Genomic DNA, 72,089 nt, shown 5'->3' with positions numbered 1-72,089 from the left:
ATAACTGCGGTCCGCGGACTAAATTATGTTGTGTTGAATAGTTAGCTACAAAATACTACTTTGTTGATTTCGCTTTGAGCTTCAGCCAGCTGAATAATAATATGTTACGAAATTATGTTTGTGTTGAATAGTTAGTTAGTTACAAAATACTATGTTGTTGATTTCGCTTTTTTGCTTCTGCCAGCTGAATGGTATATTGGTTTGTGTGTGTGTCATGTGAGTGGTATGGGGTTTGGGGCGGCAAAACTTGTTGGGAGTGCAAGAGAATAATTAATTAGAGTTATGGAATGGCAATTCAACAAAGGTTTGACATTTGAACTAATTTATAAAACTGCATTTCACATAGAGAATCACCAATGTATAGTTCAACTCAGAGAGTGCAAGGCCTGTTTTATTTACTTATTCCTACATTTTCTAAAAGAGTAATGTATAGTTCTGCTAAAACCACTTAAATGTTTTCATATAATTGGTCACACGAGATAGGAGAGGTGGGTTCACACACCCACATATTTGTCTCATATGGTTATGTGAAAGCAAATTAGAGTGAATTATATTTTTACCCTTTAAAATATGATCTATTTCACACTTTGGCTCTTAAAGGAAAGATCTATTATTTGAGTCTCTACATTTCCCATTCTAGTCCAAATTTCAATTGTCTTAACATTTAAAGGGTGATTTTGATTTTTAAAATATACCCAATTAAAATTTGAAGCCAACACCTAAACCCAATTCCTATTACCCAACTTGATTGTCCATTCCCTATCAATCTCTTTATTTTAATTTTTCTCCTTAATTTTTGACCCTTTTTTTTTTTTCCCTCTACAATTGATCCCCTTCTTCCCCCAACACCTTCCCTTCAGCTTATTGCTACACTGCACATTCTCAACCATAACTCAAACCCCACCATCAACATTTATTACACCTCAATACCACTACCAAAACTCTCCACATGCTCCCACACCACTGTCTACCATTTGTCTGCTATTGTTTGTGAACGATAAAATTTAAAATTTCCCTCTATCTCTAACCTTCTTCGTACCATGTCTTCCCTCTTTCATGTCATGAACAATGTTGTTTGCGCTAAGAAAATGATAAGATGACGGTGATGGCAAAATGAAACCCTAGAAATTGGACGGGAAAAACAATGGTTGGGGTGGAGGTGACAAGGGCGCATAAGGCAATAAAGGTGACGAAGTGGGAGAAATGGGTAACATTGGGGAGAAATGAGAGAAGGGCACATTGATTTGGGGAGAAGATGTCACATGGAATTTTCAATCACATAATGATAACGTAGTTGATATTTGGATCAAAATGGGAGGTGTGTGATTTAATTTAAAGACTAAAGGGAAAGAATTTTTTTTTTAAAAGACCAAAAAAAAAAATAATGTCATACTTTAGGGAGTGAGAGTGTAATTTATCAAAACATTATGTAGACTTAGGTCTCGTTTGATAACATTACTTTTTAGTTATAACTAAAGAAGACGATAGAATAACTCCATACTTTATAAGTTATAACTAAAATAAATAAATAAAAAGTTATAACCAAATACTACATAATCAAAGATTTCATGAGCCATAATTAAAATATTGTCATAACTAAAAAAAAAAAATTGAAAATAACTAAAAAACAAAATCGCTTAATTAGGGGTGCATATAATACACTTTTTTCAAGGGGTGTGTATAGCAGAATTTCACATCTTTTAATATGTTTAGAAAGATTGAAACTAATACAAATGGTGTAAATAAATAAATGTAAAATATATATTTTAGTGTAAAATAGATGACAATATTATTTTTTCATCTATGACTTGAATTTTTGATGAAAATGGGACTAAAAGTAATGTGAATTAAACATCAAGGGGATGCCCCGGCGTGCAACCACAAAATTATACAAGTTTTTACATAAGTGATCTTGTAAAAATGTGTAAGTTAAATACAAATTCGTATAAGTTTATGAAACTTAAGATTTATGCGAATTTGTGTTCAAAGAACTTATACGAATTTGTATTCAACTTACGTAATTTTTTGATAAGGACCCCAGAGAATTTTTCTAACGTAATTTAGAAAAATTTTATTATACACATCTCTTGAAAGGAATGTACTATATGTACTCTTAATTATATCATTTTATTATTTAGGCTACGTTTGACATAAATAGTTTGGGCTAAAATAACTATAAAAAGACAAAATAGACCAAAAAGCTAATAAGATAAAATATCACATTCAAATTATAATGATTTCATTTTTTCTCTCACAAAAGTCAAAAAAGTCAAAAAACTCATTTCAAACATGGCTTTTTAATTCCAGGCTAAAATAGTTAAAAGCCAAAAAGTCAACCCACATTCCAAACGAAGGTTTATTTATAATCAATTTTCTTATTTAGTTATGATAATATTTTAGTTATGACTCATGAGATTTTTAGTTATATACCTCATGTGTGTTTGGGTATAATTTTTTTTTTCTTTTTAATTATGATTCAGAAAGTATGAAATTATATTATTTTTTATTTATTTATAAAATATATATAATATACATTTTTAAAAGGGGGTGTATCATAACCTTCCCCAATAAATTCTAAAATTTTAAGGCTTTTATTTTTATATAATACAATAATTTCACATCACTAAGGCCTTGTTTGGCATGTAACGGTTTTAGCTTAACAGTTAAAAAATTATTAAAAAAATTAAAAAGTCTATAACCTATATCAAAAAATCAAATATTTCATTTTCTCTCTACTTTTTGCACATTTTTTCATAAAAAATTAAAAAATCATTCCAAACAAACTAATTTTTTTATCTTATATTTTAACTAAAAAATTAAAAAATGATTAAAATAACCCATTCCCAAATGAGACATAACTGAAAATTACTAATTTCTTGCGCTTGTATGAGCCGTCATCTGGGTGCATCTTGTTTAGGAGTGTAAAAATGGTCGGCGGCCTGTGGACGGCTAGAACCCCTTGAGGTTTGGGGTGAGCCCGGGCTGTTTAGGCTCATTTGGGCCTGGGCCTGCCCTCCTGGGCTTGGGCCTAGGCCTGGGCCAACCCATCGGCCTGCTTAAGGTCCAGCCCGCCTGAGGTCTAATGTTTTTTTTAGTGAAAAATAATAAAATTTTGGTAGAAAAAATTTTAAACAGAAAAAAAAAGGGTCGCACCAAGCCCAAATACCCATGGGCTTGGGCCTTTTTTTTGGGGGGGGTCATGACCTGACTCGAACAGACCCGAATTTTGGTAAAAACCATTGAGGCTGTCATGACCGGGCCGGACCCAAGCCAAATTTACATCCCTAATCTTGCTGTGCTTGTATGAGACGTCATCTTTTTGCTGACATATTGGGGAGAGATGTCAAATTATTACAACTATTAAGGTGTGTTTGATTGGGGGGATTTGGAGGAGATTATTCACTATTCGGATTATTTATCTGAAGGAGTGAGATGTCCATTGTTTTTTTTTTTTTTTCATCCGCCGGACATAGAATTCGGCCGAACTCCTTATCCCCCATATGGGCGATTATATTGTCACGCCTCGTATTTTATTACTCAGATAACCTTACTAATATTCATTAATTAAGTCTATTTAGAAATAACATTTCATCATTGGATGAAATGATGAATAATTAAATATATGTGGGGATGTATTTTCTGAATACCAACACGTGGCATGGTGACGCCGACGTGTCAGCCGAGGTGCCACGTGTCTTGGTAGTTATGCCGAGGTTATCTTTGGCGAGGCTGAGGTGATCTCCGAAGATATCGGAATCCGAGATAGGCGGATAAATGGATAAGGGGCAAGAGTCCTAGATAAAAGAGAAGACTTTACTAAGATAAGGATAAAGCTCTTAGGGAGTTTATCTTTATCTCTTGAAGAATTCAAAGTTGACATTGAATTGGAGTCCATAGAAGTCAGACTTCTAGTGGGACTTGGATTGAGTAAACTATAAAAGAGAGGCACCCCCGTGGGTCTAAGGTACGCAGTTTTATACTCAAGCTTGTGAGTTTAGCACTTGATTATCTTTGAGAGATATACTGACTTGATCGTCGGAGTGCCCCCGGGTGGAAGAGCCACCGTCGGAGCCTTTTCTTTCTGTTACAGGTTTGCTGAAGCCATCTATTCTGCCGGTGCTCTCCAGCTGATTACTAGGCGGGCAGTGTGGTCAGAAAATTACCCACACAATTTGGCGCCGTCTGTCAGAACTTAGAAGAATAGATGGCCAGTGACGGACAGAGGGAAAACATTGGGGGCGACACTCCTGCTGGGAGTGGCAGACCAATTGATCTTGACTTTGAAGGAGACAACCATAACACAAAAACTCATGGCCAGGGCCACGGAGAGAAAGACGTCGGCCAGGAGGGCAACACTTCAAAGAAGACAGACCAAGGCAAGTACTATAACGAAGATAACCTTCAGGTATGAAGGGATAGGTGCCTACGGAGGGATGAGGAAGTAAAAGACTTGGCAAATAAGTTGGCGGACCTACAGTCGGTCGTCAACTTCATGATGCAAAATAATGTCATGCAGCCACCATACCCGCTGCAAGATACACCGATGCCAGCAACCAATGCCCAGAAGGGAGGAAGAGGAATAATCTCCGAAGTCACTCAGCACACCAGGAGCGGAAGGCACTCACACCGACCTTCTAGGGAAGTCGGACGAGAGGAGCCGAGGCAAGAAGAGTCCCGAAGGACACATCGAATGAAGGATCCAGGGCCCAAAGAACATCGACATGTTCAAGGGCAGGCACTCTGCTTTGACACAACCCATGGAGAAAAATCGAAACGGGCCCACCACGAGGCCGAAAGTAGTGTGCCAAAAAAATTAAAGTCCAGAGATAGCCGAGCTCCAGGTAGGAGTAAGGAAGACTTGAGGGATTACCTCAAAAGGAGGCAGCAGAATGTTGAAGCCGAGGTAACATCCCCAGTTAAGCCGAGAACACCGTTCTCGGTGGAATTGGACAAATTCGAAGCACCAAAGAGATTTAGTATGCCGAGATTCTAAATTTATGATGGTAAGTCAGATCCCAACTTTCATGTTGGACTATACCTAAATTCCATGGCGTTATATAGTGGGAACGAGCCATTGCTCTGCAAAGTATTCCCCTCATCCTTTGGGGAAATTACATCCGATTGGTTCCATAAACTACCGAAGGGAAGCGTAAAGACGTGGGAAGGCCTAGCCGAGATGTTTGTGGCCAGGTTTGTGACGAACAAACTATAGCCCTTGAGGGTCGACGCCCTGATGGCTTTAAGAATCACCAAGGAAGAAGGCCTTAGGGCCTACGCGAAGAGGTACTACGAGGTATTCAATCGAATACCCGAATGCAACCAAGAAGTGGTGGTCGTGTCTTTCAAGAATGGCCTGAAAGATGACTGCCCACTACGGAAGTCTTTGGCAAAAACATTGCCAAAAAGCATGGAAGAACTCATGGCGAGAATCGAAAAGTACGCCAGAGCCGAGGAAGATACGTTGGGAAACAAAGAGATAAAGCAGGAGAAGGGAAACGGCTCGCCAAAGCGAGGCCGAGGTAGCAACAGGCCGACCAAACAAGAAACAGAATTGAAAGGTAAACAGGCAGCGATGACGGTGTTCCGAATCCCTATCCATAAAGTCCTGGATCAAATACGAAACCAGTCCTATTTCAGGATACCAGCAAGAGCACTAGGGGAATTTATGGGAAGAAACGTTGGTAGGCGCTGTGCTTACCACAATGAAGGACACCCAACTCAGGGCTGCAGAGCCTTAAAAGCACACTTAGAAGATCTGGTAAGGCAAGGCCATCTGAGGGACCTTGTTGATGAGGCCAGAACAAGAGAAGAACAGGCAAGATTGCCTCAAGCACCTGCAGCTCCGCCTCCCCCAGCACAACAACCACAGGCAGGGGGACCACGGGTGGTTAATGTCATCCACTCAAGAGTGAGCGAAAACGACATTCGGGGAGAAACCCAAAGAGTAAAACACCTGCAGCACGTAAACCAGGTCGGACACAAAAGACCTCGGCCTGAAGAAAGCGAAGGACCGATGATAACCTTCACTGAAGCCGACCTAGAGATGGTCCAGCATCCGCATAATGATGCCTTGGTAGTATCCCTCCAGGTTGGGGAATACCAAGTAAAACGCATCCTAATAGATCAAGGCAGCTCTTGTGACATCATGTACGTCAGATGTTACAAGGAGCTGAGCCTTCATCCTGACGACCTGGAACAATCCAGCAACCCTATGGTCGGCTTCAATAGAACGCCGACATGGCCACTGGGCGCAGCAAGCGTGGAAGTACAAGCTGGAATTAAGAAGATCAAGACAGAATTTATGGTGATTGACACACCCTCACCATATAACATCATCTTGGGAAGACCATGGTTGCATGCAATGGGGGCAGTTCCCTCAACATTGCATCAACTACTACGGTTACCCACAGAGCATGGAATTGAGGAAGTTAGAGGAGATCAACTACAGGCAAAAAGTTGCTCCATGGCAGCAACGAAGTCTACTTGCAGCATTCAAGAGCCAAAAGAGGCGGAGATTGAAGACGAGGACATGGAGGTCCTAGATGATGTCGGCAAGGAGCCAACCGAAAAGAGTGAAGAGACACTAAAGAAAATCCTTGTCCAGGAGGGCGACGAAGAACGCTTCTTTCTTCTCGGTTCAGGCTTAGCCGAAGAAGAGGAAAGAGAACTGTAAGATTTTTTGAGAGCCAACATTGAGGTGTTCGCCTGGACACCTTATGAAATGCCTGGCATTGACCCCGAGGTCACTTGCCACAGACTGAATGTCGACAGGTCGGCAAAACCTATGATTCAACGAGCCAGAAGACCGACGTTGATGCACGTCGAAGCAGTAGAAGAAGAAGTAGACAAACTTCTGGAGGCCAGGGCCATCTGAGAAGTTCACTACCCGACATGGCTGTCCAACACAGTAGTAGTGAAAAAAAGAACGGCAAATGGAGGGTCTAGGTAGACTTTACCAGCCTCAACAAAGCCTGCCCCAAAGACAGCTTTCCTCTGCCCAAGATTGACCAGCTAGTAGATGCAACTTCAGGGCACGAAAGGATGAGTTTTTTGGATGCATACAGAGGGTACCACCAGATTGCCATGTACCCTCCAGATGAGGAGAAAACCGCGTTCATCACCCCTAAAGGCCTGTACTGTTACAAGGTAATGCCTTTTGGGTTGAAAAACGCAGGAGCAACTTACCAAAGCTTAGTAACAAAAATGTTCAGGCACTTGATTGGCAAAACGGTAGAAGTCTACATCGATGACATGGTCGTGAAGACCAAGGAATCTAAGGGTCATCTTGCCGACCTAAAAGAGGTCTTTGATATACTCAAAACATACCGACTCTGACTCAATGCATCAAAGTGCGCGTTTGGAGTTGGATTAGGTAAGTTTTTAGGGTATCTGGTAACGAGAAAGGGCATTGAGGCCAGCCCAGACCAAATCAAGGCCATCCTAGAGCTGCAGAGCTTGACGTCGGCAAAACAGGTTCAGATGCTTACTGGAAGGGCCGCAGCCCTAAACAGATTCATCAGCAGAAGCTCAGATAAATGTAGACCCTTCTTCAACTTGGTGAAAAAAGCCACAGACTTTCTGTGGACAGAAGAATGAGAAGCCGCTTTAACCGACCTAAAGAGGTACTTGACCACAACTCCGGTTCTTTCCAATCCAGAACCAGGGGAAGAACTGTTTTTGCACTTGGCAGTTTCAGAACACGTAGTCAGTGCAGTACTAATCCGAGAAGAAAAAATGGAGCAAAAGGCTGTTTATTATGTAAGTAAAACCTTGGCCGATGCAGAAACAAGGTATCTACCACTGGAGAAATTAATGCTAGCCTTAGTAATGGCTTCAAAAAAATTGAACCATTACTTTCAGGCGCACAAGATTGTGGTCTTAACAGAGCATCCACTGAAGTTCTTGTTGCAGCAAGGAGACTTAATAGGAAGGATAGCAAGATGGGCCGTAGCCCTAGGTCAGTATGACCTGGAGTTCATGCCAAGAACAGCAGTTAAGGGCCAAGTTTTGGCCGACTTCGTGGCAGAATTCACCCCCAAAACCATCGAACATCGGGCTCCGTTGAGCCAGGATGAGCATTGTCCCAGCAAGCAAGGAGAATCCCAGCCAAAAGCAAAAGAACAAAGGAAGGAAAAACTCAGACCCTGCAGCATCTACATCGGCGATTCATTCAGATTGTTCGTCGATGAAAGTTCGAACCGACAAGGAGCGGGGGCAGGAGTACTGCTGATATCTCCAGATGGAGAAATAATAGAACAGTCCATCCGTTTGGGGTTCAAGGCCTCAAACAATGAAGCGGAATACGAAGCATTAATTGCAGGACTAAAACTGGCAGCAGCAGCAGAAGCAGATGAGGTAATAGTTTTTTGTGATTCACAACTTATTGTTAACCAATCAACAGGAGAATTTGCAGCCAGAGACGAAAGGATGTCGGCATATGCAAAAGAGGTCATCAGATTAGCAGCCCTATTTCAGAACTACAGATTACTCCAAGTTAGCCGAGATGACAACACCCACGCCGACGCATTGGCTAACCTGGCAAGTTCAATGCAAACTGGAAAAACAAGGACAATTATGATCGACTATATGTCGGGCCCGAGCATAGAACCACGGAGCACAGGACAGGAAGCAATGTGTGTGGACATGGGGCCAAGCTGGATGGATGCAATTATTGCATTCCTGAAAGAAGGAAAGCTACCAGAAGATCGAAAGGAGGCACACAAAGTCAAACTGAAATCGGTAAGATTCTGTCTGACAGAAGATAGACACCTCTACAGAAGGTCCTTCACTGGACAACTTTTAAGGTGCGTACACCCTTTGTAGGTTGAAGATTTCCTGTATGAGATTCATGAAGGAATTTGTGGAAGCCATGCTGGGGGCAGATCATTAGCCCACGGGGCCATTACCCAGGGGTATTGGTGGCCCTACATGCAGAAGGATGCTGAAGCCTACGTAAAGAAGTGTGAACAATGCCAAAAGTTTGCACCTTTGATACATCAGCAAGCTGCTGACCTAAACCCAGTGTCCAGCTCTTGGCCGTTTGCCCAATGGGGCATGGATCTGGTTGGGAAACTTTCCCAGGCAACTGGGCAGAGAAAATACTTGCTTGTGGCAACAGATTACTTTACAAAATGGATAGAGGCAGAACCTCTTGCCAAAATCCGAGATGTGGACGTCAAGAACTTTATATGGAGAAACATCATCACCAGATTGAGGATTCCAAGAGCAATAGTTGCCGACAACGGAACACAGTTTGACAGCAAACTCATCAAGAACTTTTGTGCGAAATTCAAGATCAAAAATTACTTCTCAACACCAAGTTTTCCCCAAAGTAATGGGCAAGCAGAAGCATCCAACAAAGTAATTTTGGATGGAATAAAGAAGAGGCTGCAGGCAGCAAAAGGAAAGTGGGTAGACGAATTGCCCAACGTACTTTGGGCATATCGGACTACGCCGAGAAGGTCAACAGGTGAATCCCCCTTTGCCATGGCTTATGGCACAGAAGCTGTCATCCCATTGGAGATCGGCATCCCAGGGATCAGGACCCAGGGAGTAGAGAATGGCACCAACGACATACTCTTAGCCCGAGATCTGGATCTTTTGGAAGAACGAAGAGAGAAAGCTGCAATTCAGCTCGTAGTATACCAGCAACAACTTGCCAGAGCTTACAATAAGAAGGTCAATCCAAGAGATTTTCAAGTCGGCGACCTAGTCCTAAGAAAAGTCGTCGGCAACAAGAAGGATCCCAGAGAAGGCAAGCTTGGCCCAAACTGGGAAGGACCCTACAGAATTACTTCGGTATTAGGCAATTACTTCGGTATTAGGCAATGGAGCATATCGGCTAGAAGATAACGAGGGCAAAGCACTGCCAAGACCTTGGAACACTTATAATTTGAAATTCTTCTATCATTAGATGTGCAGTATTTTTGGCCGATGTCATCAATAAAATCTTTTCCCTTTTCTTAAAGCACATATATTTAAAGTTACATATTGGTGTTTTTGAGACCTGAATAATGAGAACCCAAGTAGAACTCAGGTTCACATTGGGGGCACAGAGAAGACAGATTATTCCTTAATTCACTTGTTGAAATTTGTAGCAATTTACAAGTTGGAATTAAGCTGATTCCTTATCTTCACTTGTTGAAATTTGTAGCAATTTACAAGTCGAAGTTAAGCTGAGATTATTCCTTAATTCACTTGTTGAAATTTGTAGCAATTTACAAGTTGGAATTAAGCTGATTCCCTATCTTCACTTGTTGAAATTTGTAGCAATTTACAAGTTGGAATTAAGCTGATTCCTTATCTTCACTTGTTGAAATTTGTAGCAATTTACAAGTCGAAGTTAAGCCGAGATTATTCCTTAATTCACTTGTTGAAATTTGTAGCAATTTACAAGTTGGAATTAAGCTGATTCCTTATCTTCACTTGTTGAAATTTGTAGCAATTTACAAGTCGAAGTTAAGCCGAGATTATTCCTTAATTCACTTGTTGAAATTTGTAGCAATTTACAAGTTGAAGTTAAGCCGAGATTACTGTTTCTCTTCACTTGTTGAAATTTGTAGCAATTTACAAGTCGAAGTGAAACCGAGGTTATAGTTTGCACAGTTATAGCAATTTACAGGTTGGTCCAACCAAAGAAGATACTTAACACTTGTTGAAATTTGTAGTAATTTACAAGATAATGTTAAGCCAATATATGATCATCTGTTAAAATTTGCAGCAATTTACAGGTTGAGGTAAAAGCTACGTATATTGTTTAAACACTTGTTGAAATTTTGTCACGACCCAAACCCGGCCCTATGGGTCTAGCACCGTAACCGGCCAGTAATCCGAGATTACCGAAGGCCTGCAGAACAGTAATACAGTAAAACAGAGTACAGGGCCTGGCGGAAGCCAATACAGTAAATAAATAGTGTCCATTGAGCTGTGACAGTCTGTATACAAAAAGGCTTTTCATATATTCACACATAAACAGTACAGAACAGTATGTACAATATTCACATCCCTTCAAACTAGGGACTCAACCCTATAGAACAGTACAGAAAACATTCCGTCTGTACAAAACAGTACGGTCTATACAAAATTTACAGTCACACAGTACAGGGACCTACTCCCTGTATAACAGTACAGTAAACAGTCAGTCTATACAGAACAGTTAGACAGTACAGAAGACAGGCGGGGGAAACAACCAAAACACCCCCAAGCCATAGCATGGCAACTCGGAACCTCGCAGTGAGGCACAAAGGCTGGCTTGACAAAACTGGAGTAACCCTGACGCCTCTAGCTGCGGTCTGGTGCCTGTACACCTACATATATATATGAGCAGTGAGCTAAAGCCCAGTGAATAACACAATATGTAAAGAGGTTAAGAATGAATGTCCTTACAGTATGAAAACAGTTCATTTCAATCAGTCATTCAGTTGTTCAGTACAGTAAACAGTCATATGTGGTACATCCATTAGCATAACAGTAATAGTAGGTCTTAAAAGACCGAACAGTAATAATGGCCATCAGTCAGTAAACAGTAGTGGTTCCACGAGGGAACCGACAGAGATCTCTGTAATAGTAACAGTAACAGTAAACCGTAGATACTAAGGATGCCACAGTACAGTTCAGAAATAAAGGACATACATTCATTCAGTAAATAATACCAGTTCAGTAAACAGTTCAGTTCAGTATTCAAAGATAATCAGTTGAACATATCTTTACACAATTGTTACTCACAGAGTTCTGGGCTACAGTATGCTAGAGCGTGCCTCCCCAGTTGCCAACCCTACACAGTTCACAGGTTGAACACACTAAGCTACACAGTTGGGAAATCTTATAACTTAATCCCTAATTTGCCTTGGTGTGTTCTACAATGATATCCTCATTAAGATGCCTTAAACTAGGCCTAAGAATGCCTAGGATGGGATGAGGATGCAAAGATACACTTAGAAAACATTTTGCAAACTTTGCTGAAAATAAGAGCCTCGCTCGAGCGAGACTTTCTACGCTCGAGCGTAAGTCCAAAATCAAAGGATTCGCTCGAGCGAGGAATCCTTCGTTCGAGCGGTCTGCAAAACAGTAAAAGTACTGGATGCTGAAATTTTACGCGCGATGGTCGCTCGATGGTCGCTCGAGCGGAGCCCTGGACAAAGGTGCTCACTCGAGCGGGGAATCCTTAGCTCGAGCGAGGAAGCCAAATCTGGAATTTCCAGATCTGCCTCCCAAGCTCAAACCAAGCATTCAACCACTCCAAACTCGACCTCTTGGGCCCAAATTCTGGAAAACATCATTAAATTCAATGTATAACAAGTTTCAAAGCTCAATTTATGAATTCAAGCCCCAAAGGTGAGTCAAATAAAACCACATTCAAACCCATTTTCAAGAACAACATTCAAACATGCATGAATGAGTTTTAAACCAAATTGAAGCTCCAAGGCTTGCTCAAATGAGCTCATTTCTTTCCAAAACCAGATGAAAACATGGTCTATAACAACAATATGAGCATGCATGTACCAATGTCCATGTAATCAACCTCAAAATGCAACAATACCAACATGCATGCAAGAAATGATCTTCAATCCATCATTTATGGACCAAATCATGACTTAGCTCTACAAATTAACATGAATCATGCAAGAATGAACTCAAGGACAGCAACAAGAAGATGGATGTCCTACCTTAATCTTGTAGAATTAGGAGTGAGGGAGCTCAAATATGCAAATACACTTCAATTACCAAGCAATTCTTCAAGTTTCCAAGGAATTCAAGGTGAATTCACTCTAACTCCCTACCTCCCTCTCTCTAGTCGGTGGTGTGCTCAAAATGAGCTGATGAAATGTGTATGTGTGAGCATAATGAGAATCAAAGATGATCCAAGTAGTGGGCCACTTAAGTGGCAAAATGGTAATTAAGTCCAACTCTTTAATTAGCTTAATTTAATCTAATTTAATCATACCTAATCAGTTTTCAGATAAATATACCATAAAATCGCATTAATTATGAGGGTCACGGAACATCAATCGGTTTCTAATTCGGCCGCCGATAAGGCCTTCAATTAGCAGTTTAAACATATAAACATGAACAGATAATCAGACAATCAAACAGATAGAATGCAATTAAGTAACATATACTCAGTTAATTCAGATTCCAATTTCAATCAGTCAGTTCAGTACTTTACTTAGTTCAATTATCAGTCAGTTATCAGTTCCGTTTAGCAGTAATCGGTAATTATCGGTAATCAATCAGTCCTTAATCAGTAAACAGTATGAGGGTTGTTACAGTCTCCCCTCCTTATAAAGAGTTTAGTCCTCTAAACTCGAGTTACCTTCATTCTGGAAGAAAACAGGATTCAGTGGAAACAGTTCAGGATATCGTTTAGCCATGTCATCTTCCCTTTCCCAAGTGGCATACACGCCACCATGGTTCTGCCAGTCAACTTTCACTAACGGGATCTCTTTGTTCCCCAGTTTCTTGATCCGTCGGTTTACAATCTGTATAGGCCGTTCCTCGTAAGTGTAGTCATCACTCAACACTACGTGGGTAGGCTCTATTACATGGAAGGGATCCCGGAGATAGTCTCTCAACATAGAAATGTGGAAGACGTTATGCATGTGCTCCATTTCAGGAGGAAGCGCAACTTGATACGCCACCGGATTGATTTTCTCAATGATCTCGTATGGTCCGACGTATCTCGGTGCTAACTTGCCTTTGACTCCAAAACGAGTCTGGCCTTTCATTGGTGTCACTTTCACAAAAACGTGATCACCCACTTCGTACTCTCTGTCCCGCCTTCGGACATCGGCATAACTCTTCTGTCTGCTCTGTGCAGTTTTCAGTCTTTGTTGTATCAGTTTCACTTTCTCAGTTGTTTCATACACAATCTCGGGCCCAAGCAAAGGCCCATCTCCAACTTCTGCCCAGCAAATTGGAGATCTACATTTTCTGCCATACAATGCCTCAAAAGGCGTCATACCAATACTCGAATGGTAGCTGTTGTTGTAGGCGAATTCAGCTAAGGGCAAGTGACTTTCCCAGTTTCCCTGAAAATCAAGGACACACATTCTCAGTAAATCCTCCAGAGTTTGGATGGTCCTTTCTGATTGGCCATCTGTCTGAGGATGATAGGCACTACTCAGTCTCAGTTCAGTACCCAGTGCAGTTTGTAGGCTTTGCCAAAACCTCGATGTAAACTTCGAATCCCTGTCAGAAACAATAGACACAGGCACTCCATGCAGTCTTACAATTTCATCAATATAGATAACAGCCAATTTGTCCGCATTATAGATTGTCTTGACAGGTAAGAAGTGAGCAGATTTGGTTAGTCTATCAACAATAACCCAAATTGAATCCATACCTTTTCTGGAGCGAGGTAATCCAACGACAAAATCCATCGTGATATGCTCCCATTTCCACTCTGGTATGGGTAGAGGTTGCAATAATCCGGCAGGTCGCTGATGTTCAGCTTTGACCTGTTGGCAATGAAGACATTTGGATACAAAATCAGCAATTTCTTTCTTCATTCCCGGCCACCAGAAATTCTGTTTAAGATCTTGGTACATTTTCGTATTCCCCGGATGGATAGACAATTTCGAATTGTGGCCTTCTCGCAGAACTCTTCTTTTCAGTTCAGTATCATTTGGTACACACAGTCTTTCTTGAAATTTCAGTACATTATTCTCAAATTTGAATCCCGGTCTCGGTTTAGATTCTCTTTCTTCGATGATCTTCTTCAAGAAGTCATCCAGTTGCTGTTTCTCTTTAATCTCTTCAATCAGCGCCGGTTGGGCAGAAATAGCAGCTAAGGTTCCACCTTGTTCTCTCAAAACAATTTCTATTTCAGATTTTTCAAGGTCACAAAGCAACTCTTTCTGTCCGGTAAGCAAACAGGCTAAGTTTCCAATCGATTTCCGGCTCAATGCATCGGCAACGGTATTGGCTTTTCCCGGATGGTACAATATCTGTAGGTCATAGTCTTTAATCAGTTCCAGCCATCTCCGCTGTCTCATATTCAGTTCTTTCTGTGTGAAGAAATACTTTAAACTCTTATGGTCGGTGTATACTTCATATGTCACCCCGTACAGATAGTGACGCCAGATTTTCAGTGCAAATACTACTGCAGCAAGTTCCAGATCATGGGTCGGGTAATTCTTTTCATGTGGTCTCAGTTGTCGGGAAGCATAAGCTATAACCTTCCCATTCTGCATTAAAACACATCCCAAACCCTTATGAGAAGCATCACTAAATACAGTATAACCATCCGTACCTGAGGGTAAAGTCAAAACTGGTGCAGTCACAAGTCGAGTTTTCAACTCCTGGAAAGCAGATTCTCTTTGGTCAGTCCAGTCAAATGATGTCCCCTTCTGAGTTAACTGAGTCAATGGTAGAGCAATTTTGGAGAAATCTTTGACAAATCTTCTGTAATATCCAGCCAATCCCAAAAAGCTTCGGACTTCAGCCACATTTGTTGGTCTAGGCCAGTTCACTACAGCTTCAATTTTCTGCGGATCAACAGAAATTCCATTTTTGCTAACAACATGCCCCAAAAACATAACATGGTCAAGCCAAAATTCACATTTAGACAGTTTAGCATACAGTTTCTGTTCTCTTAAGGTTTGTAGGGCAAGTCTCAGATGATGGTCATGCTGTCCTATGCTTTTGGAGTAAATCAATATGTCATCGATAAATACAACAATAAAGTCATCAAGGTACGGTTTAAAAATTCTGTTCATGAGGTCCATAAAAGCAGCTGGTGCGTTCGTGACTCCAAAAGGCATAACTAGAAATTCATAATGTCCATACCTTGTTCTAAAAGCAGTTTTATCAATGTCTTCCGGTTTAACCTTCAGTTGATGATACCCCGATCTGAGATCAATCTTAGAAAACACTTGTGCACCCTGTAACTGATCAAATAAATCATCAATGCGTGGCAATGGGTATTTGTTCTTTACAGTTACCTTATTCAGTTCACGGTAGTCGATGCACAGTCTCAGTGAGCCATCTTTCTTCTTGACAAACAAAACAGGAGCACCCCATGGCGAAGTGCTAGGTCTGATAAACTTTTTGTCTAACAGTTCTTGCAGTTGCACTTTCAGTTCCTTCAGTTCAGTTGGAGCCATTCGGTAGGGAGCTTTAGAAACTGGTTGTGTTCCGGGAATCACATCAACGGTAAATTCAATTTCCCTGTCAGTCAAATCTCCTGGAAGATTATCTGGAAATACATCTGGGAATTCTCTGACTATGGGAATACAATTCACATCAGTTTTAACACTATCATCAGTAGACACAGTCAGTACAGAACACAGATATCCTTTACACCCCTTTCTAATTAATTTAACAGCTTTTACTGACGAAATCAAATACGGAGGAGGTACTACTCCACTCCCATTAAACACAAATTCAGGTAGACCAGGTGGACGAAAAACAACTTGCTTGGTCACACAGTCAATAGTGGCATGATATTTTTGTAACCAATCCATCCCCAATATTACGTCAAAATGATCAATGTTCAATGGCAGTAAATCAATAAACAGATGCATATCCCCAACAATGATTTCACATGCGGGGTACATATAAGCACATGTCATAGATCCCCCTATGGGTGATGATACGGCCAGCAGATAGTTCATAGGTTCTAAGGGTCTATTCAATTTCCGTGAGAAAGCATGCGATACATAAGAATGCGTAGACCCCGAATCAATTAATACATATGCATTTTGTGCACAAATAGAGAGAATACCTGACACAACGGTCTCGGTATTCTGCACATCTCCCGGTACTAGTGCGAACACTCGGCCTTGCCTCACAGGCTCTTTCCCCGTAACTCTGGGGTTAGGCTTTGGTGGAGCATTTGATGCTGCTGCGCTTGGTGCAGCTTTACCACTGGCTTGTGGAGCAGAGGGGCAGTCTTTAACCATGTGGCCCACCTTGCCACACCTGTAACAGGCTCCAGATATTCTGTAGCAGACTCCCTTGTGCTTCTTGCCACACTCAGGACAGGGTGGTATGAATCCACTCCCTTGACTGAGGCTAGTTGTTGTCCCCGTATTCTGTTTCTTGTTGGCTGGGTTGTGCTTGCCTTTCTTAAATTTGAAACTCTGCCTTTTTCCATGCCATTCAGTTGTTGGTGTTTCAGATTGTTTCACTGCTGCAATGTTCGACTCGGCCATCAATGCCCGGTCGAGAACACCCACAAAAGTCGGTAATTTCAAAACATTTATCCGGTCAAGTATTGCCACATTAAGGCCACCTTCAAATTTTCTGGCCTTCTTATATTCAGTATCCACCATGTGCGGTGCATAACGGGCAAGTTCAGTAAATTTCGTCTCGTATTCTGCAACAGACATTGTGCCCTGCTTCAGTTGTTCAAACTCAGTTACTTTCCTATCCCTGACACACTGAGGGAAGTACTTTTCAAAGAAGGACTCCTTGAACTGAGCCCAAGTCATAACAATGTTTGTTTCACGGATTAACATCCACCACCTTCTAGCCTCTTCTTGTAGGGTGAAGGTAGCTAACAGTACTTTGTTCGCTTCTGAGCACGGAAACACTTCAAATAATTTCTCTGTTTCCAGAACCCAAGCTTCAGCTTTTAGCGGTTCAAGGCCTCCCTGAAAGGATGGCGGTTTCATTTTGCTGAACTTCTGGGTAAGAGCAATAATATCCCCATCATCCGCATTCGCATTAGGTTCCGGCTGTACCGGAGGAGGAGGAGGTGGTTGGTTCTGTTGTTCAAGTCTAGCAGTTATCAGTTCTATCATTCTTTCCATTCTTGCCTCGGTAGACGAGGATTCAGGTTCATTTGCATTGTCCATTTCACTATAAGCAGTTATAACAGTTTTATACATAAGCAGTCATTTGTTTAACAGTTTAACACATTAGCAGATATTCAGTCATAACGTAATCACACACTTAACATGCTCATGAGATGCCCTAATAACTTTTCTAGGACACCCTATAGCTCATTTGGACACGTGTGTGCGGTATAACTCGTGGTAAGTATCGCTCTGATACCACTCTGTCACGACCCAAACCCGGCCCTATGGGTCTAGCACCGTAACCGGCCAGTAATCCGAGATTACCGAAGGCCTGCAGAACAGTAATACAGTAAAACAGAGTACAGGGCCTGGCGGAAGCCAATACAGTAAATAAATAGTGTCCATTGAGCTGTGACAGTCTGTATGCAAAAAGGCTTTTCATATATTCACACATAAACAGTACAGAACAGTATGTACAATATTCACATCCCTTCAAACTAGGGACTCAACCCTATAGAACAGTACAGAAAACATTCCTTCTGTACAAAACAGTACGGTCTATACAAAATTTACAGTCACACAGTACAGGGACCTACTCCCTGTATAACAGTACAGTAAACAGTCAGTCTATACAGAACAGTTAGACAGTACAGAAGACAGGCGGGGGAAACAACCAAAACACCCCCAAGCCATAGCATGGCAACTCGGAACCTCGCAGTGAGGCACAAAGGCTGGCTTGACAAAACTGGAGTAACCCTGACGCCTCTAGCTGCGGTCTGGTGCCTGTACACCTACATATATATATGAGCAGTGAGCTAAAGCCCAGTGAATAACACAATATGTAAAGAGGTTAAGAATGAATGTCCTTACAGTATGAAAACAGTTCATTTCAATCAGTCATTCAGTTGTTCAGTACAGTAAACAGTCATATGTGGTACATCCATTAGCATAACAGTAACAGTAGGTCTTAAAAGACCGAAGAGTAATAATGGCCATCAGTCAGTAAACAGTAGTGGTTCCACGAGGGAACCGACAGAGATCTCTGTAACAGTAACAGTAACAGTAAACCGTAGATACTAAGGATGCCACAGTACAGTTCAGAAATAAAGGACATACATTCATTCAGTAAATAATACCAGTTCAGTAAACAGTTCAGTTCAGTATTCAAAGATAATCAGTTGAACATATCTTTACACAATTGTTACTCACAGAGTTCTGGGCTACAGTATGCTAGAGCGTGCCTCCCCAGTTGCCAACCCTACACAGTTCACAGGTTGAACACACTAAGCTACACAGTTGGGAAATCTTATAACTTAATCCCTAATTTGCCTTGGTGTGTTCTACAATGATATCCTCATTAAGATGCCTTAAACTAGGCCTAAGAATGCCTAGGATGGGATGAGGATGCAAAGATACACTTAGAAAACATTTTGCAAACTTTGCTGAAAATAGGAGCCTCGCTCGAGCGAGACTTTCTACGCTCGAGCGTAAGTCCAAAATCAAAGGATTCGCTCGAGCGAGGAATCCTTCGCTCGAGCGGTCTGCAAAACAGTAAAAGTACTGGATGCTGAAATTTTACGCGCGATGGTCGCTCGATGGTCGCTCGAGCGGAGCCCTGGACAAAGGTGCTCGCTCGAGCGGGGAATCCTTAGCTCGAGCGAGGAAGCCAAATCTGGAATTTCCAGATCTGCCTCCCAAGCTCAAACCAAGCATTCAACCACTCCAAACTCGACCTCTTGGGCCCAAATTCTGGAAAACATCATTAAATTCAATGTATAACAAGTTTCAAAGCTCAATTTATGAATTCAAGCCCCAAAGGTGAGTCAAATAAAACCACATTCAAACCCATTTTCAAGAACAACATTCAAACATGCATGAATGAGTTTTAAACCAAATTGAAGCTCCAAGGCTTGCTCAAATGAGCTCATTTCTTTCCAAAACCAGATGAAAACATGGTCTATAACAACAATATGAGCATGCATGTACCAATGTCCATGTAATCAACCTCAAAATGCAACAATACCAACATGCATGCAAGAAATGATCTTCAATCCATCATTTATGGACCAAATCATGACTTAGCTCTACAAATTAACATGAATCATGCAAGAATGAACTCAAGGACAGCAACAAGAAGATGGATGTCCTACCTTAATCTTGTAGAATTAGGAGTGAGGGAGCTCAAATATGCAAATACACTTCAATTACCAAGCAATTCTTCAAGTTTCCAAGGAATTCAAGGTGAATTCACTCTAACTCCCTACCTCCCTCTCTCTAGTCGGTGGTGTGCTCAAAATGAGCTGATGAAATGTGTATGTGTGAGCATAATGAGAATCAAAGATGATCCAAGTAGTGGGCCACTTAAGTGGCAAAATGGTAATTAAGTCCAACTCTTTAATTAGCTTAATTTAATCTAATTTAATCATACCTAATCAGTTTTCAGATAAATATACCATAAAATCGCATTAATTATGAGGGTCACGGAACATCAATCGGTTTCTAATTCGGCCGCCGATAAGGCCTTCAATTAGCAGTTTAAACATATAAACATGAACAGATAATCAGACAATCAAACAGATAGAATGCAATTAAGTAACATATACTCAGTTAATTCAGATTCCAATTTCAATCAGTCAGTTCAGTACTTTACTTAGTTCAATTATCAGTCAGTTATCAGTTCCGTTTAGCAGTAATCGGTAATTATCGGTAATCAATCAGTCCTTAATCAGTAAACAGTATGAGGGTTGTTACAGTCTCCCCTCCTTATAAAGAGTTTAGTCCTCTAAACTCGAGTTACCTTCATTCTGGAAGAAAACAGGATTCAGTGGAAACAGTTCAGGATATCGTTTAGCCATGTCATCTTCCCTTTCCCAAGTGGCATACACGCCACCATGGTTCTGCCAGTCAACTTTCACTAACGGGATCTCTTTGTTCCCCAGTTTCTTGATCCGTCGGTTTACAATCTGTATAGGCCGTTCCTCGTAAGTGTAGTCATCACTCAACACTACGTGGGTAGGCTCTATTACATGGAAGGGATCCCGGAGATAGTCTCTCAACATAGAAATGTGGAAGACGTTATGCATGTGCTCCATTTCAGGAGGAAGCGCAACTTGATACGCCACCGGATTGATTTTCTCAATGATCTCGTATGGTCCGACGTATCTCGGTGCTAACTTGCCTTTGACTCCAAAACGAGTCTGGCCTTTCATTGGTGTCACTTTCACAAAAACGTGATCACCCACTTCGTACTCTCTGTCCCGCCTTCGGACATCGGCATAACTCTTCTGTCTGCTCTGTGCAGTTTTCAGTCTTTGCTGTATCAGTTTCACTTTCTCAGTTGTTTCATACACAATCTCGGGCCCAAGCAAAGGCCCATCTCCAACTTCTGCCCAGCAAATTGGAGATCTACATTTTCTGCCATACAATGCCTCAAAAGGCGTCATACCAATACTCGAATGGTAGCTGTTGTTGTAGGCGAATTCAGCTAAGGGCAAGTGACTTTCCCAGTTTCCCTGAAAATCAAGGACACACATTCTCAGTAAATCCTCCAGAGTTTGGATGGTCCTTTCTGATTGGCCATCTGTCTGAGGATGATAGGCACTACTCAGTCTCAGTTCAGTACCCAGTGCAGTTTGTAGGCTTTGCCAAAACCTCGATGTAAACTTCGAATCCCTGTCAGAAACAATAGACACAGGCACTCCATGCAGTCTTACAATTTCATCAATATAGATAACAGCCAATTTGTCCGCATTATAGATTGTCTTGACAGGTAAGAAGTGAGCAGATTTGGTTAGTCTATCAACAATAACCCAAATTGAATCCATACCTTTTCTGGAGCGAGGTAATCCAACGACAAAATCCATCGTGATATGCTCCCATTTCCACTCTGGTATGGGTAGAGGTTGCAATAATCCGGCAGGTCGCTGATGTTCAGCTTTGACCTGTTGGCAATGAAGACATTTGGATACAAAATCAGCAATTTCTTTCTTCATTCCCGGCCACCAGAAATTCTGTTTAAGATCTTGGTACATTTTCGTATTCCCCGGATGGATAGACAATTTCGAATTGTGGCCTTCTCGCAGAACTCTTCTTTTCAGTTCAGTATCATTTGGTACACACAGTCTTTCTTGAAATTTCAGTACATTATTCTCAAATTTGAATCCCGGTCTCGGTTTAGATTCTCTTTCTTCGATGATCTTCTTCAAGAAGTCATCCAGTTGCTGTTTCTCTTTAATCTCTTCAATCAGCGCCGGTTGGGCAGAAATAGCAGCTAAGGTTCCACCTTGTTCTCTCAAAACAATTTCTATTTCAGATTTTTCAAGGTCACAAAGCAACTCTTTCTGTCCGGTAAGCAAACAGGCTAAGTTTCCAATCGATTTCCGGCTCAATGCATCGGCAACGGTATTGGCTTTTCCCGGATGGTACAATATCTGTAGGTCATAGTCTTTAATCAGTTCCAGCCATCTCCGCTGTCTCATATTCAGTTCTTTCTGTGTGAAGAAATACTTTAAACTCTTATGGTCGGTGTATACTTCACATGTCACCCCGTACAGATAGTGACGCCAGATTTTCAGTGCAAATACTACTGCAGCAAGTTCCAGATCATGGGTCGGGTAATTCTTTTCATGTGGTCTCAGTTGTCGGGAAGCATAAGCTATAACCTTCCCATTCTGCATTAAAACACATCCCAAACCCTTATGAGAAGCATCACTAAATACAGTATAACCATCCGTACCTGAGGGTAAAGTCAAAACTGGTGCAGTCACAAGTCGAGTTTTCAACTCCTGGAAAGCAGATTCTCTTTGGTCAGTCCAGTCAAATGATGTCCCCTTCTGAGTTAACTGAGTCAATGGTAGAGCAATTTTGGAGAAATCTTTGACAAATCTTCTGTAATATCCAGCCAATCCCAAAAAGCTTCGGACTTCAGCCACATTTGTTGGTCTAGGCCAGTTCACTACAGCTTCAATTTTCTGCGGATCAACAGAAATTCCATTTTTGCTAACAACATGCCCCAAAAACATAACATGGTCAAGCCAAAATTCACATTTAGACAGTTTAGCATACAGTTTCTGTTCTCTTAAGGTTTGTAGGGCAAGTCTCAGATGATGGTCATGCTGTCCTATGCTTTTGGAGTAAATCAATATGTCATCGATAAATACAACAATAAAGTCATCAAGGTACGGTTTAAAAATTCTGTTCATGAGGTCCATAAAAGCAGCTGGTGCGTTCGTGACTCCAAAAGGCATAACTAGAAATTCATAATGTCCATACCTTGTTCTAAAAGCAGTTTTATCAATGTCTTCCGGTTTAACCTTCAGTTGATGATACCCCGATCTGAGATCAATCTTAGAAAACACTTGTGCACCCTGTAACTGATCAAATAAATCATCAATGCGTGGCAATGGGTATTTGTTCTTTACAGTTACCTTATTCAGTTCACGGTAGTCGATGCACAGTCTCAGTGAGCCATCTTTCTTCTTGACAAACAAAACAGGAGCACCCCATGGCGAAGTGCTAGGTCTGATAAACTTTTTGTCTAACAGTTCTTGCAGCTGCACTTTCAGTTCCTTCAGTTCAGTTGGAGCCATTCGGTAGGGAGCTTTAGAAACTGGTTGTGTTCCGGGAATCACATCAACGGTAAATTCAATTTCCCTGTCAGTCAAATCTCCTGGAAGATTATCTGGAAATACATCTGGGAATTCTCTGACTATGGGAATACAATTCACATCAGTTTTAACACTATCATCAGTAGACACAGTCAGTACAGAACACAGATATCCTTTACACCCCTTTCTAATTAATTTAACAGCTTTTACTGACGAAATCAAATACGGAGGAGGTACTACTCCACTCCCATTAAACACAAATTCAGGTAGACCAGGTGGACGAAAAACAACTTGCTTGGTCACACAGTCAATAGTGGCATGATATTTTTGTAACCAATCCATCCCCAATATTGCGTCAAAATGATCAATGTTCAATGGCAGTAAATCAATAAACAGATGCATATCCCCAACAATGATTTCACATGCGGGGTACATATAAGCACATGTCATAGATCCCCCTATGGGTGATGATACGGCCAGCAGATAGTTCATAGGTTCTAAGGGTCTATTCAATTTCCGTGAGAAAGCATGCGATACATAAGAATGCGTAGACCCCGAATCAATTAATACATATGCATTTTGTGCACAAATAGAGAGAATACCTGACACAACGGTCTCGGTATTCTGCACATCTCCCGGTACTAGTGCGAACACTCGGCCTTGCCTCACAGGCTCTTTCCCCGTAACTCTGGGGTTAGGCTTTGGTGGAGCATTTGATGCTGCTGCGCTTGGTGCAGCTTTACCACTGGCTTGTGGAGCAGAGGGGCAGTCTTTAACCATGTGGCCCACCTTGCCACACCTGTAACAGGCTCCAGATATTCTGTAGCAGACTCCCTTGTGCTTCTTGCCACACTCAGGACAGGGTGGTATGAATCCACTCCCTTGACTGAGGCTAGTTGTTGTCCCCGTATTCTGTTTCTTGTTGGCTGGGTTGTGCTTGCCTTTCTTAAATTTGAAACTCTGCCTTTTTCCATGCCATTCAGTTGTTGGTGTTTCAGATTGTTTCACTGCTGCAATGTTCGACTCGGCCATCAATGCCCGGTCGAGAACACCCACAAAAGTCGGTAATTTCAAAACATTTATCCGGTCAAGTATTGCCACATTAAGGCCACCTTCAAATTTTCTGGCCTTCTTATATTCAGTATCCACCATGTGCGGTGCATAACGGGCAAGTTCAGTAAATTTCGTCTCGTATTCTGCAACAGACATTGTGCCCTGCTTCAGTTGTTCAAACTCAGTTACTTTCCTATCCCTGACACACTGAGGGAAGTACTTTTCAAAGAAGGACTCCTTGAACTGAGCCCAAGTCATAACAATGTTTGTTTCACGGATTAACATCCACCACCTTCTAGCCTCTTCTTGTAGGGTGAAGGTAGCTAACAGTACTTTGTTCGCTTCTGAGCACGGAAACACTTCAAATAATTTCTCTGTTTCCAGAACCCAAGCTTCAGCTTTTAGCGGTTCAAGGCCTCCCTGAAAGGATGGCGGTTTCATTTTGCTGAACTTCTGGGTAAGAGCAATAATATCCCCATCATCCGCATTCGCATTAGGTTCCGGCTGTACCGGAGGAGGAGGAGGTGGTTGGTTCTGTTGTTCAAGTCTAGCAGTTATCAGTTCTATCATTCTTTCCATTCTTGCCTCGGTAGACGAGGATTCAGGTTCATTTGCATTGTCCATTTCACTATAAGCAGTTATAACAGTTTTATACATAAGCAGTCATTTGTTTAACAGTTTAACACATTAGCAGATATTCAGTCATAACGTAATCACACACTTAACATGCTCATGAGATGCCCTAATAACTTTTCTAGGACACCCTATAGCTCATTTGGACACGTGTGTGCGGTATAACTCGTGGTAAGTATCGCTCTGATACCACTCTGTCACGACCCAAACCCGGCCCTATGGGTCTAGCACCGTAACCGGCCAGTAATCCGAGATTACCGAAGGCCTGCAGAACAGTAATACAGTAAAACAGAGTACAGGGCCTGGCGGAAGCCAATACAGTAAATAAATAGTGTCCATTGAGCTGTGACAGTCTGTATGCAAAAAGGCTTTTCATATATTCACACATAAACAGTACAGAACAGTATGTACAATATTCACATCCCTTCAAACTAGGGACTCAACCCTATAGAACAGTACAGAAAACATTCCTTCTGTACAAAACAGTACGGTCTATACAAAATTTACAGTCACACAGTACAGGGACCTACTCCCTGTATAACAGTACAGTAAACAGTCAGTCTATACAGAACAGTTAGACAGTACAGAAGACAGGCGGGGGAAACAACCAAAACACCCCCAAGCCATAGCATGGCAACTCGGAACCTCGCAGTGAGGCACAAAGGCTGGCTTGACAAAACTGGAGTAACCCTGACGCCTCTAGCTGCGGTCTGGTGCCTGTACACCTACATATATATATGAGCAGTGAGCTAAAGCCCAGTGAATAACACAATATGTAAAGAGGTTAAGAATGAATGTCCTTACAGTATGAAAACAGTTCATTTCAATCAGTCATTCAGTTGTTCAGTACAGTAAACAGTCATATGTGGTACATCCATTAGCATAACAGTAACAGTAGGTCTTAAAAGACCGAACAGTAATAATGGCCATCAGTCAGTAAACAGTAGTGGTTCCACGAGGGAACCGACAGAGATCTCTGTAACAGTAACAGTAACAGTAAACCGTAGATACTAAGGATGCCACAGTACAGTTCAGAAATAAAGGACATACATTCATTCAGTAAATAATACCAGTTCAGTAAACAGTTCAGTTCAGTATTCAAAGATAATCAGTTGAACATATCTTTACACAATTGTTACTCACAGAGTTCTGGGCTACAGTATGCTAGAGCGTGCCTCCCCAGTTGCCAACCCTACACAGTTCACAGGTTGAACACACTAAGCTACACAGTTGGGAAATCTTATAACTTAATCCCTAATTTGCCTTGGTGTGTTCTACAATGATATCCTCATTAAGATGCCTTAAACTAGGCCTAAGAATGCCTAGGATGGGATGAGGATGCAAAGATACACTTAGAAAACATTTTGCAAACTTTGCTGAAAATAGGAGCCTCGCTCGAGCGAGACTTTCTACGCTCGAGCGTAAGTCCAAAATCAAAGGATTCGCTCGAGCGAGGAATCCTTCGCTCGAGCGGTCTGCAAAACAGTAAAAGTACTGGATGCTGAAATTTTACGCGCGATGGTCGCTCGATGGTCGCTCGAGCGGAGCCCTGGACAAAGGTGCTCGCTCGAGCGGGGAATCCTTAGCTCGAGCGAGGAAGCCAAATCTGGAATTTCCAGATCTGCCTCCCAAGCTCAAACCAAGCATTCAACCACTCCAAACTCGACCTCTTGGGCCCAAATTCTGGAAAACATCATTAAATTCAATGTATAACAAGTTTCAAAGCTCAATTTATGAATTCAAGCCCCAAAGGTGAGTCAAATAAAACCACATTCAAACCCATTTTCAAGAACAACATTCAAACATGCATGAATGAGTTTTAAACCAAATTGAAGCTCCAAGGCTTGCTCAAATGAGCTCATTTCTTTCCAAAACCAGATGAAAACATGGTCTATAACAACAATATGAGCATGCATGTACCAATGTCCATGTAATCAACCTCAAAATGCAACAATACCAACATGCATGCAAGAAATGATCTTCAATCCATCATTTATGGACCAAATCATGACTTAGCTCTACAAATTAACATGAATCATGCAAGAATGAACTCAAGGACAGCAACAAGAAGATGGATGTCCTACCTTAATCTTGTAGAATTAGGAGTGAGGGAGCTCAAATATGCAAATACACTTCAATTACCAAGCAATTCTTCAAGTTTCCAAGGAATTCAAGGTGAATTCACTCTAACTCCCTACCTCCCTCTCTCTAGTCGGTGGTGTGCTCAAAATGAGCTGATGAAATGTGTATGTGTGAGCATAATGAGAATCAAAGATGATCCAAGTAGTGGGCCACTTAAGTGGCAAAATGGTAATTAAGTCCAACTCTTTAATTAGCTTAATTTAATCTAATTTAATCATACCTAATCAGTTTTCAGATAAATATACCATAAAATCGCATTAATTATGAGGGTCACGGAACATCAATCGGTTTCTAATTCGGCCGCCGATAAGGCCTTCAATTAGCAGTTTAAACATATAAACATGAACAGATAATCAGACAATCAAACAGATAGAATGCAATTAAGTAACATATACTCAGTTAATTCAGATTCCAATTTCAATCAGTCAGTTCAGTACTTTACTTAGTTCAATTATCAGTCAGTTATCAGTTCCGTTTAGCAGTAATCGGTAATTATCGGTAATCAATCAGTCCTTAATCAGTAAACAGTATGAGGGTTGTTACAAATTTGTAGCAATTTACAAGTAGGTTAGACTGAGATCACTGTTTGCAAAGTACTTGTTGAAACTTAAGAAAATACTTCACTTGTTGAAAATACTTGTTGAAACTTAAGAAAAAGTTTGCAAAGTTGACATTGAATAGTATATGTTTTACACTTGTTGAAACATATGAAAAGATTGCAGGTCAGTATCTTGCCGAAGTAAAGCTTGTAGTTATTACACCCGAGATATGTAACCCCGAGAAGATTGCACAAGGAAGGAAAGAAGTATGTAAATCATGCAAAATATTCTAAGTATGGAAACCACGCAGAAGCAATCAAAGAAAAGACAAAGATTCAAGCGTTAAGAAAAGGAAAACTGAGTTAACATTTACAAAATTGGGAGGCACGCCGGCCACGCAAAAGCTTACATTGTTCAGAAAAAGATAAAGGAAAAAACAAAATACAAGTAAGCAAAAGAAGAACATAAAGCTAAGGGTCTTCTCCTCCAGATTGTTGGATTTGGAGATCAGATACAACCTCGGCCTCCTTCTCTGCCGCTATTTCGGCGTTAATTTCCTGAAGAGTTTGTTCGACAGTCTTAACCTCGGAAGGGATGTCGGCTGGAACAGTGTCAAGAACAACTTCAGGGATAACCTCATCACCTTCTTCATCTTGAGTCAAGTCAAGGACTTGCTCATTCTGAGGAAGGGACTTAGCCCCATCAGCTTCCTTTGGTTTTCTGACCAAAGCCTTATCTTCTTCCTCATCGGCATCTTCAGACTCAGATTCATCTTCAGCTTGGCTTGGAGGTGGAGGAAATGGAAGAGGAATGGCGTCGGCTTTGCGCAGTGGCGAATCGTCAGGAATGTTAAGCTTCTTGGCAAGGGCCATCCAACCAAGAGAGAAGCCCCTGTTGCATGCCTGCCTTACTTGAAGTTTATATTCCTCAGTGACGTCGGCCATGCCCTGGGCGTAAGCCTTCTCATCAGCTTCCTTGATTTCGGCTTTTTTGGTGGCCAGAGCCTCCTGAAGCTCTTTTTCGGCTTGGGCCTTTTTTACCTCGGCCTCTTTTTTCTAGGCCTCGGCAACTTTCCTGATAGTCTCAGCAGACTCTGCTTTTTCTTCGGCCATTTGTTGGGCCTTAGTGGCAGCCTCGGCCTGATCTTCCAGCTTCTTCATCTTTGTCAGAATAGTTTTGTTTTCCTTTTTCAAGGCAGAAACCTCCCGCCTCATATCGGCCAACTTCTCCCTTATTTCAAAAGCTTGCATGGAGAGAGAATGGGCATGTTGAATGGCCTGAAAGAACCCAAGGGAAAAGTTATTACACAAACCTTGCAAGTATAGAAAAAAGGGACAGAAAGACAAGTTACCAAATGGGGGAACTTACTTGTACAGAGCGTTGGAGCATGAGGGTGTAGTTCTCATACTCGCTCATCTTGGCATTTCGCTTAAGATCACCAGGAAGGAGAACAGCAGTACTGAGTGCCACGCCGACGTTTATGTCTTCGGCACTGTCAGAAGCTAGAACAGGTTTATCCTCCAGGGTGATTTCAGGCACCCAGGGGACTCTTGGTAGCTTTGGCCTTGGGCTGAGCCTTTTTTATTCTTTTTGGCTTTGGTGGGGGCATGGATTGGGTTGGAACAACATCAACGTCGGCAGGTAGGTCGGCTAAGAGATCAACAGTGACAGGTTTCGGGTGACCCATCTCAGCAGTCTTGACAAGTCGTCGCCGACGTTTTCTTTCTGGTATTGGGATTAAGTATGGAGCTGAAGTAGATGGCAGATCAGCTGGGTCAGAAGTAGATCCTTGGTCTGCTCGTGATGAAGAGGTGGTTTGAGTTGTGGCAGTAGGAGGAGAAAGGCTTTTCTTCTTTCGTTTAGGAACGTCGGGCAAAGTCGACTTGTACGTCGGAATAAAATTCAGCACCAGTGGGGCCTTGCGCTTTTGGATTGGCAGATCTAGGAGCTTCTTTAAGTCTCTGCTGGGAACGTAGGATTGGCGAAAGTCTTTTGGTAACTTACGAACGTCTGCAAGAAGAGATAAACATTAGAAACAGATAAAATATTGAAGACTTGAATAGAAACAACTAAAGTATTGACATTGGGCTCTTACCCTTGCCCTCTTTAATAGTTCGGGGAAGAGGGTAGAGATGGGCGTCCTCGTCTGGGCCAAACTCCCAATTTTCCGAAGTAATAACGTAGTCATCTCCAGCCCCCTTGTTGGAGTCTGGGAGGTCAGCTACGATTTTGTATTCTGTCGACCTCGGCTTAAGATAATAAACGAAGCCTTTTTCCTTCAGGCTAAGGGGGCACATGGTATAACAGTACTGAATGTCAGCCAGGGTAATCTTAGCGTTCTCCTGCCTAGCCAAAGCTATGATGCCATTGATCACTCGATAAGAGTTTATGGCAAGTTGCATAGGGTTCAACTTGTAAAAGTGAAGAATTTCGCGAAAGAGAATGTTAAGTGGGAGCCGAAGTCCGCACTCAATAAAAGCTACTATAGGAAAGGGCATTGAATCATCTGTGGGCATGATAGAGTCATTATCTTCAGCTAGCCTTAGATGGACATCGGTAGGAATAGAGAACTCCCGCCTGAAGTACTCAAGTTTGGTCGGGGTATCTACCCTATGTCTCCACATTCCCATAACGTCGGCCTAAAGACAGAGGGTTAGGTTTCAGAAAGAAAAGTGTTCTTAAGGGGTTATCGGGACCTCGGCGAAACCCTAGGTATATGCTGGTAAGGATTGTTTCAGTTTTTCCTAAAAATTGAAGGTTCTATAGACAAAGCCCAAACCTAAATCTATGGAGGCAAAGATGGAAAGAAAGCAGAGATCTGGCAAAGACCAAAAAAAAAAAAAAAAAAAAAAAAAAAAAAAAAAAACAGAAAACAAAGGCGAAATTTTAGAAACAAGAACAAGGATGGGCTATCAAGAACATGACGAATACAGAAGTAAAAGGTCAAGAACAGTGGCAAGAAAAGTATTGAAACAATGCAAATGTTCAAAATATGAGTGAAATCACGGAATAGACGCATCCAGATAAATAGTTCAGCAAATCGAAGGTTTGAACAGAGCAATAATGGCAGTAAGTAAACGAAAGTACATAGAAGAAATTGGGAATGAGAGGAACAGAGGCTTACCAAAACAAATGAAGCCGGGATGAAAGTCGCCGAAGTAAGGCAACGGTTGTAGACACGATGAAACGGCAAAACCCTCGCTGAAATGGAAGAATGAGGATGGTTGCAGAGCTTGAAGCTAGAGCAATGGCGGGTTTAAGAAAGTTTAGAGAGGGAGAGAGAGAGCCAGAAAATCGAATACAAAAGTAAAGAAATGAAGATGGAAAGAAAAGTTTTATCAAAAACTTGAAACGGCGGCAAAACAGGGCATTTATTGCGCCTGGAGGAACGTATGCGTCAGACGGCGCAGACAGGTGAAAGACGGCTTGCAAGCGCGTCACAGACACGGGCCAATGACGATAGAACGCGTAGGGGGAACGGTTGAGAAGAAATGCATGACAGCTCATGCGCGTAAGGGAATTTGTTTGAGTTCTTGTTCTCTGATGAAGGCATGTCGGCCTAAAATGAATGATCTCGGCCAAAGAGTTCTCATGCCGAGGTACTAGAAGAAAATACAGATATAGGTTCCATCACCTCAGAATGCCGAGGTAATAGAACCTAGGGGGCAGTTGTGGGGACGTATTTTCTGAATACCAACACGTGGCATGGTGACGCCGACGTGTCAGCCGAAGTGCCACGTGTCTTGGTAGTTATGCCGAGGTTATCTTTGGCGAGGCCGAGGTGATCTCCGAAGATAGCGGAATCTGAGATAGGCGGATAAATGGATAAGGGGCAAGAGTCCTAGATAAAAGAGAAGACTTTACTAAGATAAGGATAAAGCTCTTAGGGAGTTTATCTTTATCTCTTGAAGAATCCAAAGTTGACATTGAATTGGAGTCCATAAAAGTCAGACTTCTAGTGGGACTTGGATTGAGTAAACTATAAAAGAGAGGCACCCCCGTGGGTCTAAGGTACGCAGTTTTATACTCAAGCTTGTGAGTTTAGCACTTGATTATCTTTGAGAGATATACTAACTTGATCGTCGGAGTGCCCCCGGGTGGAAAAGCCACCGCCGGAGCCTTTTCTTTCTGTTACAGGTTTACTGAAGCCATCTATTCTGCCGATGCTCTCCAACTGATTACTAGGCGGGCAGTGTGGTCAGAAAATTACCCACACAATATATATATTCCCTCTCGTTATACAACAATGACATTTACATACAAATAAAAGAAATCTCCTGAGGCTTACAATAAAAGAGAGGACACTACTCTTTACAAAAAAAATAGCACTCAGCCAAACAATAAATGAAGTAGTACAATCCATCACTACATTACACTTATGAAATGGTAAAACCCATTATTTGATCTTCAAATCCGAAAAGCATTCCCTGTACACATGTACAGGCAGGGGGTGAGCAACCACTAGCTCATCAAGCAATCTCATATTAAAACATTAGAGGATATGCAGGTACCAAAATACTCATACATATATGTGAAATCATATCATGTCAAAACCATATGATTTTATTACATAATCTCTTAAATCCAATTTATTTAATTAACCACAACAAATTAACTTAAATAAATAAACATGTTTCAATAGCAACAGGACATCATTTTCAATTCATTCAATTATCTCATTATTAATTGAATCAAATAATTAAACAATTCATCAAATCCATTTTATATGGTTTTATAAGATGAACGCATATGCCATGTCATGCTCAAAATAGTTTTCTCATCTTTTGAAAATCTTATGCATCATGCCATTTTGAAAACACATTAATCCAACAATTTCAATAAAATTCCAAGATAGTAAATACGACTCAGGTAATCCCTAGGCTGGTGTCTGCAAGTAGACTATACAAGTACTACAAATTTGTCATTTTTACCAGTATTAACTGGAAGGCTCGACACCTATGCGCGCGATTTTTGGTCTTTCACCATGGACACTCAGGCCAACTTAACCAATATCAAACTACACCCTCCTAGCCGAACTTACCAACGTATTTGTTCGAGCCACTCATCCGCTTTCTTGGGCTCGGAACCACCATGGAACTCATCCGGTTTGGCCCGTAAGAACTCTCTAGTAAGGAAACTCACCCTTGACTCCACGGTGTTCTCTCGGGCTTGATTCTCCATCCTTAACAAGTTCATAGACTCTCTTAAAGCCCCTGCCATTTCTCGAGCTAGGGCCCCCATTACGGTTTGACTCGCTTGTCTGGGGATTCTTGCCTGCCCCACTTGTTCAGCCACATTAGCTTGGCCGAACTCTTCATCTTGCACCGGAACCTCATGGACCGGTACCTCATGCACACTTCGACGAGCCCTACCACGCCTCTTGCCTTTACTACCACGGGTTTGACCTCTTCTTGACATCTTATAAATGACAATAGAATTAATTTAGCACACTAACCCACACGTGTCCGCAACTTGCCTTACATGTTTGATCACAATAATTCTATATATTCCTCTACCATATAACAATTTAATTTCATCTCACATAAACACTTAGTCATTTAAACACATATGGATTATACTCTTATGATGATATTCGTTCCACAAAAAATCAAGAATTTTTAGTAGAATGAGTATTGATCAAGTATCCGTCTAATAAGACCTCAAGAAATTTAACATGCGCAAACAACATCCCAAAAGTCCAATCCCATACCTATTTAGTCACATAAGCATGTTATCACATAGTCACAAAATGCATAACACTTCCTAAGCATGTTAAATGAACCCATTGTGGTTAAACAACCACTTCCCACGAGCTTCAAGTATTCAAACCCGATAGCTCTAATACCAAGTTGTAACGCCCCAAATTTCTAGCCCAAATGATAATACAACAGTCATGGCTCTTTCATGGAAAACGGAATATAAATATCTAAACTTACATTACATGATACAATAGTTCTTCATGCAACAATACATTAATCCAACAACAAGTAAATAAAGAAATAAATACCCCAAAGGGTTTACAAGTTTCAAAGGCTTGAGTCTGGTTACGTAAAACGGTCATTTAAACCCACACACATACAGCCCTTGGCTTATACATAGAGTTACAGCAAAATGAGAGTCTCTTACTCTTAACACACATTTCCTCGCCTTTAGTTAGATGGCATCACCACATCTTTTTCTGCACAAAAATCTCGTAGGATGAGCATAAAACCCAATAGGAAATCCTTAACAAAGTATATACATTTTATACAAGTCTCAAGAGATGAAATGTACATGCCATGCTATGCTCTTTTGAAAGAAAATCACATTTTCATCTTTGAAAACCATCATGCTCAATGATGTCATGCAATTTCAATTTTTCAAAACTTAACAATTCATTTCAAGAGCGGTAAATACGACTTTGGTAATCCTTTAGGTCGGTGTCTGCAAGTAGACTATACAAGTGCTATCAATTTATCATTTTTACCAGTATTAACTGGAAGGCTCGACACCTATCCGCGCGGGTTTTCGGTCTTTCACCCCGAACTCTCAGGCCAACTTATTCAATATCATCTACACCACCTATCAAGACTTACCAACGTATTTATCCCAAAACCATTCCATGAAAACTTGTTTCTCAACATTCTTTTCTCAAAGCAAGTTTTCAAATCAACTTTCAAAGTTTAATGTAATCAAATGAATTGATTGCCAATAACACAAGATGAGTATAAATATTTTTATTCCAATTCATCATCCAAGGAATAACACAATTCCCTCTTCTCAAGTATCCTCAACAATTAATTATTTCAAGACTATTTTAACGTTTTGAACAATAATTTCCAAAATGAACAACAATTCTCATATTCCCTGAAATTCATCATTTATATAAATATAAATAAGAAATTTTCCAAACATCCATTTATTTTGACACACAAAATAAATATAACAATATCATTCATGAATTTTTAGTCTCTTTAAAAAAAAAAATCTCCAAATTCTAGGTTTTCTCACCAAAACTATACAACTCAAATTTTTTGAAAGAGAACTTTTCAAAATCATCTTTTCTTCAATCAACGAAAATAAAAACCCATAAGATTATTTTAAAAGAACAAGAGACAAATCCACTTTCAAAATCACTCAACTTCTTGAATCAACAATCAATTTTCAAAGCTATCGAAAGATAATTTCGAAAATCATATAGATCTTGCAAATATATATATATAACCCTAAGAAAATCCATACCTCAAGTTTTGAAGAAGAAATGAGATGAAACCCTCAAAAACAACGGTATCGAAACTCAATCTTCACCGCACGCAACGAAGCCCTTGAGAAGTTAACCAATTTTGATGAAGAAACTATGGCAGAACTCTAATGGATCTTGAGAAATCAATGTTTTGATCCAATTTGGTGTAGGGAAATGTAGAGAGAAGGGAGAGGAAATGGTTTTTAGAGAGACAGAGAGACCTAACAAGAGTGAGATACACTCAGCTTAAAGAGAAGAAAATACCAAAATTTCGGACTCACCTACCACCACACGTGCGGCGCTTCTCTCGCACTTGCACTCTCGTACTTGCATTTATTGCAGTAGCCAAATAAGCCCTCCCCTGTTTTTCGCATGTGTGGCTCAAGCAATTTTAAATGCATTTTGCATTTTTTTTTTTTTTTTATAGATGACCGGGTCAAAATCGAGATCGCATGACCGGGCAGCTCGACCCCCGTAAGCTAACCAGGTCAAAATCGGGATCGCTACAATACTATCCTAGCGAGGGTGTGATACAATTTTGGAGAGATTATTTACTGTTAGGATTATGTGGTGAAATGACCATTTTGACCATCTATTATTTAATTATGTATTATATTTAGTAAAATTTAATAAAATTTAAATGTCTCAATTTAAAAATAAAATAATTTTATTTAAATTTTTATTGATGTTTTATTTTTTTTTTAAAATAATTTTTTATAGATATTTTATTAATGTTTTATTTTAAAATTTTGTTTATATTTTATTTAATTTCATTATTTAAATGTTAATAGATGTTTTATTTAATTTCATTGTTTAATTATTATTATTTTTTTAAAAAAATTTATTTAAAATTTTAATTAACAAAATAATATATATTTTTATTGATATTTTATTTATTTAATTTAAAAAAATAAAATTATTTAATTGTGTAAAAAATAAAATAAAATAATTTTTTATTTAATCTAGCTAAAAATAATTAAAATATGAAAGATATGTTTAATATTGCTATTACTTAGTAAACAATTGAAAAATGGTAAAATAGTCTTTTATTCATTTATCTTATCCAGTCCGTCCAACCAAACGTTGGATTCACTAAAAATAGTCATTTCCAGACATCTAATCCTATGAAAAAAACAAACACATGATACATATCTAATCTAATCAAATAGCCCGAGGGATTCACAGTCTCAAGATTCAAGTCCGATGTATTCTAATCCCTTTTATCTAGTCCGTCCAATCAAACACACCCTTAGAGTGTGTTTGTTTTGAGAGATTATTCTATGAGATTGGACTATTAGTCCACCCGGACTAATAGTCCATTGTTTGGTTCAATTTTTTTGCTCTGGATTAATAGTCTCTCTGGACTATTAGTCCCTCATATGAGGGATTATTGTATCCTAGAGGAGAGGTGGGATTATTTCCATGAGATTGGTATCTCGTGGGACTAATTTGTAGAATATCCATTTTACCCTCATGTTATTACTTAATAAACAATTGAAAAAGGATAAAATAGTCTTTTGAACATTTATAAATTATTTTTTTAGTGTTGTTAAAAAATTAAATTTATATATTAAACAACATTATTTTTTTAGTGTTGTTAATTTAAAATTATATATTAAATAAAAAATAAAAAATATAAATTATAAATTTAATTTAATTAAAAATAATAAATAAAAAATTATGGCCTTATAAATTAAATTTTTTTAGTGTTGTTAAAAAATTAAATTTATATATTAAATAAAATTCTTTTTTTAGTGTTGTTAATTTAAAATTATATATTAAATAAAAAATATAAATTATAAATTTAATTTAATTGAAAATAATAAATTAAAAATTATGGCCTTATAAATTAAATTTTTTTAGTGTTGTTAAATTATAAATTATAGATTACAAATTTAAAATTATGTATTAAATAAAAATTATAAATTACAAGGGTAAATAGACTTTTGAACATTTATCCTTATTCAATCTGTTCAACCAAATATTTGATTCAGTAAAAATAGTCTAATCCAGACATATGACTAAACAAACATAGGATACAAATCTAGTCCAACCAAATAGTTCAGAGACAATGTATCCTAAGACTAACAATTTGATGGATTACAATCCCCCCTTATCTAATTCATCCAAACAAATACACCCTTATTACACCCTTATAAAACCTTTAAAAAAATAAGATTAAAATTTTAAAAATAAAAATAAAAATGAAAATTTGCCGGCCAAGACTATAGAAAAATATTATGTGTTAAAGTTGGGCTAAAATAATTAATAAAGATAAAGAAAATTAAAATAATTAATAAACTATAATGTTATATTTAAATTATAATTATTTTTTTTTTCTTTTCATAATCATCAAATCAACTATAAAAAAAAGTATATATAATCTCAAACACAATTTTTTTAGCTAGGTTAAAAATAATCAAATAGTCAACTAAAATAATCAAATTTCCAAATGAGGCTATAAGGAAATTTTATGGTGTTTATCATATGTATATTTGGTTATATTATTTTAGTCTTTTAGTATGGTTTATTTTGATATTAGTTATGATTTATTGTGATGTTAATGATGATATTATTTTGATTATGATTCAAGAATTCTTTAGTTATACCTTAAGCGATATTTGGTTATGACTCATGACTAGGGGTACAAACGAACGGAGCTGAGCCAAATTTTCATATGTTTGGATTTATTTATTAAGATTCTAACGAGTTCGACCTCAAACTTGAGCTCAATAAAATTTTAATGAACCGAGCTTGCGCCAAGAAGCTCAAGCCTTAATGAGCTAAAAAAATTATAAATTCATACTTACATATGAGATTAAAGTTACAATTGAAATTTTGATTATACAATTATACATATATAATATATATATAAACATACTAAAAGAAAAGTCGACATCTTACCAAAATAATAATATCTACTACTATTATCTATAGTTAGTTATTATTTACATATAAATAAATTTAGCTATTATTTAAATTTATAAATAGCATATTTATCCTTTTGTTTATACATATTTCTATGTTATTTAATATATAAATAATATACTTATTTTATTATTTAAATAAATATTAAACGAGCCCAACTAACGAGTTAAGTTTTACTATGTTTAGACTTATTTATTAAGATTTTAATGAACTCGAACTCAAACACAATAAAAATATAACGAATCGAGTTTAAACGAGCCCTTCATAAGCCAAACTCGAGTCTGTTCACGAATAACTCTATTCATTTCCAGCCTTAGTTATGACTTATTTTTTCTTTTTTTAATTACGATTCTTATAAGATTCAATTATGAAATTTGTTATAATCAAACCCACAAGTCATAACTTGCATATAGTATATACATTTTTAAAAGTCTGTACTAACATCACCCTTATAATATATATATATATATATATATATATATAATATGCACTAATGTTGTGTTTGGTTTACTAAAATAAAAATAAAAATAAAAATAAATGAAATAACCATTCTTTCATTTTCATATGAAATGGTCACTCATTTATGTTGTAATAGGGAATAATATTTCATTTATAATACATTTTCATTTTCATTGTTATTATTTTGGATTAATTACACTTAGGAGCTGTATATTTTTTTTTATCAAAATCTTATTTTAATCCTTTCATTTTCAATTATAACAATTAACCTTATATATTTTAAGTTAGGTTGCAATCTGACCATTCAATTTATCTACCGTTAACAAAGTTAAAATTAACTTGTCAATTTCTAAAATGAGATTTTAGTGAAAGTCTAAAAATTGAAAGCGTCATTTGCGAACATGCTATTTTTGTAAACTTTTTTTTCTTTTTTTAACGACAAGCTTGTGGCTCAGTGGCTTGTCTGCCTCTGGGTAAGACTCTGGGTTCGACTGGGTTTACTCTTCAATTCGAGTTTGACAGCCGCAACACCTTGTAGCTAGCAAAAGGCTCCCACCGCGAAGGGGAATTAGTTGAAGTGTGTGTTAAGCAGGCCCGGACACTCCACGAGAAACCCAAAAAAAAAAAAAAAACTTTTTTGTATTTTTAGGTAAAATATGAGGTTAAAAAAAATCTGATATGTTTGGGACGATTTTTTGACTTTTTAAGAAAAAAAAGTAGATAGATAAAAAAATTAAAATTTTAACTTTTTTATATAATTTATCGATTTTTTTTTTTTTTTTTTTCATGACTTTTTAATTTTTACATTATTTTATTAACTTCCCAAACTAGCCAGTGTAATTTACCATATTATTTATTTTTTATGAACCAAATACTATTTAACATTCGATCGATGAAGTGAGTAATGGATGATTCCCTTGGACAACTCTCGAGCTATAAAGGGACATATGTGGAGAGTGCTCTTATTTGCTGCCGGCCAGCCGGCTGTTTCTTTGACATAAGCATAATAAAGAGAAAAAAAAAAATGTCAATTCAACGAGGACCCCAATTCTTAAATGAGTAATGCCATTGCCATACAACAAAAAATTTGTATTATGCCTCCGTTTGGCAAGAGCTAAACGGGGCTTTTTTGGCTATTTTAGCCACAAAAAACAAAATAGGCTATTTTAGTCACAAAAAACAAAATATCACATCCAACCCATAATCATTACATTCTTCTCTCACAAAAAAAGCCAAAAAAGCCAAAAAGCCAAAAAGCCCTTCCCAAACCAAACTTTTTAGCCCAGGCTAAAATAGCCAAAAAAGCCAAAAAGCCAAAAAGCCAACCCACTTCCCAAACGGAGGCATGTAATATGTGGCTTTTTATAGTTATTTTATTTCTAGTTTTTTCTTCTTGTTTTTTTTTTATTTTTTTTTTATTTTTTTATTTTTTTTTTTTTGACAATCAGTAGCCGTGTCTTAGGCAGAATTCTTTCATTGTACTTTAGGGCCATGTTTGATTCACCATACTAATAGTGAGGTATTAATAATCCTATTAAATTAGTGTAGTATTAACTATCTCATCCCTATCCCATTACTAATAATCCTACAAATTTGTTGGATTAATTATCCATTGGATTAATAGTCCTAAACCAAAATGTCAAAACAAATATAGGATGATTGGGCCCACGGATTAATAATCCTAATCCCATATTTTAATCCTTCCAATCAAACATGCCCTAGGAGTGTAAATTTTAAAATTAAGAAACACTCCCCAATCACATGATCTCGGCATATAAAAATGACCGGCAAGAGTTGAATATAAGTTGGGTATATAGAGAATATACCTATTGACCAACTAGGCTACTTTCTTAGGGATTTCATTTAATTTCTAATTAAAATGCTTATCATTGTAGTTGATAATTACAAAACAATAATAACTTGGACCCCTTTTTTTCTCACTTCCTTGACCCCTTTTCACCTGATTGGCTACTTTTTCTTTCTTTTTTCTTTTTTTTTTCCTTCTCTTCCAATCACCACCCGTCATGTGTCTGTGAGAAGTGGTGGGGGTGGTGATTAGAGGGGGTCTCAATCATCACCCATTACAAAAATATCACTACCAAACCACAAAAAAAATTGTTTGTAAACCACTTTGCTTCCCAAAATATAATACCCACATTTCCATTGTTGGAGGATGGATAACCACATCCACCACTTCCTTGGAAAAAAGTTGTACAAGTAGAAGGAGAACAAATGGTACTTTTTCCGGTACACCCCAATACAAATTCTAACTGACAAAGAAGAATGAACTAAGTGTTGTCCTACAGGGGCCGTGGCCCCCCGTTTTGTTCAAGAAGCTTGGTTGTTACGTATAGAATTGGTTCAACACGTGCAACTTCTTTTCCTACGTGGGCCTTCCTCCCATTTAGTTATCATGTTTTTAATATTTTTTTAACATCTGAAGAATGCTGTATAAATTTTTGCAATGAAAGTTAAAATATTTGTAGTATTATTTTGTGGTAAAGTTGAATTTATAGTGGACATCTCTAAAGTGAAAGTTATGAATTATTGTAATTATGTTATGAATGGTATAGTGTAAATGTTACAACCATTGTGGTGAAAATTGTTACCAACTATTTGGTGAAAAAAATTACAATTTATTATGATTATGTTACATATATTGTGATAATGTGTATACGGAATGCACTTTAAGAGTGCACATCATAATAACTCCACTACAAGAAAACATAGCAAAAAACACGGATTTTTAGCGACGTCGCGCCCCTCGTCGCAAAAAACGGTTTTTTGCGACGGTAACTGCACCTGTCGCAAATAATACCCTTTAGCGACGGTACTGACCCGTCGGTAATGAAACCAAACGGAGGGGTCGGGAATGCGGAAGTATTAGCGACGGTAAATAAAACCGTCGCAAAAAATCTTTTTTTGGAGACGGCATATATCATTTGCGACGGAAATTTGCCGTCGCAAAAAAGGATTAATTCAAACGGCGCTGTTTTGCCTTCTATTTGCGACGGTCTACATCATACCGTCGCAAAAAGTCCAAAAAAAAAAACCCCTTCTTTTTCCTCTTGGCTGCCGCTCGATCCTCCTCCCCAAATCCCTAACTTCACCCCCAAATTCCCCAAACGGCCTACGAGGAAGACATCGGTGGTGCGGCGGCGACGGCTTCGGCGACAAGAGTGGTGCTCCGGCGACGACGCTCTCTCTCTCTGCGTATGCTCTCTCTCTCTCTCTCTCTCTCTCTCTCGGTCTGTGTATATATATATAAATCTGTGTATATATATATATATGCAATGTATATAAATCTATATATATATATATATAAATCTGAAATCTGTCTATATATATATATATATATAAATCTGTTTATCCGAAATCTATATATATAAATCTGTCTATATATATATATAAATCTGTCTATATATATATATAAATCTGTTTATTAATAACATACTTTAATTAAGAACATACTTTAATTAATAAATCTGTCTATAATTCAAATTATTTATGTTTTCCTTTTAAATTCTTGTCAAAATTCATGATCCAAACACATCATGAATGATCATAAGAGGATACTTAGATGCTGATGAAATGAGATATCAAGTTTGAGTTAATGAGGTGGCATGTTAAAAAAAGAAGAAGAGAAGTTTAAAAATTCTCTCATTTTATACTGTTTTTATGTTATTTTGTACACCTTTTTTGGTGCTCCTAAAAAGTGAAGTGGATGATTATTTTGAGAAAGTGTTTTTCCAAATAAGTTTTTCTGTGTGTTTTGAAAACAAAGACAGGAAAATAGATGTTGGTGATGGAAGGGGGTTTTGCATGGTAATCATGATTAAATATTTAAACAAACGAGTGTTCACTTCGGGGGTGTGTGTGTGTGTTTCTTCGTAGGAAGACATCAAAAATTGAGTTGGATTGGAGCAATTGTTTTATTTATTTATTTATTTATCGGCAAAAGTTAATTTTTAATTGTTATATTAGTACTTATGAAATTTATTTTTCCTACTCTTACAAAACACTATCTTCTTAATTCTACTTCTCTTTAAAATAGTTAAACCCTTAATTTTTCCATTGGAATGAAATCCTTAATCATTATGACCAATTCGACTAGGCCTGGTTAGTTAGTTAGAATGGAGCAACTGTTACTCTTCTCTTAGGAAAAAAAAGTATTGACCTTCATATAGTTAGATTTTATGCAAATGCTAAAACTTTGAAAACCTAAGATGTAAAATCAATTGTTGTCTTAAAAAAGATAAACAGTCTAAATGTAATAAAATTGTTTAGTTATAATTATTAAATTAATTTAATTTTAAAAGACCAATGAATCATACTATTATTAATTTAATTTTAAAATGTGTTGAGTTTACGAACTTAAGAACGAAATAAATTAAACTAATACTTTAATTGTTTAAATCGTCTCAAATTATATTGGTGTTTAAGAAGATTCAATTACAAATAAGATTCAATTACAAAATAAATCTTAAATTTTTAATTTAATTAATTTAAACCTTAAATAGGAATTTTAGACATTTCGTTAATTTGCCAAATAGGATGTCGAGTGAATATTTATGTGTAGGTATTATATTTAGAGTTACTTTGGTGAGATATTCTTGTGGATGTGTACAGATGATGGATAAGAGTTGGATTGATTTGCCAAATAGGATGTCGAGTGAATACATTAATGGGATTGATGAATTCCTTGTGTTTGCCTACACCAATAGGATTGAAGGTTCGATGATCAGTTGTCCGTGTAGGAAGTGTGAGAATTGATACTATTTTGTACGAGATGGTGTACGGGAGCATCTGATTTTGAATGGTTTTTTTAAAAAATACAAACATTGGATTAATCATGGGGAATCTTACATATCTCTGCATAGTAATCGAGAGAATGAAACATTAGCTAATTTAGACATTGGAGATGATATGATTGGAATGATACAAGGGGCTATGGGAAATCCACATGCCGGTACAAGTGTTGAGGGTGATGAACCACAGGGGCCTGATCCCCGTGCATCTGAACCCCAGCACGGTCCAAATGCAGAGACTGCAAAGTATTTCAAACTTCTTCAAGATGCACAAAGTGAATTGTATCCGGGTTGTCAGAAGTTCACATCTTTGTCATTCATTGTTCGACTTCTACATTTGAAGGTGCTTAATCAGTGGACGGACAAGTCTGTTGACATGTTGCTTGAGTTATTGAATGAGGCATTTCCGTTGGGTGTGAAACTCCCGGACTCATATTATAAAGCTCAAAAGGTCACAACAGATTTAGGCTTCACGTATGAGACGTGGGATGCATGTCCCAACAGTTGCATGTTGTTTCGAAACGAGGACGCCAATCTTGATAAATGTGTCATATGCAACAGTTCTAGATGGAAATCAAATGGTGATGGTGGTTCAAATGGTCCTAACACAGGTGGCAAACAAGTAGCTGCAAAACAGATGAGGTATTTTCCTTTAAAGTCAAGGTTGCAGAGGTTGTTTATGTCATCCAAGATGGCCAAGTTAATGAGATGGCATGCAGAGGAACGAACTGATGATGGTGTCTTCAGGCATCCTGCTGACTCCCTTGCATGGAAAGATTTTGACCGTCGGAATATTGACTTTAGTAATGATTGCCGAAGTGTAAGGCTTGGCTTAGCATCTTATGGTTTTAACCCATTCAGGACGATGAACATAGTTCATAGCACTTGGCCTGTTGTGCTCATTCCATACAACTTGCCGCCATGGATGTGCATGAAGCAACCATTTCTAATTTTATCTGTGCTTATTGACGGCCCGAAAGGACCTGGTGACAAGATTGATGTTTATATGCAACCGTTGATTGAGGAGTTGAAAGAAATATGGAATCGGGTTCCCGGTTTGGGAGTTAGAGCCGGATTTCACTTTAGGCAAATTACTTCTTTAAGAAACTTGAATTCGAGGCGTTAACGCCCCAAAATCACCAAACGGCGTCGGTTTAGCACGAAACTTGGCACACACGACCGCCTAGGCACGAGAGACTTGTGGGAGAAGACGGGGCTCGAATCGGGTTCCCGGTTTGGGAGTTAGAGTCGGATTTCACTTTAGGCAAATTACTTCTTTAAGAAACTTGAATTCGAGGCGTTAACGCCCCAAAATCACCAAACGGCGTCGGTTTAGCACGAAACTTGGCACACGCGACCGCCTAGGCACGAGAGACTTGTGGGAGAAGACGGGGCTCGAATCGGGTTCCCCGTTTGGGAGTTAGAGTCGGATTTCACTTTAGGCAAACTACTTCTTTAAGAAACTTGAATTCGAGGCGTTAACGCCCCAAAATCACCAAACGGCGTCGGTTTAGCACGAAACTTGGCACACACGACCGCCTAGGCACGAGAGACTTGTGGGAGAAGACGGGGCTCGAATCGGGTTCCCGGTATGGGAGTTAGAGCCGGATTTCACTTTAGGCAAATTACTTCTTTAAGAAACTTGAATTCGAGGCGTTAACGCCCCAAAATCACCAAACGGCGTCGGTTTAGCACGAAACTTGGCACACACGACCGCCTAGGCACGAGAGACTTGTGGGAGAAGACGGGGCTCGAATCGGGTTCCCGGTTTGGGAGTTAGAGCCGGATTTCACTTTAGGCAAATTACTTCTTTAAGAAACTTCAATTCGAGGCGTTAACACCCCAAAATCACCAAACGGCGTCGGTTTAGCACGAAACTTGGCACACACGACCGCCTAGGCACAAGAGACTTGTGGGAGAAGACGGGGCTCGAATCGGGTTCCCGGTTTGGGAGTTAGAGTCGGATTTCACTTTAGGCAAATTACTTCTTTAAGAAACTTGAATTCGAGGCGTTAACGCCCCAAAATCACCAAACGGCGTCGGTTTAGCACGAAACTTGGCACACGCGACCGCCTAGGCACGAGAGACTTGTGGGAGAAGACGGGGCTCGAATCGGGCTCCCTGTTTGGGAGTTAGAGTCGGATTTCACTTTAGGCAAACTACTTCTTTAAGAAACTTGAATTCGAGGCGTTAACGCCCCAAAATCACCAAACGGCGTCGGTTTAGCACGAAACTTGGCATACACGACCGCCTAGGCACGAGAGACTTGTGGGAGAAGACGGGGCTCGAATCGGGTTCCCGGTTTGGGAGTTAGAGCCGGATTTCACTTTAGGCAAATTACTTCTTTAAGAAACTTGAATTCGAGGCGTTAACGCCCCAAAATCACCAAACGGCGTCGGTTTAGCACGAAACTTGGCACACACGACCGCCTAGGCACGAGAGACTTGTGGGAGAAGACGGGGCTCGAATCGGGTTCCCGGTTTGGGAGTTAGAGCCGGATTTCACTTTAGGCAAATTACTTCTTTAAGAAACTTGAATTCGAGGCGTTAACGCCCCAAAATCACCAAACGGCGTCGGTTTAGCACGAAACTTGGCACACACGACCGCCTAGGCACGAGAGACTTGTGGGAGAAGACGGGGCTCGAATTGGGTTCCCGGTTTGGGAGTTAGAGCCGGATTTCACTTTAGGCAAATTACTTCTTTAAGAAACTTGAATTCGAGGCGTTAACGCCCCAAAATCACCAAACGGCGTCGGTTTAGCACGAAACTTGGCACACACGACCGCCTAGGCACGAGAGACTTGTGGGAGAAGACGGGGCTCGAATCGGGTTCCCCGTTTGGGAGTTAGAGTCGGATTTCACTTATGAGTCAATTTTTTTTTTATATTTTTCTATAATTAAAATATTAACACATTATATGGTTTTTAATTATTTTTATCTTGTTTTTTTCAGATATTTCCTGAGTAGCAGTTGGCTTTTTCTGGAATGCGGGCGTATCAAGATTATGACCAATTTTTGTTTTTGTAACCCACGAACGAATGAAGACGAAAACTTTTGATTTTGGTTTATGTTATTTAAATTTCGGAGCAACATTATGTATGTATTATGCGACGTTATGTAGTGGCATAATTTTTATTGTTATGAATTTTTATTTATGTATTGCTATGAATGGAACAATATTATTAATTTTCATTATTTGTCAATTTGTATTTATGTACGTATTTATATTATTCTGTAATTTTTCAATTTTTTATACTTATTTTTTATCTAATACAGGTTATTTTAATTTTTTTAATAATTTATTAGCAGGGTTTTTTTTTTTTTTTAATTTTTTGCGACGGGAGAAGAACCCGTCGCAAAAACCATTAATAGGCTTTTGCGACGGTACCAACACAGTCGCAAAAAGCTGTTTTATTGAATGTACAGGACACCTTTAGCGACGGTAAACCGTGCCGTCGCCAATACTTATATGAAGCCAGAGCCTTTAACGACGGTAATGTTCCCGTCTCAAAAAACTCACGTTTAGCGACGGTAATTACGTGCCGTCGCGAAAAGTGGTTTTTTCCCCATTATTTGCGATGGGAAAAATGCCGTCGCAAAAAACATACCTTACCGTCGCAGAAACTAATGGCGACGGTACATACCGTCGCGAAAGGTCTTTTGCAACCCCATCTGTCGCGACCCCCCCTTACCGTCGCAAAAAGCCATATTACCGTCGCAAAAGGTATTAGCGACGGCTTCCGGGAGCATTTGCGACGGCCGTTTACCGTCGCAAAAAACAAATTTTTTTGTAGTGCTCCCTAACATATTATGTTCTAAAATATATTTGTAATTATATTATTCACTTTATAAAACATGGAAGGCTTAAATAAGAATAATAGTATCTCAACCGATAAAAAATTATTAATAAAATTAGATAAACAATTTTTGTCTCTCACTAAACCAATCATTATTTTTCACTACCGTAATGTAAGAACTCTTATTGATTAGTGATATTACTGTTATATCAAATATTTAACAAAGTTTATCAATTTCCAATTAATAGCATGAAAATTCACAAGTGTTAATTGCATGAAAATCCATTACCCTTAAATCCAACCCTATTTATCTTTCCATCCTTATTTATTTATTTATTTTCTGACCTCCCGATGATCAAATCCTAAGTCGGTCCCTCCACATGTTAGGGGACATAGCTTACCAATGTTAGATCCCCAAATTTTTTTCTCCCAAACTCTCCCTAATCATGTGGTTAACAATTTTGAGAGGAGAGAGAAAAGTTTAAAGCAAGTTGACTAATTGGTAGAGCAATGCCACATCACTGGGAGAGTTTGGGTGGGGTGGGGTGGGGAGATGAAGCATTTTTTGACCTAAAATCCTTAAAATTCATCAAAACTATCATAAAAATAAATAATAAAATCCGTTGAAGTTGTGTGATCACTTTTTTTTGATGATAACTAATAGATTTAATTGTACAAATAAAACTATCTTTAAAGAAGACTGGTATACATGTTAGGAGATCTAGAATCCTTAAAATTCATCAAAACTATCATAAAAATAAGAAATAAATCCATTGAAATTGTGTGATCACTTTCTTTGACGATAAGTATTAGATTTAATTGTACAAATAAAACTACCTTATTGAACAGGATATTCAATTTAAATTTTGTGAGAAAATACTGGGGTATGTGAGATCTGTGAACCCTTTTCACAAAATATGAACCAACTCTTTATTTTAGAACTAGAAAAGAAGAGAAAAAAAATGACGACAAAAGTTCACAGAGAAAAGAAAATAAAAAATTGTGTTTTCTCTCCCTCTTATTTGCATAAATAAGGAAGAGAAAAGATAATAAAAAGAAATTATTTTGTTGTATTATCAAAATAACTTTTTGTAGGTGTTAATCTTTTTATTTCTTTTATATTTAAAGGGTCATTTTTGGTGTCATGAAAAAATAGTTATTTCTTTGTTTATTTTTCTCTCACAATCTCTTCACTTTTAGAGACATTCGAAAAGGAGGGAAATTCTGTTCACACACCATTCATTTACTCATCTTTTAAATTTTTTTTATTACAATTTTATCACTTAGGCCTCGTTTGGGAACAAGCTAATTTAGTAACTTTTTGGTTAATTGGCTAAAAAGGTAGGTAAAAAAAACTTGTATGTTTGGAATGACTTTTTGACTAATTACGAAAAGCTGTGCAAAAAGTAGAGAGAAGTCGTAATTGTTGACTTTTTGGTATGACTAATTGGCTAATTGGCTAATTTAGTAACTTTTTGGCTAATTGACTAAAAAGGTAGCATCCCAAACAAGGCCTTAATTAAATTACCCTTTTAGACAAAATCTTAACCCTAATTGTTTAGCACACCAACACCAACCACCACACCACCTACTGCCCACTTTCAACTCCAGCAACACCGCCTCCCCAACACTCGACTCCGGTGACCACCGCCTCTCTAACTCTTGTCTTGTCTCATCTATTCTCTCATCTTCTTCTATTTGGCGTCTCTCTCTCTCTCTCTCTCTCTCTCTCTCTCTCTCATTCTTCTTCTTATTAATGCCTCTCTCTTCTTTTTCGTTTGCAACTTGCGCCGCCCCTTAGTCGTTGCTGCAACTTGGGTTGCCTCCCCCTGCTGTTTGTCGTTACAACTCGCACAAATCACTTCCCTATTGCTACAAATCGCGATCGGCACCACTGCAAACACTAGATCTAGTGTTTAATATCATTTTTTTAGAAGAAGAAAGATGAGGAGGGCTAGAGAAAGTAAGGGTGGTGACAGGAGGGGGCTAATGTGGGAGGGAAGAGAGGTTAAAGAAGGGTGGCGGCCGGCGATAGTAGTGGTTAGGGTTAGGATTAGGGTTTGGGTTTATTGGAGTGAAAATTGGTGGTTGTGTTAGGTTTTTGTAATTGGTAATCTTGTTTAACAAAACCCCTTTCAGTTGTAATTTTATTTGCTCTTTTATTTCAGTGAGGCTATGAGTGTTTAGATACGAATCCAACCCAAATTGTGTCTATACAGAGGAGTTTGTGATCATGATGCTTTCATGTTTGCCACTTCGCTGACTATGTATGGGGATCGAGCTGCCTGGTCAACTCGTGGAGGTTTAAAGGGCAGCGCCCCATGGCGGGTCCGAGGCAGCGCCTAGGTAGGGTTGAGGGGCAGCACCTTTGAAACGAAAAACAAAAATGCAGTCAAAGTTGTTTGACCACTCGAGTGGTCATTTGTGCACTCGAGCGGAGAAAATGATCATCCGGTATTTTTGTAAAGCGTCTGAACTTTTAGAAAGTAAGTTTTACCGCTTGAGCGGTTAATGTTGCGCTCGAGCGGTCAGCCTATATGTTTTGCACCACATTTACTCACACTGCTCGAGCGGTGAAGTGTGCGCTCGAGCAATCTTCGCGATCCAATTTACTATAAAGTGCGTTGTTTGCTCATTTTAGGGTTTGAGCCATTTAGATTTTCAAAGAGCAAGAAAAACAAAGTGCTTTATATTGAAGGGTGATTTATGAGTGTTTCCTTGATGATTTAAGAGTGATCAATGGATTCATGAACTTTATATCAACACCATCAAGGGGTTTGTTTATTTTCTTTTATTCATAAAAGATAGAGAGAGTTGTTCTTCGTTGGATTTCAGGAACTTGAGTCTAAAGCTTTGTTGGATTCTGAAGTAGCTCATCATTGTGGATTTGACATCAGCGCTGTGGATTTAAGGTTGGGTAAGACAATTTTGAGGGGAAGTCGGTTAGGGAAGAGGCACATAGGGGTCGGTTCAATTCGAGCATGGATTCTCTAGGTAATTGAGGGTACACATGTGTAATTTCTTTTTATCTTCCTAGTGGATTGTTTTTTGGCTTTGTCCTGTGGGTTTTTTGTATTATCACAATTGGAGGCGTTCCAATTGTGATTTTTTCATGTTAAATTAGTGCGTTGATTTGTCTTTAATTGTTTTATTGGGATTGTTATTCGTTGTTTAAAATTAAAGCATAATGACAAATCAAATCTTAGGGATTTTAGATTTTTCAGTGTGTATTGAGACAAAATCAACATATTCAATTTGTGTGTGGTGTAAACTGAATAAATAATGAGTAGATGGTGTGCACTGAGACAAATGATGGTGGGTAAATAGAATTACCCAAATAAAAGTCATAACATAAATGAATTTCTCTCTACGTTACCCCACTTATCGCATCTTTAAGGAGGACTTAAATAAAGACAAGTACATTTTTTTTCCTTTTTTTTTTCTCTCTTCAAAATCACCCATCAAACATAACGATTAAAATTTTAGTGTCACGATAATACAAACGATATGATATCACAAACTAATAATAAACTTACACATGGCGAATGACCCTCACTTTTAATAAGTAAATATTCAAGGTGTGTCTAAATTGGCTCAAACATCCCTTATTGTTAAAAAAAGAAAGAAAAAAAGAAAAGAAAAAGAAAAGGATTTTTATTTATAAGTCATGTTATGGAAACTTATTTGATGTGAAGCCTGTGAAATTTCTTATGGACTCTAAAGTCCTATTTATATAGGAATGTGTTATATAAGATCCTATGTAGTGTAAATCAGTGTTAGTAGTGGAATATTATACCCTTACTTTGCTCTCATTTTCAACGTTAGTTTCTGTATCCCCATATATTGTGTTTGGCTTGGTTTTGGGGAAAACGAATACCCCAGGCATGAATCATGCAATTGTGTATCACATTGATAGCGAGATTGTTTGTAGTTCAAAATGGTGATTAAAATGGATGTGAATATGGCAGATGATCGATAAGGGTTAAGGTTGAAGTTGAGGTTGAGGGTAGTGGGTTGCTTCATGTTAGGGATCGATGATCCCGCCCAAGACCTTGTAGAAATCATACCAAGCAGAAAAACACACCCACACAGAATGAGACACCATATTTAACGTGGTTCGGCCTTAAAGCCTACGTCTACGGGAGAGTAACCGGTTATCACTATAACAATAGAGAGATTACAGAAAGATTACAATAGAGGAGGAGCTTACACTCTCCTCACTCACCCGTCTCCTTCGCCCACACCGAGAGAGACGGTTTCTCCGCCTCACATCTCTCGCTCTCTATGGTTTGCTCTCTTGGTTCTCTCTCTCCTTCAACTCGCCCCTTAACCTCTATTTATACACATTAAGAGGGAGAAGAGAGACTTAGATAGTGCATGGATAGTGGGGCGGTTGCCACTCCCACCCATCTTAATGGGGAGGTGCCACCCTCACTTTCTCTTAGTGGGTGCTCCATATTCCTCACATGGAGTGATCCAACACTTTATTCATCAAATTGCGAGACGAATCGATTGACGGAAACATGTATGCTTTTTTTTGTGGTTGGGTTTTGTTGAAATGTATAGTCGTTTAATCATGTATGTAACAAGCCCGCAGGGGGGGATCTCGCTACAGCTCGGACTCGACTTTCGCAGTCACGGTTCTAAGTCTGAACCAAAGAGTCCAAATCCGGCAAATCGTTTTGAGAAAACAGATTTTTGAAAGAAGTGCCAAACATGGACTGCTTTGCCAGATACAGAGTCGCCACCTAAATATTTTATTTTGGGAAATTTAGGAAACCCTGACTCGGTGCCGAAAGGCCACGTGTCCGTCATCACCAAAGTTGCCTCGGCTCGGGAACTTGGGTACGATTGGGGAATGTCACTTCGTGAGCACCCCCGCTCGCCCGGTCATAGACCGGCCTCTACTAACCATGATATCAATTTTTGAAAACATTGCGAGTTCTTATTCCGGTTATTAGCCTAGGTTACTATGTGATGCTCACAGCATATAAGTATAGATCGGGTCGTCCGAATTGGAACAAAATATCTCATGTTTGTTTTTTGAAAATGATTTGCTACCCGCAGGTAGGCTTGAAACATTTGATGATTTACTCCAATTCAGATAACCCAACCTTCACCCACAGGCATTCAGGCAGTTATATCAGGTAAGCACATAGCCTCATGGTAAGCATGCTATTCATGGCAACACTCACACGCATGCAAGGATGCTAAAGCATAAAACTTACCGGGTACTCCAAGCCAAAACAAAAACTGTATTAGAAATCATGCATGATCCTAAGTATACAGAAATGCCTAATGCAACACATGCAAAATGCAACTATAGCAGGCTCGGCTATTCTAAGATGGCATATGAAATGCTACAACTAACACGTATTCAACTTTGAAATTGAAATATAATGCAGTTAGTATGGTGCGCCGAGCCTGGTGCATGCAATACAGATGAATGAATGCAAAACATGCTGTCATACTGTATGCTAATTTAAACATGCCCTAATCTAACCATCAAAAGCGGATAAATAAAAGGGAGAAAGACGTGGGGTTGGAAGACATACATCACACTCACCCACACTTATTACAGTTGTGCCCTCACTCGGAGGGTCCGAATAAATATACAGTCCGAACATTACAGTCCCAAAATGAAAGAATATTACAGTCCAAAATATTACAAAATCCTAATTAATTAAAGAATTAACTAACAAAGCAAATAAAACTGGCGTGCAAGCCAGGGACTGCCTTGCTTCTGATGGATGATGCATGTCCGGGTTGTCTTGCGCGAAAATCTACCGGAATGCCCCAATTAGCCTCTGTTTACACTTGTTCTTGAAATGCGTGCCAAGCCCCAAAAGTTGCTGATCCTTCGTTTTGCTGCAACAGAGAGCAGGAAAGGGGCATAGCAATGTATTTGCACAGATATATGCATGTCTCGATCCTCGTGCCACCAATCACGCATACCGAGGCATGATGGCCGAGGAGTCGAAATGCACAACTCAATATAGGATGAATGCACATGAAACTACAGCTAAAACCTAGCTCCATCATGGATAATCCGGAGTGTCGGTGACCGGGGGAATTGAGACACATTCCGTCACTCGGAGTACGAAATGTACCCCGTTTCCCATGCCCGGGCTAACTCCTATTCCGGACATGATGCAATATGCATGATATGTATGAAATGCAACTAAGATATAATCCTAACATACACAAATGCTATGAAAATGAGATGCCTCGAAATGCGTGCACACGGGCACGCAAACCGAGAAAATGACATGTGTCTCGAAATACGTGCACGCGGGCACGCAAACCGAGGTGATGATATGTGTCTCGAAATACGTGCATGCGGGAACGCAAACCGAGGCGATGATATGACATGGAAATGACAAATGGGCTTATACCAACATGAGTGAGCCTCAGCCACACTCACATCGGATGCCGGCGGATAAAAACGGAGTGCCTCGAAATGCGTACACACGGGCACGCGAACCGAGGCAATGATAAAATGCAATGAAATGACATGGAAATGACAAATGGGCTTATATCAACATGAGTGAGCCTCAGCCACACTCACATGGGATGCCGGCGGATAAAAACGGAGTGCCTCGAAATGCGTGCACACGGGCACGCAAACCGAGGCAATGATAAAATGCAATGAAATGACATGGAAATGACAAATGGGCTTATACCAACATGAGTGAGCCTCAGCCACACTCACATCGGATGCCGACGGATAAAAACGGAGTGCCTCGAAATGCGTGCACACGGGCACGCAAACCGAGGCAATGCTAAAATGCAATGAAATGTCATGGAAATGACAAATGGGCTTATACCAACATGAGTGAGCCTCAGCCACACTCACATGGGATGCCGGCGGATAAAAACGGAGTGCCTCGAAATGCGTGCACACGGGCACGCAAACCGAGGCGATGATAAAATGCAATGAAATGACATGAAAATGACAAATGGGCTTATACCAACATGAGTGAGCCTCAGCCACACTCACATGGGATGCCGGCAGATAAAAATGGAGTGCCTCGAAATGCGTGCACACGGGCACGCAAACCGAGGCGATGATAAAATGCAATGAAATGACATGGAAATGACAAATGGGCTTATACCAACATGAGTGAGCCTCAGCCACACTCACATGGGATGCCGGCAGATAAAAACGGAGTGCCTCAAAATGCGTGCACACGGGCACGCAAACCGAGGCAATGCTAAAATGCAATGAAATATGGAAATGACAAATGGGCTTATACCAACATGAGTGAGCCTCAGCCACACTCACATGGGATGTCGGCGGATAAAAATGTAGTGCCTCGAAATGCGTGCACACAGGCACGCAAACCGAGGCGATGATAAAATGTAATGAAATGACATGGAAATGGCAAATGGGCTTATACCAACATGAGTGAGCCTAAGCCACACTCACATGGGATGCCGGCGGATAAAAATGGAGTGCCTCAAAATGCGTGCACACGGGCACGCAAACCGAGGCGATGATAAAATGCAATGAAATGACATGGAAATGACAAATGGGCTTATACCAACATGAGTGAGCCTCAGCCACACTCACATGGGATGCCGGCGGATAAAAATGGAGTGCCTCGAAATGCGTGCACACGGGCACGCAAACCGAGGCAATGCTAAAATGTGATGAAATGACATGGAAATGACAAATGGGCTTATACCAACATGAGTGAGCCTCAGCCACACTCACATCGGATGCCGGCGGATAAAAATGGAGTGCCTCGAAATGCGTGCACACGGGCACGCAAACCGAGGCAATGCTAAAATGCAATGAAATATGGCAAAAATGATATGCAAGCATACTAATGGAATTCCAGCACTAAAATATGGGGGAAAACAGTCCCGAAATGAAGCGAAATGACATGAAATGTAAGGAAATGTCCCGAAATGCAACATTAGACACCCGAAATGGCCTATAGCTATGCCAAACATGCACAATATGGACATGCAATGCAAAGACAGAAGCTAGAAAGTCCCAAAAGATGCACTTTCATAGTTATAAACAAGGCCAAACAGCAAGCATAGGTAAAGGAAAAGTAGCATCCAAGAATAGGGGCCAAAAGAGGGGTAATGAAGCAAGCGGTATAAGCAAAGCCCAAACTGAAAAATTTCCTTCTACAACACTGAAGATGGACCAAAAATATGAACATTTACAGTATATGGCAGCCTCAAAATCAGTATACAAATATGCTAAAAATGTGATGCAAAACAAAGCTCAAAAGGTGCTATAACATGAAGTATACAAAATAATCACCAAACAGAAAAAAAGTGTGAATGAAACATGAATTATAGGCCAAAACAAGACCACTTTCAGTTCGGACCAAGGTCCAAAAACAGAAGCAAAGAGGGCTACCAATTTATGCAAAAATGGGGCCAAATAAGGGATTGAACTACAAGTGACACATGGAAGCACCAAACAATGTTGAGCCCTTCTCCAATGTTGAAGAGGGGCTCAAAATAAGCCTTATGTCAGTTTACAACATGCTCGAAAATAAATTGCTCATGGGCCAAAAATAGCATGCAAAACTATGACATACAAGATGATCAATGAAGCAAGTGTATTATGGAGGGCTCAAACAGGGTTGAGCCCTTAATGAGAAGTGAAGATGAGCTCAAAAGATGGCCCTTTTCAGTTAGGGCCGGAGCTTGAAACCAAAAAGAAGTGGGGTTTAGAAATAGATCAAGAAAAAGGTTCAAAAGGGTAAAAGTGTTACTTACCCTTGAAGATTCAAACTTTTGTTGCTTTTTGGATGGATTTGCAGCTTCTCTAGCCTTCAAGAATCCTTCCTTGTTGCTGGAAATGAGATGGTGGTGGTAGAGCTTGGTGGTGTAGAAGGAATGATGGTTAGGGAGTTAGGGTTTTTTGAAGAATTGAGAAGGAAGAAGATGGAGTTAGCTATGGAGACTTGAAGAGTAGTTTTTCTAACCCTCACAAAGGAGGCCACCAGCTGGTTATAAGGATCAAAAAGGGGGTGTAAAGGTGGGGGAGAAGGAGAGCAAAACTCCCCCACAAAATATCCCCCGGATACAGAAAATATCTGGGGGATATTGCCCCACAGCTGTAAAGTGCACAGTGCAAAGAACACGGCCGGCCTAACACTTTTGCTGGAGGTGGCCGGCCGGCCACACCCCCTAGCCGGCCGGCTAGGGGTCAAAAGGGTCAATGAGCTTTTCTGGCCGGCCAGCTATTGGAGAGGTACCCCTATGTGTGTACAACATAACCATGTGGTTAAAATTCCAAGAAAGTGGGTCCAAGGGGTTCAACATTGGCTCGGAAAGAGGGGTTCAAAAGGGTCAAGTTGAATTACTGGCCGGCCATGAACTTTTAGGGGCCTCTCAGATGTGTAGATCACAGATATGTGGTTCAAAGTTCGAGAAAAAAGGTCCAAGGGGTTCAACATTAGCCCGGAAGAAAGGGGTCAAAAGGGTCAGGTGACCTTAATGGCCGGCCACCAACTTTTAGGGGCCTCCCAGATGTGTAGATCACAGATATGTGGTTGAAAGTTGACAACATTAGCTCCAAGGTATTCAACATTAGCCCGGAAGTTGGAAAAACGGGCGCCGGGAGGCTCCGGAGGAGAGATAACTGGTTGCTGCAACAATTGCTGGCCTCCCACCCTTCAGTGACCTTCCTTGTGATAAAACAGAGGTACCTACCAAAAATGAACGAAAACCGTTGCAAAACGAACGTTCCGGGGCCAAAACACGCAGTTCGAGGTCCCGAAAATGGGCTGTTAAGCACGGAAAATGGTATTCGACCTCGAAGTGGGTTTCTCAGCCCCCAGTGTCCCTCAAAAGGGATGAAATAAGATGTATGCCAAAAATCAGAGCAATAGGAGATGGTCAAGCGGTCCCGAACCGAGGCACACGGCCTGACGGCTCCGAAAACCGGAAACCGGACTCCGAAATGGGAAAAATGGCCTACGGCCACCAAACGTAGCCTACGGACATTGAGAGATGGTCTACGGGACCTCTCCCTCCCCTCAGGAAAAGAAACAGAGAAAATCGAGTCTGGTTCGCAAACCGAGACAAGGCGCAGAAAAGGGTTCGGAAGTCTGGAGGCAGGGCTCGCGGCCGCGACTCTGAAACTTCTGAACGAGCACATTATGCAACATCACCAAGCGCTCAATCGATGACGTCTGAGTCTTAAGGTCGGTCAAAAATGGGGTGTCTACAGTTGCCCCTCTTTGACAGAACTCGGAAGTCACAAGTGATGGGAGTGAATGTCAAAGCCCAGAGACGACCCATTTTTGACAAGGCCAAAGACTTAGACAAACATACGGAATAGACAGAGATGTGCCCGCAGGCAGGGGGCGAAATGCAAATGATATGCAAAAAGCCGAAGGTAACTTAATGATCGTGCAAATGCAGCAAGCTGTAATGAAGCAAGTATTCGCAAATAGATGCAACAGTTTTAAGCAAGAATGCAAAGCAACAACTACATTTCATGCAGTTAAGAATGCGGAGGATTATTCAATCCCCGCCATGTCTCACACGGAGAAGATACGATACCTACGCGATTCGTCTGGTCGCACCAGCCTCGATTGAACCGTACATACAATATCGTGCCTGCAAAAGAGAGGAACTCAACGAGCACAATATGCTAATAACATGTATTTAATGTGATTTTGAAAGTTCGACACGCGCAGTGCCGGTGAGTGAATGCATCGCAATGCAAGAACAGAATATGCGTGACAACGCATGCTCAAACACAGAGGTATACAAATATCAAGAAACATGCATGTTAATGCAGGTATGTTCATGAAAATGCAAGATAATGTAACACGAACAAGAATCAGGGCGCCCGTTTGTCATGAATCAACGAGTACGGGAATGCGCGTTTCGGCGAAGGCAACTCAATCGCGGCCTCCGATCTGCTTCTTTGAAATGTTACGACTCATTTAAAAAGGATACACTTTGATTTCGATGAATGATGATGAGACACATGTCAGAACTTGAAACCGAAGTCCCGACGGAGCAATTTCGCGACCGGAAGTGTACTTTTCTTGAACTTTTTCAGGTCCCGGGAACTCCGATCTTCCTAAAAATTTGCAGAGAGCTAGGTGAGCATGTGGGGATGATGGCCGGCCGTTTTCCACAAAAGCTAATGGCTGGCCAGCCATTTCTGTAAAAAGCAGATGGCTGGCCAGCTAGAAAAAGAGGCCGGCCGGCCATGCCCTTTTCCCGGGGGCATTTTGGTCTTTTCCTCTCCTTTTTGCATGCCTTTTCAACCAAGGCTTGAGGCCTATAAATGGCAGCCGAACCTCCCTTCATTCCTTGCTTCTTTCAGCACTTTTCTCTCTAGTTTTGAGTTTCACGCGCGTTTTCCAACGCCTCGCGCAAATTGTTTTCGCAAAAACACTCAGTTTTAAGCACTTTGGAGCGATTAAATTCCGGCTTCGGAGCTTCTTTTTGCATTTTCACCACTTGAGGTAAGTTCATCTTAATATTTGGAATATTTTCTCGGGAGTTGACTTTTGTTGACTTTTTATTTCCCGAGAGTTGACTTTTGTTGACTTTTTCCAATTTTTGCTCATTTCGCTCATTTTTGCTCCCCTTTTGCAGATCCTTTGAAAATGGCGGGTAATTCTCCCCACGGTGGAGGTTTTTCAGGTGCCGGGGATGATTTCGATCCTATGACTCTACCTCCGAGGACCCGACCTTTCATTCCCGGGAGGTACCGTCCTGCAGCGCACGTCCTCCCGCGCGCTGTTTTCCGTCACTTTACCAGTTTTGACGAGAGAGCACCCGTGGATCTGCTTCTCAGAGAGCCGGAGCAGCATCTCTCTCACGATGCCCGAGAGGTATTTACCTCATCTTCTGTATTTTACATTTCGCACCTTTGCCATGCTTGAACATGCAATTTAGCTTATGACATAGTACTTTGCTTACATCTTGAACATGTAGCTTCATCATTCGAATTTCTAAACACTCGGCTCATTAATTAATTGCGAACACACAGCCCACATTAGAACACACGGTTCAAACACTGATTTGTCGAACACACAGCCCGAATTTGAAAGTGAACACACAGCCCACACTTTACATTTTCTGAACACACAGCCCAGATTTAGATAGTGAACACGCAGCCCACAATTTACATTTTCTGAACACACAGCCCAGATTTAGATAGTGAACACGCAGCCCACAATTTAACTGAAAATTGAACACGCAGCCCAAATTTCAAATTTTCTGAACACGCAGCCCAGGTAGATAGTGAACACGCAGCCCACAATTTAACTGAAAGTTGAACACGCAGCCCAAATTTCAAATTTTCTGAACACGCAGCCCAGGTAGATAGTGAACACGCAGCCCACAATTTAACTGAAAGTTGAACACGCAGCCCAAATTTCAAATTTTCTGAACATGCAGCCCAGGTAGATAGTGAACACGCAGCCCACAATTTTAACTGAAAGTTGAACACGCAGCCCAAATTTCAAATTTTCTGAACACGCAGCCCAGGTAGATAGTGAACACGCAGCCCACAATTTAACTGAAAGTTGAACACGCAGCCCAAATTTCAAATTTTCTGAACACGCAGCCCAGGTAGATAGTGAACACGCAGCCCACAATTTAACTGAAAGTTGAACACGCAGCCCAAATTTCAAATTTTCTGAGCACGCAGCCCAGGTAGATAGTGAACACACAGCCCACAATTTAACTGAAAGTTGAACACGCAGCCCAAATTTCAAATTTTCTGAGCACGCAGCCCAGGTAGATAGTGAACACGCAGCCCACAATTTAACTGAAAGTTGAACACGCAGCCCAAATTTCAAATTTTCTGAACACGCAGCCCAGGTAGATAGTGAACACGCAGCCCACAATTTAACTGAAAGTTGAACACGTAGCCCAAATTTCAAATTTTCTGAACACGCAGCCCAGGTAGATAGTGAACACGCAGCCCACAATTTAACTGAAAGTTGAACACGCAACCCAAATTTCAAATTTTCTGAACACGCAGCCCAGGTAGATAGTGAACACGCAGCCCACAATTTAACTGAAAGTTGAACACGCAGCCCAAATTTCAAATTTTCTGAACACGCAGCCCAGGTAGATAGTGAACACGCAGCCCACAATTTAACTGAAAGTTGAACACGCAGCCCAAATTTCAAATTTTCTGAACACGCAGCCCAGGTTGATAGAATTTGCATGTAGCTTATTTTACTTCATTGGCATACAGCCCATCTCGTTTCATTGGCACACAGCCCATTCATCTCATTGGCACACAGCCCATTCATTTCATTGGCACACAGCCCATTCATTTCATTGGCACACAGCCCATTCATCTCATTGGCACACAGCCCATTCATTTCATTTGTTGACACATGTATTCATTCTGAATGCAGGCTTGTTCCCGCAGTGTGCGAGGATATGGTTCCACCATGGCGCGGGATTGGTATGCTGAGCTCCCGGAGGGCGTCAGAGGCTTAGTAGACTTGGCGGGGTTTGGCCCCTTCTGCGTCGGGTTGTCACGTTGTCCTGCTAGGAGGACGCTGATGGCAGCCTTGGTAGAGAGATGGTGGGACACCACCAATTCCTTCCATTTCTCTGCTACCGGGGACATGACTATGACCCCTTTTGATTTTGCTGTATTGACCGGCCTTGACGTCGGAGGTTGGTCCATTCCCTACGACGAGGATATGGGCGAGTGGGAGGCCGCCTGGATGTACTTGTTGGGGGCTCGCCCGCCCGTTGATAGGGTTTCAGGGAGAGTCAGATACACTTGGTTCTCCTCCCATTTCCGGCGGGCGGAGATGGTGCCCGAGACTCCTGAGGAGACGGAGCAGTACGCCCGTGGTTTCCTGATGTTCCTCTTCGGGACTACCCTGTTCGCCGACAGAGGGAACACCATTGGGCTATACCTGCTGAGCGCTCTAGTCGACCTATCACAGGTCCATAGATATGATTGGGGCGGCGCCGGCCTGGCTACCCTTTATTTTTATATGAGCGCGACCTCCCGCGGGCGGGGCGATTTGCTTGGCGGCTATTGGAGAGCTTGGGAGGTACTTTCTGTCTCCTTGATTTACATTTCTGTTCTCATCACTTGTACATTGCATACACAGCGCACTTTTACAGTCTGTATTTTGCTCTCAGCATTTCGTATTTACATTCCGCATTGCTTTTCTCAGCTATGGGTTTATGTATACTTCCCATCATTAGCCCCAGAGCTGGAGGTGGTAGGGATTCCCGTGACCCCATATTCATTGATATTCGAGGGCCCGCACCGGCCGAGACCTCGAGAGACCCTCGTTCGCCTGCGACAGTACTTCGACACTGTGCGACACTCAGAGGTACCTCAGAACTTTCAGTTCTTTTCATTTTCATCTTTGATTTGCTCTGTATATTCTCGATTTCTGATTGGTTTATGCATTTATCATCCGCAGATTACATGGCAGCCTTGGGCGCCTCTGGGTGATGATCTCCGACTTCAGTATACCGGAGCATCAGGCATCTCCCAGTATAGGGTCCTGCTTGAAGGGCCGGTTGGCAGGGCATGGTTCCTGGGGGAGCGCTTTCTGCGCCAGGTATGGGGGTATCTTTCTCAGGATATTCCCGCAGCACCCCCAGCTAGTATGCGGACCGCTGACCGGCTCTCTTACTCAGAGGTAGTCGGCGCCATGCTGGGTACTGAAGCCTTACTATATACTGAGGAGGGGGACTACGCCACCTACCGTCACATATATTTGATGCCCCCATTGACGGAAGCTCGTATCCCGATGATGAGGCCTGCCGGTATGTCATCCTCGGACCAGGCTCAGGCTCGAGCTACAGACATCCCTTCTTCTAGCAGAGCTGGTACATCTAGAGGTGGGAGTAGACCGTTTCCTCCGGCTCCGTCGATTCATCCTCATGTCGGATGGCCAGATATGCCCACTGAGTTGATGGCATGGCAGTATGGGGCTAGCTCTCCGACTCCGATCCCGCTACAGCCTCCGATGCCCAGTGATCGATACGCCATTGATCCGGACTCACCGCCGGTATGCTCCACTCTTTTCATTCATCGTTCAGATGTTTAGACACTCCTCTGTTCACTGATGATTATGAGCTTATTTTTGCAGCCATCGCGAGGATACATGGAGGAGGTGGTTGGGCTGGTGGCCACACTTGAGGGCATGGTCCTACGCAGGGAGGCACAGTTGTCTGTCGCGGGCATCCAGGTACCCTTCAGTTTTCTGGCATTTATCATACTTCTGATGACATGCTGATTTCTACTGCATCGATAGACTATTTGTGTAGAGCACATCTGACACACACCCCACTTGTACACTGTATTTACATGCACCCACTTCATGTAGCTTTTGCTTGTATCTGCATCTGATGTACATATTTGGACTGATGTACTTGAATTGAACTCTTTGTTTTCAGATGCCTTCATGGTCCGGTCAGCCGCAGGCCAGGCCACCTGGGCCTCATTGGGGAGCTGGGCCATCTGGGCCTTTTCAGGGGGCGGGGTCATCTCGGCCTTCCCGAGGAGCTGGGCCATCTAGGCCTTTTCGAGGAGTTCGAGGAGGGCCTATCCGCAGACGCAGGGCTCACGTTGTGGAGGTGGAGCCTGATGAGGAGGAGGAGGAGGCTACCGACCGTCAGTTCGAGACATCTGTTGAGGAGGGAGGCTCCGGTTTTGGCTCGGGGAACAGAGGCGAGGCTGAGGAGGATCCTGAGGATGACAGCTTCGACTCAGATGATGGTGTGGAGGTCGTCCCGCAAAAGAGAACGAGGCGTGCTTCTCGTTCCCGCTCCCGAGGATTTTGATGTTGCTATTTCCTGCTTTATTTTTCTTTTTTACTAGTAGTTTGTAGCACTTTGCACAATGTTAGGCAGTTTTATTTTTTGTAAAACTTATACCTTTGTTTGTTGTAAAGCATGATGAAATGAAATAGCTTTGGAAAAGGTGTTCGTATTTAAACTTTTAGCATCGTATCGCATCATTATTTTGCACAAGAATGAAATTGAATGGTAATGCGCATTGTGTAATCACCAAGTCAGGTAGTGAACCGACGCAACAAACTAAACAACTCAACTTACTAAGATATAACAGAATCTTTAGCAAGTTTACAACTCGATAAGCAAAATGCAGCAACACAAATAAACGAGACTTTAACAAAAATTGCTTAAACAGAGAGCAATGACTTAAAACACAAAATACGTCCGCTCGACAAACAACTCGATAAGCAAAACAACAACTCGATAAACAAAACTTAACAACAACAAAGTGTACTTCTGACGATCTGGGCATCGGAACGCATCCAAAACGGAGGCCTTTGACTCTCCCGCTGTATGGGAATGCTTGGAACTTTCCCTAAAGAGTAGAACAGGGCCAATGAGATACACTGCAGCATTGCCAGCCATCCCGGGGAGCTGGCCGGCCATTTTTGTGGAGAGAGACAGCTGGCCGGCCATTTCTGAAAAAGTAGATGGCTGGCCAGCCAGAAAAAGTAGCTGGCCGGCCATTCAGTCCTGCAGCCACCAGATTTTTGACACGTGTCCCCGCGAATAGTGTTTTTCCTTCTATAAAAGCCTCAACTTCGGGAACATTCATTTCATCTTAGTTTTAGGCAAAGATGGAGGCGTTTCTCGCAGAAAATGTCACATCTTGGATCTCTTCTCTAGATGGCTCGGAAAAGCTGAATTTCCGGGGTTTTGGCTTGAATGCACTATTCACGTTGAGCCGTACTCCGCTACAGCTTCCTTTTCTCCATGCCGCGGCAAGGTTCTGGAATCCAGTGACGCATGTTTTTAGCTTTGGCGGCCAAGAGATGTGTCCCACTTTCGAAGATTTTCAGGTTTTGATGGAGTCTGAGTGCTCGGAAGTGATCTTGCCTCAGCTCCGTTTTGGTCACGCCCAGGCTTTAGGGCGGATGTGTGGGCTCACAGCGCACGACGCTCGATCCCTGATCTGCAGTGGAGAACTGGACATCCTCGGCTTGATCCATCGTTTTTCCGACGCTGGCGACCGCAGCAACCATTATTGGCAGGGTTTTCGGTAACACGCCCTCTGCTTATGTATGTTGTCTCACTTTCTGCTTTCTTCGGGCTTCGGCGGGGCTAGCATTCGCCTGATTGAAGTCGCCCAAGGTTTGAGAGAAGGAAAGAGCTGTATTGCCATGACCTTGGCCGAGACATTGATGGGCTTAGATTCTGTCTATCGCCGGGAGGCGACTAGGTTTGCCGGGAGTCCACTGCTACTGCAGGTAATGTTTCCCGCCCGACCTCACATGTATATATCTGCTCACATCACTCGACCCTCAGGCTCGATTTTTCTCTCAAAACCCTTGTCTTACTTTTCTCTCATCATACATCTCTCTATTCTTTATTCTCTCATTTTCCATCCCTCCCCTAGGTATGGTTAATGGATAAGTTGCAGGTTGTGGACTCTTGCCCGGCTTATTCAGCTCGAGGCTACTTCTTTCGGCCGCGCCTAGTCAATGCTCTTGACGAAAGGTGGTGGTTCGATTGGATGTGCAATTTGTCCGCAGACGGCATTGCTTGGCGTTGTCCTTGGCTCAACCTCCCGGCAATGAGCTACAGTATGTCCCGGCTGATTGGGATCCAATTGGTTGGTCTAACCCACTGCGTATTCTATTTTCCGTTCCGGTTCCTGCATCAGTTTGGTCATGATCAGACCTGTCCACCGGAGGGGATTGAGTACCCAGCTGCTTTCCCGGTCCGGGGTGCACAGCTTGCCCGATATGCCATGGCATGGAGGACGAGAGAGCTCCTGGCCCCTGCTTCTTCTTTCAGTTGCACTTTATCTGATGAGTGTTTGGATTGGCTCAATGAAGAGGCGCAGGTTGGGCCCAGCTTGGTATCAGATGCTCCGTCCAGTTCTGGGAGGGGACGCAGAGATACTTGATTCAACTATGCCCCAAATTTATTGCTTATTTAGCATTTCCAAGTTTTCTTTATGAATGTACTAAAAAAAAGGCAACCTCGATTATAATGCAAGAGCAGGAGAACTCTATTTTGAAATCAATAAAATTGAAAGTTATGGTACTGAAAATTTTTCGCTTTTGGTCCAAAAATGGTCTAAGTCGTAAAAAGATTGATTTGAACAAAGTCAACTTTTATTAAAACTTTTCAAAACTATTTTCGATGTGGATCAGAATTGGACATGCCGAAAATCTATCACTGAGATGCACAACCCCAGATCCCCGCAACTGGAAAGTTGCCCCTAGTCTGAAGAACAATGCGGCACTGCACAGCAACGGAAAGTTGCCCCTAGTTTGAGTAACTTTGCACCGTCGCGGCAACGGAAAGTTGCCCCTAGTTTGAAGAGCACTGTACCGGAGATCACGATAAATGCTGATGGATAAAGATGACTGAGATGATCAAGATGGACAAAGTTGATCGGGGAAAAGTTTATGGCTGAACTTCAAGATGAAGCTGCCTACGTATCCCAAAGATGGGAATCAAGCCTTACGTAGTTCAGGCTTGGGTTCACTCGAGTATTTTCACTCTCCTTTTGCGCTCTAACTTTTGCCAAGGCCGCCCTTTGCGGGTTTTCAACCTTGCGAGCTCAGTTTTTATATTTTCTAATTTTTTGTGCTCTGAATTTTGCCTAGGTCGCCCTTTCGCGTTTTCGGCCTAGCGAGCCTCTCAAGGATAGTATTTCTTCAACTTGTCCATATTGATCGGTTGTGAGAACTCCAAGCCATCTAGATCCATCAGAACCACAGCCCCACCTGACCAGATAGCTTTGATGATGTAAGGACCAGTCCAATTAGGTTTGAACTTGCCCCTTGGGTCGTGGATGGGAGCTCGGTTGTCTTTGAGCACCAAATCTCCTTCTTTCAGATTCCTGGACTTAACCTTCTTGTTGAAAGCCCGGGCAATTCTGCGTTGATAGCCTTGGATGTGGTACAGTGCTTTCAGTCTTCTTTCATCAAAGAGCATGAGTTCTTCGAATCTGCTTTGCTGCCAATCTGCTTCGGCTATCTGGCATTCAGCCAATACTCGTAACGACGGAACCTCAATCTCAATGGGTAGAACAGCCTCCATTCCATAGACCAATGAATATGGAGTTGCTCCAGTAGAAGTTTTGATTGAAGTCCTGTAGCCCCACAGAGCAAATGGCAGCTTGTCTGGCCAATCTCGATAGGTTTCCACCATCTTCTGTAGTATATGCTTGATATTCTTGTTGGCGGCCTCAACCGCTCCGTTGGTCTGCGGCCTGTATGTAGATGACTTATGAAAAGCCACATTGTATTTCTCCAACAAGTCTATCACTTCTTTCTTGAAATGGGAACCATTATCTGAAATTATCTCGTTTGGCACCCCGTAGCGACAGATGATGTTGTTCCTGATGAACTTTGCGACGTGCGACGCCTTCAACACCGCGTATGATTGGGCCTCGACCCACTTTGTAAAATAATCTATCGCTACTAGGATAAACTCATGCCCGTTGGACCCCTTCGGGGTAACAGCTCCGATCACATCAATTCCCCAGACTGAAAAAGGCCACGGCGAAGTCATGTTGTATAGTTTTGACGGCGGGATGTTCATGCGGTTTGCATGGATTTGACATTTGTGGCATCGCCGAACAAAACCAATGCAATCCTCCTCCATGGTTGACCAGTAGTAGCCCTGTCTGAGGATCTTTCTGGCCAACATCACTCCATTCATGTGTGCACCGCACTCCCCCCCATGGATGGCTTCCATCAGGCGTTTTGACTCTTCAGCTTCTACACAAAGCTTATGCATTCCCAGATGACCTCTTTTGTATAAATTTCCCCCGCAGATAACGAACTGAGCAGCCATTCTTCTGACAGCCCTCTTATCTTTGGCATTTGCCCCTAGTGGATATGCCTCCTTTTCCAAGAAGTTCCAGATGTCGTAGTACCAGGGGTTGCCGTCTTGAACCTCATCTATGGCGGAAATTGACTCGTATGCTGGCACGAACTTCTGATCAATAATGACTGGACGCATCCGGACTCCGGACGGGATGTCTATCATAGAAGATAGAGTTGCTAGTGAATCTGCGAACCTGTTGTTCTCTCTTACGAGGTGGGTGAAATTTAGCTTCTCAAACCGAGGAATAAGCAAATCCAAGGTTTGGTGGTAGATTATCATCCTTTCCTCTTTGACTTTCCAATCTCCTTTTGCTTGAGACACAACAAGGTTTGAGTCCCCAATGACGTCCAACCGTCTTGCCCCTAGTTCCAGGGCTGCTTCCAGGCCAGCAATACATGCCTCATACTCTGCTTCATTGTTGGAAACTTTGAACTGGAGCTTGAATGCTAAAGGGATATGGGAATCGTCAGGCGCTATCAGCAACACCCCTATCCCATACCCGTACTGGTTTGACGCTCCGTCAAAGTACATCGTCCAAGTTTCATCTTCGACGTGCAGAATGGCTTCATCTGGGAATAGATACTCAACCGCTTCATCCCCCTCAACCGGGTGGTCGGCAAGGAACTCCGCTACCGCTCTCCCTTTTACTGACTTGCGCGTTACATACTTCAAATCAAATTCGGAGAGCAACAGCAGCCAGCGAGCCAGCCTACCCGTAAGTGCTGGTTTCTCGAAGAGATATTTGATGGGATCTAAACGCGAAACCAACATTACAGAGTGAGCTAACAGGTAGTGCCGCAGCTTCCTGGTTGCCCATACCAAGGCCAAACAAGCCTTCTCCAGCGGTGTATAGCGGGTCTCGTAATCCAGCATCTTTTTGCTCAGATAGTAGATGGCTCTTTCCACTTTGTCTTCTGATTCCTGCGCGAGCATGCAGCCCATGGTAGTCTCAGTTACCGAAAGGTACAATATCAACGGTCTCCCCGGCTCTGGCGGTGACAACACGGGTGGGTTCTGTAGATACTCTTTGATCTGCTCAAAAGCTGCTTGACATCGGCCGTCCCATTGGAATTTCTTTCCTTTCTTCAGAAGACCAAAAAGTGGTTCACAAGTCAAGGTTAATTTAGAAATAAACCGTCTTATGAATTGCACTTTACCTAGAAAGCCTCGCACCTCCTTTTCAGTCCTTGGTGGTGGCATTTCTAAGATGGCCTTGATTTTGGAAGGGTCGACCTCGATGCCCCTTTGTGTGATCAGAAACCCTAGCATCTTCCCTGCTGTAACACCAAACGTACATTTCTGGGGATTCAGTCGCAGCCGGAACTCTTTGATCCTTTGAAAGAATTTTTGTAAGGCGGTGTAGTGGCCCTCTCTATCTTTGGACTTGACAATCATGTCGTCCATGTACACCTCGACCTCCTTATGGATCATATCATGCAATATTGTAGTCGCTGCTCGTTGATACGTAGCTCCTGCATTTTTCAACCCGAATGGCATTACTCGATAACAATACGTACCCCACGGGGTAGTGAACGCAGTCTTCTCCCGGTCTTCGGGTGCCATCACTATCTGATTATAGCCTGAGAAACCATCCATAAACGAAAGCAAGGCGTGTCCTGCCGTGAAATCCACCAATTCATCAATGTGTGGCAAGGGGAAGTCGTCCTTCGGACTGGCCCTGTTCAAATCTCTGAAGTCTACACAGACCCGAATTCTGCCGTCCTTCTTTGGCACCGGAACAATGTTGGCCAACCAAGTTGGATATTCAGATACCAGCAGGAACCCTGCGTCAATTTGCTTGGTGACCTCTTCCTTAATCTTGAGGGCCCAGTCCGGGCGAATCCTTCTGAGTTTCTGTTTGACAGGGCGGGCCTCTGGATCAAGAGGGATCCGGTGCTGTACAATCTCAGGATCGATTCCAGGCATGTCTTCATAGGACCACGCGAAAACATCTTTGAAATCTTTTAATAAAGCGACTAAGCGCTCGCGCTCCTCTGAAGACAACGTGGACCCGATCTGGACCAGCCGCGGGTCCTTCTCAGTACCAACATTCACAGTAGTGATTTCATCCATTAAAGGTTTAACAAATCTTTCCTGCTCTTGATCAATTAATCGTTGCAAAACTGGGGGAATTTCTTCCTCGCTGTTTTCATCAAAATTTTGAAAATCCTGATTTAAGCAATAAATCAAAGGCACAGAAAAATACTCGGAAACCACATCCACATCATTCTCATTAAATACTTCCAAGCCGTCAGATTCTTCTGTTACAACAGACTCAAAAGAAAATGAAAAAGACGACCTAGACAGGACTGTGGCATCCGGGTTATCACCCCCAAGAATACCGGACTCAGACTCAGTCGAGCTGGAATCTGATTCTGACTCACGAGATTCGGTAGAATCAGATTCCGGCTCACTACCTGACCCGGAACTGCTAGATAAAAAGCCTTCTTCATATTGCCAGATGAGAGAAGGTGCGATAGATGCATCCAAGATCGGCGCTGGAAAGCCCGCAGCTATTTCATCTCTAATCACAGAAACCGAAGAGTTATCCCCCAAGCACTCTTGGCCAATCAGAGGATCTGATAGTAGACTCGCCAGTGCTACCCCCATTTCCAGCTCTGTACTCTCAGGATCCACTGCTTCACATTGCTCAACCTCAGTTGGTGGGTCTGTCTGCGCTTCGGCAACGTCATCCCCAGATAATTGTATGCCGAAGAAGATTTCAAAACCAGGCACGCGCTCCCCTTTCGCGTTTAGCCATGGCTCCGGGAAGCCGCAGAATGGAAAATCTTCCCCCTCCCGGATGAAACGTCCGTTTAGGGTACCCCAGATGGGCCTGTGCATTAAATCAAATGGCTTCCCGGCCTTCTTTGCCCTGGCCCTTCCGGCCATTTCTCTTCCTTTCCTCACCCAATCTTCCTTGGTGGGCAGATAACCCAGTCCAAAGGTGTGGGGGTTGTGTGGCACTTCGGCCAACACTGAGACGCCCTTCCGGCCGCTTCTCCCTAATCCCATCCCGGGGGTATGTTTTAGCTTGTTCATGAGGTATATAGATTGGGCACTAACATACATGCCCCCATTCACAGCCATGACATTCTGCACCACTTGAGCCTCGGCCAAAGTGAACCCCGACAAAAACACATCCTCCGTGCCGTGCTCGATCTCCAAGACAGGTGTGGACACTTCCGGCGGGGGATGGATTGATGAATTTCCAAAAACGATCGCTACCCCTTTACCGTGGGGGTACTTTAGCATTTGATGTAGAGTGGAAGAGACTGCTTTGACCTGGTGCAACCACGGTCGCCCCAAAAGTAGGTTAAAGGTTGCGGGAACGTCCAAGATATGAAATTCGACACTGTGTTGTCCTGGACCAACCTTGGTTTGAATTTTAACAGTCCCCATCACTTCTCTGCTGGTATTGTCGTATGCTTTGATCACTTGGGTGGTTGGGACGAAGTCTGCGGGTTTTAACCCGATTGCATATGCCGTTCTGGTTGGGCAGACATTAATCGCAGACCCGGTATCAACAAGTACCACCGGTATCCACTTATCTCTACATTCGACAGAGATATAGAGAGGTTTGTTATGACCTGTGCCCTCAGGCGGTAGCTCTTTGTCCGAAAAGGTTAATGCCGGGGAACCTCCTCCCGGAAAAACCAGCCCAACCAGCTGTTCAGGCGTTGTGTCTATGGAGAGTTTGGACTTGTCCATAGCAGATAGGACAGCTTCTCTGTGCACTCGTGATGCCATTAGCAGTCCCCAGATGGAGATGTCTGCTTGTATCTTCTTTAATTGTTTCAGCACAGCTTCATCTTCAATTTGCTTCTCCTTCTGTCTTTCTGCTTCTCTATCCTTCCCGGATGCCTCGGGTTGGTCCAGGTGTGGGGGCTTGAAGTACCGCCCACTTCTTGTCATATGGTCAACCTCATCGAGGTACCAAGTATCATCCGGCTGGTTATTCCCCCAGTCTTCATCGGTGTGGGCAAGACACAAATCGTCGTCTTCCCACCACATTCCGCTGGCAGCCAACAGACATCTGTCTGGCTCCAGTCCGCTCGCACTCTCAGTGCTTTCTGTCCATATGCTCGCAGCATTGTTTGTCTTCGTGCATACGACACTTTCGGTCCCCTCAGGGCCCTTTGCCTTCCTGGCTCTCTCAGTAGCCTCAAATTTTTCTTGTTCCAACTGCGTCAGTACAGTTGTTTGCTCAACAGCTCCCATATCAATAATGCCCATGTCCAGAGCGGAATTCTCAACACCGGCGCTCTCTGGCGGTACAACTTGACTTTCGGCCGTTCCGGCCACAACTGATATTTTCGCCCCTGCCGGGCTCTGTTCTGGTTGGGCTTCCCCCACTGCATCTGGTTGATCTTCGAGCCACCCCGTGGCCTCCTCTGATTCCTCATAATCATACCAGTTAATCGACGCATCTCCCAGTTCCTGGTCCTCGAGAAATTGCAAGTTAGCAAAGTCCTCCTCTACGGCTGTCAGCTCATCTGCCCATAGCCCAGATCCATCCCTCCGGATCATGCATAGTTCTCCTGTCTCTGGCAATTCTACACTTAGCCCAATTCAGCTTGTTGATAGGATGTACTTGCTTGGATCATAGGCTCCCCCAGCAAAATTCTGCCCAGTCCCAGATTCAACAGACTCAGTCTCTCCCAAAATCTGTCCTGCTCCGTCTTTGACGGTCACCACCACCGGTTCTGGTTGGGTTTTGGAGATGTCCACCATGCACAAGAAGTCAGTGCAATCGGGGAGGAGCACCTCCGGCTTGGGTAGGTGAGTGGGCGTAATATAGATGCTAGGATCGTAAGATGCGACCCCAGTCTGGATAAAGTTAATTCTTTTGGGAGGAGGAGCTTGGTTATGTGGTGGGAGAGGGTTGGTTGTGACGTTGGGTTTATCAGGAGGCGCGATCACCTGTTTGTCAATAAGATCTTGAATCTCATGACGCAATCTGTAACAACGGTCGGTGTCATGACCGTGTTGTTGGTGATATGCGCAGTACCTTGACGGGTCGTATGAGGGGGGAAGTGGATTTGGTAATGGCTTTGGTTCCAAGGGTTTTAAATGATTCTTTCTGATCAGTATTCCCAGAACCTTGGTCAGAGGCATATATAGTGGAGTAAAGGTTCTTTGGCCTCGTGGTTGGAAACGGCTGTTTTGTGAGTTGCTTCCGGACGCGCCGGAGAATGGTGTAGCAGTCGTGGGCCTTGGAGGGGGAGGGGGAGTGGTGGTGACCATACTAACTTCCGAGGCTCTCGTATTTGCAGCGCCACTCGGGCCTGCGTTGTTGTTGCGATTGAAGGTCCTCCTCGGTTGTTCTCTGTCCTGGTCAAAC

This window comes from Camellia sinensis, chromosome 1, assembly GCF_055761805.1.
Source record: "Camellia sinensis isolate YWXY chromosome 1, ASM5576180v1, whole genome shotgun sequence".
NCBI lineage: Eukaryota > Viridiplantae > Streptophyta > Magnoliopsida > Ericales > Theaceae > Camellia > Camellia sinensis.
This window is presented reverse-complemented; position numbering follows the sequence as displayed.